Source organism: Sarcophilus harrisii, chromosome 1 (assembly GCF_902635505.1).
Source record: "Sarcophilus harrisii chromosome 1, mSarHar1.11, whole genome shotgun sequence".
NCBI lineage: Eukaryota > Metazoa > Chordata > Mammalia > Dasyuromorphia > Dasyuridae > Sarcophilus > Sarcophilus harrisii.
In genome coordinates this window covers 440770443-440842531 of record NC_045426.1, presented here as the reverse complement: position 1 = coordinate 440842531, position 72089 = coordinate 440770443, and positions in this window count along the sequence as shown.

The window sequence follows — 72089 nt, the reverse complement described above, 5'->3', positions numbered from 1 at the left end:
ATCAGCTTACACCTGTTTTCATGTTGAGGTAAATACATTTGTATCTTTAAAATGTTGTGTGTATTAGTATATCATGTGTTCCATAATTATTTTTACAATTCAGATAAAAATGAAGTTCATGTCAACATTTCTTATCTACTTTCAGTTTATTTGTAAAATCTTGACTTTGAACAAAATATATTATTTGATTTTCTAAGTTTCCCATTCTTCATCTTTTTTCCCCTCAGTGTATTTATTCACTTTACATTTTCTTTCATCTTTTAATATTACCAGGATTTTAAAAAAATGTTACTTCTGAATGCTCGGTCTTATTTAAGCCCTTCTTTGACCTTTAATGAAATTAGGATTCCAAGTGTTCATTTTTCTTCTCATTCTATTTTGATATATACACAACATTAATATAATCTGTTCAAGGTTCAGATATGTTTACTTTTCCGTGTTTCTCAACTTTTCTGTGTGACTTCTGTGTTTATATTTCACTGTTTCTACTAGGCTTTAGTATTCTCATTAGGAATGGCTGAAAGTCCTCATTCATCAAAGAATCATTATCCTCCCAATAAAATTATTCTCAGTTTTTCTAGATATATTATTCAGGACCATAAACTTGCATCTTTTACCTTTGGAATATCATAATCTAGTGTGTCTTTGTTGCTATGTTAGTTACCAATTTTGTGTGATCTGGATCACTTTGTGTGATCTCTTTCTTTCTGGCTATTTGATTTTTTTTTCACTTGAAACTAAATTCTGAAAAGTGTTTATGATGTTCCACTAAGTTTTTAATCTTTCATGGGATAAAAATGCATTCTTTTTAATTTGAATGTATCCTCTCCTTCTAATAGTATAGGACAGTTTTCATTCATGATTAAAATAGTGTATGCTGGTATTTTAATCCAATCACTCTCATATTACTTTTTAGATAAGTTGCATTTGATAATGAATACTTTACATATCTTCTACATTTTTCAATCTTTTGATTAAAAAAAGTTTCTTCTTATTTTAAGGAATTATTAACTTCTACTTTATCCATTCTAATTTTCAGGATGTTTATGATTTAAAGTTTCCTATATCCTACAAAAAGGTTTTCAGTCTTTTACCACATCTTTTCTCATGTGCTCTCACTTCCTTTATTTTTCTCTAAAACTTTCATTGAATTTATAACATCATTTTTAAAAAAATATTTCATTTCTTTCAGGAATTATCATTGATATTATAACCAAGCTATGTTTCTACTGATGGTATTGTTTTGGGCTGTTTTAGTTATGTATCTTTTTTTGTATTTATGTCTTCCTGATTCCAAAATAATTTTTTAGAATTGAGACTTTTTTTGGTGTTTATTCATGTTTTTTTCTAGACTCACTATTTGAATGATAATTTTGTCTTAGAGCCAGGAGCTATACACTTCAAGAAGGAATGCTGTGTCCTTATCTGGATCTGATATATTTTTTTCTCTTTAAGGATATTAAGATATCTCAAGTCAGCAAGATATACATATTCAATATCCTAAATCATTGAACTATAATATAATATAATCACTGGCCCCCTTAGTCTAAGGCATACATGCACCCCAATCTAATTTAGATTATGGGTAAGCCCAAAGGAGGGATATCTGGGTTGGGAAGTAACCTCTGTCCCAGCCAAGGGAATATTAACCTCACAGACAGGAGGAACAGTCAGGTATCTAAGTCAGGGAATACTGAAGGGATCTCTGTTAAGGAAAGTCAGGCCCAACTATGTTGCCAAGATGGGGTCCTGGGTGAGAATGAACCAGCACATGCCAATGTTCTGGCAGAACAGAAGCAGTGGTACAGGGATACTGCTGGCTACAGGCAATTTCAGGAGCACAGAATTCTTGTCTTCAGGCTCTAGGCAAGAAGGAAAAACTGAAGAAAGACCCAAGGCCAGAGACACCATTCCCTATACCTCAGGACTAGAAATGATTGTATCAACAATATGTAACAAAATAAGATGGGAAAGGAGAAAAAACAAACAAAGAAAGTTGCTCTGGGAGTAGAGAAGAAGAGGGTTCATCTTTATTTTTTTTTTGAGGGTTCATCTTTAAACGAGTGAGTTTGAAAAGATCTTTCTTACCACAAAAATGCACTTGTCTAAAAAAAATACATAGAATTCCAAGAAGAGATTGAGGAAAAAACTAGAAAAGAATATCAAAGAAAGAAAAAGATTGTGAAAATAAAGTTAACCAAATACAAAGGGAGATCCAGAATCTTAGGGAAGATTGAAAACTAAAATTGCAATAAGGGAAAGCAATCAAAGTTATTAGAGATCAAGAAATAATAAAACAAAACATAAGGAATGAAAAATGGAAAAAATATATCTCATGAGAAAAACAACGGATGTGGAAAGTACTTAAAAAACACAAGAATAATTGGACTGCCTAAAATCAATTAAACAAGAGAATCTTTACACAATAATATAGAAATATTTTTTTAATTGTTCTGAAGTGTTTTAACAAGAGGAGAAAGTGGAAATGGAAAAAGCCTACTCATTTTCACCCGAAAGAAATTATACCAAAAAAATCTGCAAGAACATGGTAGCCAAACTTTGAAACCACCAGATAAAGAAAATAGTATGAACAGCAAGAAAGAAACAATTCAAATATGCCAGAGTCACACATGACCTAGCAGCAACTACATTAAGAAGATCTTATCGAGGAGAAAAAGAACTAGGGTTGTAGGAAAAAGTATCATACCCATTAAAGTTAAGCATGATCCTGAAGAAATAAAATGGATGTTTAAAAACTGTTGTATTTCCAGGATTTTGTTACAAAAAACATAAGATTCATAGGAAATAAAAGATAAATATTAAAGACTAATTTCAATGGACTCAATAGGGACAAACCACTGATATTTACTACATGATAATGTAAGCCATATGTCTAAAATCATTATTAGTAATGGGGTATTTTAAAGAAAGATTGGGATAGAGTTGGTATCATGTAATTCTACAAAGCAAAGTCACGTATGAAAAGGGGAAAAGAGGAATTATGTTATAAGAATTAGGTGCAAAAACATGAAATGATGCAGAGATTTAGTTGGGGAGAGAGGGACTATAGTTTTGGAATTCTACTCATAGGAAATGGATTAAAAGGGGAACAATTCATACATATCTAGAAGAGTAAAGAAATCTAAATTTATAAAGAAACAAGAAGATGAAAGAATAGGATAAGAGGGTACAGAAGGGGATGCAGATTAATGGGATTGGGATAAAGGGAGAGGGAAATTGTGGGTGAATGGATAAAAGAAGAATCCTTGAAAACTATTCAATAATAGCAAGGCAAGGTAGCAGGTAGAAATAAAGCACGGGGGTCAGAATAGATATAAAATGATAGATACAGCAAACATAATAATAAAAATGATTAGAAATATAACTTATTAGGAAAGAAAAGCAGGATTAGCAATCATTGATCTCAACGTTAAAACTAATAGATTTAATGAAAAGATTAAAAAATAGGGAAATTATACTATATGTCAGCCATATTAAAAATTGTTTTCTATTTAAAATAAGTAGATGATATATAGTATATTGGTGTGGTATAGGAAATGATGAGTTATTGGATTTAGAAAAATATAGAAAGACTTGGACTTATGAAGGATGAAACTATCTGTAATATTTGGGCTAGCTTTCTGGAGAATCTCAGGACCAGCCTTGCTCTTAGTGCAGGAGTGCAGGAGGCAGGAGAGCCACCAAGAGGATGGTCAAAGATGGAATGTCTCATTTCCAGTCCTCTCAGCCCTTATATACTTTAGTATAATTATATCACTATAGCACACTGAGTATGTATGAACTAGAGGAGCATTATATTATACTAAGTACTAAGTATAGCTAAACTAGAAAACCATTATCTCATCAATCACACTGAGTAAACACCTTGTTGTAAGTATCCTTGTTTCAAGTATTCTTCTCTAGAGTTCTGGCTCTCTACAGCAATCCATCTTCAAATACACAGAGGACAAATAAGGATATTATTTATGGCCTTAAAGAGATGTATGTGAATGTATATTTTTATATATGAATCAAAGGAACTAGCCTGAAGGTATTTACACTTCACTTGGGTTAAACCTCTATCCTAATATCTTTTTCTATGGCTCTTCTCTGATTGTCCCATGAGAACTACTGTTCTTTCCCAACTGTTATTTGTTTTTAGCTTTCTACATTCTCCCCAAAATGGAATTTTGTCTTGTTTGTGGGGAAATCTGGAGAGCTTGGAATTTTCTGGCCGCAATCTTCCCAGAATCTTCCCATAAATGTTCAAAAAAAACACTGAACACATCTGCAACGTTCTAAGAGGGAACTAGTTGTTTCCATGTGTGGATCTACTTGAAAAAAAAATCCAATATAATTTCACCTCAGATTTTTTTGATCATAATTTCTGTGTTTTTCATTGATCTCTTTTGGCATAGTTGGGTACAAGCTGTGCCATTTCATATAATGTCATTTTTGCCAATCTCTCGATTTGTTTTCTAAATGTTTTTGCTAAGAGACATTGCCTAACATGGTGGTGTATTTTTTTCTGATAGAAACATAGATAACTTCACATTATTGTTTTTTTTTTTTCTGGTGGAAAAACAAACTGGCACATATATTGCAAAGCAAGAAATAATCTAAAATTACATTAAATTTGTGTTGGAATACTATGAGAAACAGAAAAATACCTTTTAACAATGCTGATTGGTACTGAAATTCTTGCATTCTATTGTTGGTTGCTTATAAATCAGCTAGAAAAGAATAATATCTTCACTTATGAATAATTAGGAAAAATCATTATACAAAATGAAAAATTAAGGAACATAATTTTTTACAGAAAGGGATATTTTAGAGTATACTTAAGTTAATAATGACTATTATTGTTTTTATGAAAACTGAAATTCAATATCATAATAATTCTAAATTACTACTGAATAAAAAAAAAAAAAAAAACACTTGCTATTCAAGAATTTAGGCTATCTAGTTCAGTCTATATCACCAAACTTGCCTTTAAAACATCCATTCATTGCTCCCATTTATAGATTTCCTTGACCAAATAAAACAACTAATACTTTTTCAAAATGTCAGCTTTTCAAATGCTTAAAGATAGCTATCATTTCTTTCTTGAGCTTTCTATTCTCAAGTTTCTCAGGTACTTCAACTCATCCTCATATGTCATATGCTTAAGTTCCTTGATCATTCTGATTGCCCTGGAAATGTTATACCTTATCAATGTTCTTCCCAAAATGTAATATGAACAACTGAAACACATTACTCACAATTTCATGTGACCAAGACAGAATATACAAGGTTATTGTCTCTTCAGTCCTCAAAGTCATATTCTTCTTAATTCAGTCTGAAATAATTTTATTTTTTGACTGATACATCAGATTGATTGCTGACTCACAATGAGTGAGAACATAATCAAACACAAAACAGAGCTGATTAAGATAAATTTCTGTCAAATCATGCCTCCACTATTTTGTGCTTGTGAATGCTATTTCTTGAACTCAAGTGTAACACTTTATTTTTATTCCCATTAGCATTCACATTATTAAATCTGGTTCAGTCATATCCTTTTCAGGTATGTTTTACAAGGGAGAAACATTATGAAGAAGAAGGTGAAGAAGATGAAGAAGGAGAATAAGAACAAGAAAGAGGAGGAGGAGGAAGAGGAGGAAGAGAAGAAGGAAGGAAGGAAGGAAGGAAGGAAGGAAGGAAGGAAGGAAGGAAGGAAGGAAAGAAGGAAGGAAGGAAGGAAGGAAGGAAGGAAGGAAGGAAGGAAGGAAGGAAGGAAGGAAGGAAGGAAGAAAGAAAGAAAGAAAGAAAGAAAGAAAGAAAGAAAGAAAGAAAGAAAGAAAGAAAGAAAGAAAGAAAGAAAGAAAGAAAAAGAAAGAAAGAGCACGGCTTTGAAAGTTTTACAAAATATTATCTTTCAATCAAGTTCGTATGTTATACAGTATAAGTATAATGGATCCAACTTGCTAATGAGAAAACTAAGGTTCAGAGAAGTGAAATTACTTTCCAAGGTCACAATAGGAATAACAGGATTCTGGACTTACATATAGATTCCCTGATTCCAAGTAAGGTGTTTGTCCCACTTTTTACTTACTAATATTTCCATCTTGAATTCAGGATAACTCAAGACTACTAATTATTAGATTTGTTGGTATTAGAATAAATTGCAAAGAAAAAACTTCTAATCAATAATGAACGGCACAATTAAAATAATCATTGCATTCTTTAATTAATAGTTGTGAATCATTAAGCATTTTAAATACTTGGGATAATTTCAAGCATTCTTTTTACTGTGCCAAAAAAATTTCTAGGTTTTCACTTAGTACATGGATCTGAGTGATATATTTGATTCATGGAACTATTGTATTGGTGAGGAGATATTTTCCATCAATATAATGAAATCTATGAATGTGCACTGATGACACTAATGTAAAACAGTGGATAGAATGAGTGAGACCTAAGTAAAAATCTGGTCTCAGATACTTACTAATTTTATGACTTTGGACAAGTCACTTAATCTCTATTTCTCTCATTTTTTCTCAACTGTGAAATAAAGATGATAAAAGAGTATTTATCTAGTAGAATATTCAAAATGGATTAAACAGTCTTTGGCACATAGGAGACACCAAATGAATACTTAATCCTTTCAATACCCTGTGGACATATCTAATACCTCACTCTCTTGCCAAGATCAATCCCTCTTTATCTCTAGTTTTTAAGTCCCCAAATCCAAAAAATAACCGATAGATAATTTCCAAGTTAGAGATAAGCATGGTGAAGTTTTGTTGTTGTTGTTGTTGTAGCTATGATTGATGTTGTTTTTAAAGTATAATAATTTACAATATGTTTATTTGGAGAATTTTTTTTCTATTTGACAAAGTAGGTAATATCATATCATTATTTATGAAATCTTCTTTGAGAGCATGGAATTTACAGAAATCTGGAAAAAATCAGAATTCTATATTCACCTAGTAATCATACCTCATTATATAGGATGTTGTTTTATACTTTGAAAATGTAAAGGCTATATCATGACATATGAAAAAATTAATGTCATAAAAATTCCCCAAGTAAATAGTTACTTGTGTCTAATTTTCTCATTCCAGCTATCCAGTGCTCAATGGGCAATGCAGGTCCAGAGCTACCCAGGGAGTCAAATTTTCTCCCATTTGGTAGAAAGAGAACTTCATCTTCTTAGGACTGCCAATAACTTCTAAATCTTTACTGTAAGCTCTAAAGTCATCACAGCTATTAATCTATATGATTTTTCCAAATTAGAACAGTAGTAACCAGCAATATTAATGTTACTTTGGATTTTTTTGATGCAAGCCAAATGAAACATTGTAATCTATCTGAGGTGAAGAATAGCCTGATTCACTGTGCTCTTGGTATGCATAGGTTAAATATGCATATATATAAACAGATGTGTGTCCACATATATACACAAATACATCAATACATATGTGCATTGTGTGTATTATACCTGCATATATTGTGCATATATTCTATATACTCCAATATAACTTCAGGGTTTAGTACTAGAACATTGAAATCCTACTAACATCAAAACTTGTCCATCTTCACCTAGATTTAGTATGATTAAATGTTTAGGGTTTTGTATTAGAAAAATAATTTCATTTTGCAGAAGTTATTTTGATAGATTTGTTTATTGAATTTAACTTCATATTTCCATGAAATTTACTTCATGTTTTGCCCTTATGTCCTCCACATCTTTCAAAGAGTATATGTACATGTGAACATGAGAGAAACTTCTGGAAATCAATCTAAAATAATATTTCAAATTCTCAAGATCGGTAAAGTTTATAAACTTGTTTCTGGAAGAGACCTAAGGCTTATTTTCATTTATAGATTATTGAGACAACAATATTTATAGGATCTGTGGTCCATCTCTAGTAAGTCTCATTATAAAAAGGTCCAAGATAATTTTTTCATGTGAAGTCTTATAGAGAAATGCTTTATAGACTGCTATGCTTCTCTCTCATTCTTTGTCTCTATCTTTCTATACATTGATACATGTATATATGTATATGCATCTATGTGTATGTACATACATGTACATGCCTGGTGCATGCATTTTCATATACAAATGTGTACATATGCATGAAAAATATATGTTCATATATTTGCAGTGAGAGTAGGGTATATCAACATTTCCTTTAGTTTGAAATAAAATGTGGACTAAGAGTCTAGGAAGAGTAAGCACAGACATATAATTTGAAGCCCACTGACCATAAGAATGAAAGGAAGAAAAGCAATAACAGAAAAGAGGTATAGTGAATCTTTGGTTACCAAAGCCTCCCACAGGACTGAGGTCAGAGAATATATCACTCTAAAAAAAATGAATAAGAGAAAAGCATCATGGGAGAAATCACTCTCCAAAAAAGAAGAAAGTTTAAGAAATTTGCCTTATCCCCAGTTCTCTTTTCTGGGGTAGAGCTAAAGGTGGGGCATGTCTCCCTTTAATATCTGCATAAACATACATAAATACATATGCAGGCATTTACATACATTTGTGCACAAACATTTCTATGTGTGCACATATGCTATAGTAAAAATCTGTATGACAAATGATATATTATCATATCTTCTATTATATAGTCATTACTCATTATTTATTGTGCATAAGTATTAATTTGTCTGTTAACTAAAGTGTTTTTGTAATCCCCAAATCAATATTCATAGAACTTTTGTAGCCATGTGAAGAGCAGCAAAAACTCTGAAGTCGGATGGGCACATATTCTTAGTTAAAGTTGAAAGATGTAGTGCTCTTCCTTCTTATTTCACTTCTTATACTGTAAAAAAGTGTCCTTAGTGATCTATTTAATACAATTTTATTTTTTGCATTTTGTGTTTTTCATTGGTGATTTATGGTGTTGATTTATGGTCTGTTGTTCTGAGGCACAGGGAGGCTGTGGAATGTTTTACAGAAAAAAATAAGTATGGTAGATAAACTTCCTTCAAATATTAATTATAGTGTTGTTGATTGGGCATCATGAAATCAATGTTTAACAAATCAACAATCTAACAATCTAAGTAATAAGAAATTTGCAGGTGATGAGGTCTCTCTGGAAAGCGATAAAAGTCCATATGATGACCAGAAATTTGTGGAATGAAAGTTGATATTTTCTCTAGGAGCAATGATTCAGTAGTTACTACTTTAGTGTACATTTATAGATTTCACAGAAAATAATTACCATAAATGATTGGATTCATCTTTTTAATTCATTTAAATAACTCACTGTTATGGAACATCAAAGATGTTTCCTCAATTTTCTCTTTTTGTACATGAAAAGGATTCTCTCTTCAATGTATTAATGGAGTTTCCCCAGGTTTCCTCAAATTCCAAGAGCCTTTGGAAATAATTGGTGGAGAAGTATGTCAGCTCCTTCTACTTCTAGAAATACATTTTGAGATTCCTGATCCTTGTTAAAATGAAAAATGAGGATGAGAAAAAAAGGGAAAGGGGAGAATGAACTGATTTATCCCATGGGTAACCCTACAAATCTATAGGACTTACAATCATAGACTTGACTAAGTTTTGAGAAACTTTCTGAAAACCCATCTTTTCACTTCTCCACTTAACCTTAGTTTTCTTTAGTTCTTTTCTGTTGTTCCTTTCAGGCTCTCTTCCAGCGTCAACAAAGTCCAGTGGCGAGACAAAAGTCATAATGCCCAGCATATAGTGGATGACCTTGTCCTGGCCAAGTTGTGAGTTGTCTACATTACCTGCTTCAAAAGCCTTTATGGCCATTAGAATAAATTGTTCTCATTTGCCCATTCTGCTGAAGGAACTTTTCTTATGCTTGGAATAAGACATCCTTCTAACTTATTGAGAGGTTTGAGACCTGTCATTTACTCTCGACCTGCTTTAGACTGAGGTCATTTTTTTCATAATGTGACTACTAGCAGTACATGTACTTCTTGGAGCCCGATGAGAGTTGGGGAACAAGTAGACAGCAAAGATAGATGAGAAGCCCTGAAAAGGGTTTGGTAAGTTCCCACACCAGAAAGCTAGTTATCCTTGAATATCCTATACATCCCTCATTAAGAGTCTGATTATAGAACTACATAGCTCAGAGAATGGAAATACAACAACAACAAAGATGGCATTAGAATATTCATAAAGTGAATCAAGGACACAATTCTTAACACTGCCAAATTAGCCTGCTTCTCTCTCTCTCTCTCTCTCTCTCACACACACACACACACACACACACACACACTCTCTCTCTTTATATATATATATATATATATATATATATATATATATATATTTGTGTATATATATATATATATGTTTAATTTATTTTTAACACACATTGCTTCATGAATCATGTTGGGAAGAAAAATGAGAGAAGAAGGGAAAAAAAGAAGTGAATAAAGCAAGAATTGATTTACATTTAATCTCATTAGTTCTTTTTCTAGATGTAGATGACATTTTCTGTCCAAAGTCTATTGGGATTGTTTAGAATCAATGAACCACTGGAAAGAGCAAAGTCTTTCATAATTGATTATTACATATTTTTGCTTTTATTGTGTACAATGTATTCCTGGTTCTGCTTGATTTGCTTAGCATCAGTTCATGTAAATCTTTCCAGGCCTTTCTAAAATCAGCTTGTTCATCACTTTTATAATTGTGTTCATATATTAAAGTACACTATTTATGTAGGTTCCACAATGTAGCATCACTCTGAATTAGTGCAGCTAAGTAGTAGATAAATTATCTAAGAGCCTTGCATTTATGAGATGAGTCACAAACCAAGAATTAGGAGCTAGCATTACATGCTAGTATATTTCCTACCATAGATGGTAACCCCCATTTTTGACATATTTGGCAAAAGTGAGTATTGATTGTTTATGAAAAAATGAAGAAAAATGACCTACTAAACCATGTTGTAGCATAAGATCAACCCAATTATTTTCATCCAGATGCATGTCCTTAATAGCTTGTAGTATTATATTAGGATTAGATTCCCATTTATAGATTTCAAAGAAGTCAATTAACTTAAACATAATGAATGCCTGTCAAGAGTGGAAGAAGAATTTTCTTCCAGAGGCTATGACATGAAGTTCAATCCAATAAGATGAAATTCAATAGAGTTAAATATGAATCTTGGACTTGGATTTTTTTTAAGTTTTGAAAGTATATGATGACATAAGTTTGAATTCATAGTTGTTTTGAAAAAATCTGAAGGTTTTAGTAAACTACAAGTTAATTATGAGCCAGGAGCATGCAAAGGAAAACAAGATTCTTGATGCAATCTTAAGCTTTTAAGAGAGAAATAATTTCTCATAGTAGGTGGATAGTAGTCCCATTCTATTCTTCCATCCTCATTTTTCCATGAAACATTTTTCCAGATATGGGACCATGTTTTTAAAAGGTTATTTATAAATTAGAGAGTGTCCACAGATAAACAATCATGACAATGAAAATCTGTAGATCCATGTAATAGAAAACCATGTTATCTGAAAAATCTAGGCAGGTTCATTTTGGAGAAGAGAAGTACATTGAGGAGCAATGAGGCTGTTTTCAAATATTTGAAAAGTTACCCTCCAGTTTATTTTCAGTTTACCCCCAGAAGGCAGAATTCAGAGGAATAAGAGGTTGCAAAAGGCAAATTTAGGCTAGATGTCAGTCAAAAAGACCACCTAACAATTAACTATATACAGCTAATGCTGTACACAAGTGGAATGGGTGTTGAGAGTAGAGGTGGATTGCCCTTCCTTGGAAGATTTAAGCACAGACTTGACAACCATCTGCCTGATGCCTTTCATCTATCATTTGAAGTAGAGAGGTCTCAGTGACTTCTGAGATCTCTTCAAATTTTAAATAATGTGATGCTGAGTAGTATCAAAAGTATCATTGTGGAGGGCTATAAATGCCATGTTTAAGAATATATATTTTATCCCTTATTTAACAAGAAGATACTGAAAGGTTTTTAGAAAGGGAATTATCCAATCAGAACCCTATGTCTTACCAAAACTATGTTGGTAGTTATGTGGAAAGATAGTTTGAAAAGAGTGAATGAAGGAAACAAATTCTTTTCTAACCATCTAGCTTAGAGGTACTAAGATCTGAATGAGGATGCTGAATATGTGAGTAGAAAAAAAATGGGATGTATATGAAAGGTATTTCAGAGGAAGAGTGGACAAAATATAGCAACTAAGTGACAGAAGCAAACACTAACCTTTTGAATCTGAATGATTAGAAGGATTATTTTAACCTCAGCAGTGACAGGGAAATTTTGGAAAAGATATAAGGTCACAAGAGCAAGACAATGAGTTCCATTCTATGTTATACAAGATACTTTAGAATATAGTTAGTATATTGGCTTCCATATGGTTGGAAGAATGGAGACAAAATAAACAAATAAAAAAATGAATAGGAAATGAACCCCTCCTGCCAAAGTTATGCCAATCCACAATATCAAATAGAATAGCCAGAATCACATTGTTTCCCTGGAAGAAATTTAAATAATGTTACAATTTGATTTCCATTTCAGATTATATATTACATCATATTTGATATATTGTATGTGTGTGTACATGCATATACACAATGTGTACTTCATAGTGTGTATTCATGTACATATATGTCTTATGTGTGCTTGTATATATACATAAATTCACAACTGCATATATATTAAGGAATTATAAAAGACATCTAGCTGGCCTGGAAATCAAGAGAACTTTCTTTAGCATGCAGGTGTATGAGCAAACACATTCTTTCTGTCTTTAGAAATCAATCTTTCTGTAAAGATAAACAATGAGTAGAAGGCTCAACTACTGGAAGTAGGTGAATGAGAGCATAGTTAATAGAGGGGAACAGATAGAAATAATTTCTTTGTATCTTAAAGAACACGTAGAAAAAGATTCTGTTATTATAGTCTTTCTCCCATTCAAGACTTCCCCTCCCCACCCCATTTCCCAGGAATGAATCACTAGGAAAAGAAATGATTGATTAATTAATGAAGATTAATTTTTTTAAGATATTCAAAGCCAAGCAAATGTTTATAATATCAATAGGGATTGTAAAAGTCTAGCAGTCAGTCAGCCCTAGGTTATACTATGAGTTCCTTTTTGACTAAATTGTCTTAATATATTTTCATGCTGAGAAACGTCAGTAATGCAAGACAGTATAATTTAGGTTGAAAAATTGTATTAATATTGTAAATGGGTCCTCAAACCACTATCATAATATTTGGCAAACTAGAATTCTAGAAGAAATAACTCCATGTCCAACCCAGGCATAGTACAGCTTAGTCTTACAGGCCACTGATGCTCCCAAATCCTAAAATAAAATAATCAGATCTCAAATCATTTCCTACTTCCAACAGGTCCACATTTTAAAATTTCTATCAAAAACTTAAAACATAACACAATTATTGCAAATAGAGGTTAATGACATAATTGTGTTTAAATGCATTAGCTACTCAAGCACCTTTCCCCTGCTACTCTTTGTAGCCTCTTCCTGTTACACTGAAGAACTTCATAAAATCCCACATGGGTAAAATTCTTTGAAACATCAATCATATTGGACTCAATACATTCTTCAACAAAATTCTCAAGACTAAAACTGTAAGTGGGTGCAATATAACTATTTTTCTTTCCTTACAAATATTGAGATTGCATAGTATAAACTAAATATATAACTTAGCAGCTCGCATGAGTCAGTGTGCTTTGGAGATTTCCTGTGACTGACTTATATTGTCTTGTGCCTGTATTCTCTTACTCAGCCTACAAGAAACGGGGTTATTCCTATTCTTCTAGGTATTATTAAAGTTGAGATTAGGGGATGATAAAATTTACTTTAATCAACTTTAATCAACATTCCATCAAAAAAGTCCCTTCTAGTTTATGCCTGGACTTTTAACACAATTGCAATATCAGGCATATCCTGCCCTGAAACTGGACATGAAAGCTAAATTATAGTGTTTGCATTTGTAAATGTTACCAAATGAAATCTCATGATGAAAATAATAATGATCTATTTTTTTCTTAAACAAGTACATTGGAAACACATCTGTAAAAACTTTTGCCCCCAAGAAAGGGAAAAGGCCAGCAAAAGAAAGCTAAGCACAATTTAACATGACAACACCATTGCACTCAATAACATATAGTTAATGCACTTTAGATTCAAGTTTTATCATTATGGAGCTTCTATTCTTAGCTTCACTGTGCATATTTTCCCCCTAACTAGCAGCAAGAAGCAAATGTTTTAAAGTAAATTTTTGGCTAAACTGTATTTGCAGGTGTAAATAGAAATTGTTTCTAATATGGCCATTGTGCATTAAAGTAAATTCTGCTACATTTGAAAACCTGTCAGATTTATTTTGTACTGGTATTCAGAATCTTCTCCTTTTGACCAATATTATATAAAGTTCCTCTGGGAAGATAATGTGCATGATTGCAGGCTTGCCTTGTTAAAAATCCATGGCTTTTTATGCAGTCATGTTTTCGCCTATGAATTATGCATGAAAGAGTATCTCATTACATTTCATTTTCTTTACAGCCGCATCCTCTCTTCTAGACATACTCAGATTCCCATCAGCGGAGCTCCAATCACCCTGCAGCTTGGCTCCATCTTGATGCCTTCATAGCATTTTAGACAAAATGGGCGTGTTTAACTTGTCACCTCATGCCTAGTATAAATTATTCACTGGAGCTTTGCACAGATTTGTGAGATAACCAGCCTGGTCTTAGGAAAACTTCACAGCTTTTTTATTTTTTTTTTTTTGAGGGGGGAAGCTTGTGGGGAGGAGGAAAAGGGATCATGTTTGACAGGGACATTGATGGCTATTTCCCCAGTAGTGTCCCAAGCACATGATAAGAAAAAAAAATGCCTGGACTTCATTTCTCTTTATTTAAAAATCAGTAAATTGTTCTTTCTGGCTATAAACAAATATTAACTATAAATAGCTTAAACCTTGAATTAATATTAAGAATATACTGTTTTCTATAATCTAAAGGTCACATGAACAAAGCTTTAAAAATTTACTTCATTGGTTTTCCATCATTTGAGAGCTTTAATTAAATGTATAAAAAAGATTGTAGAATTTAATCAACTTAGTAGTTCTATGCAGATATCCTGACTTCCTATATCAGGAACAATTGCTATAATCCCTATAGGACCAAGTAGTTTAAAACAAATGTGCACATGCAGGCATGCATATGTGTATGCACACATATATAGAAATTCACAACATATAAAGGTTGTTTTTTAAGTCAACAGCTCTGATCCCAAACATTCCACGAGACTAATTCCATCATGGTATGCTATACTACTTATTGCTAAAGAGTCCCTTTAAGAAAGAAGAGGTAGAAAATTAAAGAAATATAAGAAATAACATTAAAATGGACAAAATATATAATAATAAGCTTGAAGAACCAGTCTCATATTTTTTTACTATTCTAATAGCTAAAGTAGCCCCAAACTTACAGACAAATGAGAATAAGGTTAGGCATACAAGATTTTTTTTATACACATACACATTTACATATACATACATGTGTATAGACATACATATATATACATATGCATAGATATATATATATATATACATATACATGTATGTATTCATACAATAAAGAAATGAGCTTGACTTCTCTATTTGCCCTCTTGAAATATATTACTAATATATTTTTGGACTCCACAAAAAAACTTCATTACTTAATTGCTATTTCAAAAGACTTAGTGAAGTCTACTGTCCCTATTGATAAGCTTAGAAAAGCTGTGAAATGTTTTCTGGTTCTCATCTTTCTCCAACTTCTCAGGGATAAAGACCTCTATTTCATCAACTTAAGAAAATAGCTTTGAGAAAATTACCTCTATTAATGCAATTAGGTAATATTACCACAATTTAAGCTCCTAGAAAAATGGTCTCCCAACATTTTAGATTAGAGAAATATAGAAATAAAGAATTTTTAGCACATTTTCCTAATTGTTGTATATTTTTCTACAAATTGTATACATGTACTGTTGTATTGAAATTACATGAATTTTGCAACTAAAACAAAATTAGGTTTTTAAAAGGATAAAATAAACATGAAAAAACAATTGATCTTAGAATCAACAGGGAAGCATTGTAGTTTATTTGATAGGGGAGAGTGTGGTCATTTCTGGCAGTTGGGTAAAGCATGGATTAGATTGGGCAGAGTCTTTAGTCAGGAAGAAAACCTATTATAAAAACCCAGATTAGATTAGTGGCTAAATAAGTAGAAATAATGGACAGTTATAAGGAATATGGAGGTCAAATGACAAAATTTGGCAACTAATTTTAAGTATGAGATTAAGGAGAAAAGTAAAATTAATACCAAACCTGGAAAGATGATAATAGTGTCAATAGTAATAAAAAAGTTTGGAAAAACATTGGGGAGAAAAGAAAATATAAAGGATCTGTACAATATAAATAGAATAGAAGGATGTCTGCAATACAGAATCACAATCAATCTCTGCCCACTCAACCTGGCTGACTCACTATGTCCTTCTAAACATAAAATAGAAAATTCTGCATTTTTACTTATGGTTTATTAACCTGAAATGAAGATTCTTTTCTCCACAGCACTTCTGCAAAATGCTATGCAAGAAAAGGGATGTGTTTGAGGAGATTTTCATGACATTTGTTCATTTGTAGCTATGCATGTTCAGGGAGTAGCAAGATTATAATCGCCTTGAGTGGCAAATAGCAACACGTGAGTAAGAAAATTAGGAGTCCACACATTGGAGGAAGGATAGTAAAAGAGAACAGTACTGTCTGAAAATAAGGGTAAATGGTTGTACTGGAGATACATTCTATATTTGATTGCTACATTATAAGACATGAACCTTCTTTTCACTTTTTTTTTTTTTTTTTAGTTGATGACATACTGTTTGGAGTCACTGTATACAACCTGATTCGGAAGATTATTGTTCTAAGGATTACAATGGACTCTGAGAGATTAATTTGTCTCCCTAGGTCATGTACTTATTGTTTCTCCTTTGAGACTTTAAGCCATACTTTCATGACTAAAAGACTAGGATTTTAGTTATTGAATTCAATGCATATTTTAAGTGCCTACTACAATCAAAGAGACAGTGCCATTATGTGACTCTGGGCAAGTCACTTAACCCTTTTGCCTTAGTTTCCTCATCTGTATAATGAACCAAAGAAGGGAATGGTAAACCATCCCTTATCTTTGCAAGAAAACCTCAAAAGGGGTCATAGAGAATTTGACATATAATTGAGAAATGACTGAACTGAGGATGAATTGAATTGATGTGGACATAACATGTTCTGCCTAACTATTAGGCTAGCAGCAGACCACTCTCGTATAGAGGATTGATTAACATAAGATTTGCCAGAGAATGTTGATCAGCTTCATGTTTTCTCCAGTGCAATGGGTCCTGGACATCTCGTCTTGTGAGTCAAGCCAAATAAATGTAAGCTAACCCTTATCTCTGATATAGGACAATTATTGTTTTAGTTAAATTTTCATCCCAGAAATATTGTTGGTACCTCATATTTTTTCAACAATATAAAACAGGCTGCTGTGACTGTCAAAGGTTTCTCTGATCACTGAGAAACTTGGGATATCATTTTATCTGCAATTGAAAGTTTTATTAAAATGATAATACTCAAAATTTTATGCTTCATATTCATTTATGACTCTATAAGACACAAGAATTATAACAATCTTCCTCCAAAGAAACAAATCTACTCCATGAGTTTATATTCTATTGGGTGATTTAGGTATGAAGACCAAAAGTAAATTTAAATGTGTGTGTGTATATATATATATGTGTGTGTGTGTGTGTGTGTTTTTATGTGATATATACACACACACAAAAACACAAATGCATACATACATACACAATACATACATATGCACATTATTGTTTAGCCACTCAGTAATTTATTACAAAAAACAGAGATTAAGTGAATTGCTCAGAATCAAATATCCAGTAAAGTATCTAAGGTCACATTTGACTTCCTGACTCCAGGTTCAGTGTTCTGTCTACTGAGAAAACTAGCTACCTTCATTACATAATGCTTGCATGTGTGCATATGCACACATGTGTACACATGTAGATATGCCATCATATATGTGTGTGTACCACTCTAATCCATCTCTCTCTCTCTCTCTCTCTCTCTCTCTCTTTCATTTTTCATCTCTCCCACTTTCTCTCTCTTTCTCTGTCTGTCTAATGTTATAATTAAAATCAGATCATTCTGAATGTAGAGAGTTTTATATTCTGGGCTAAGGAGCTTGAATTTTATACTATTAGCAATAAATGCTAGGTGGCACAATAGAATGCTAGATCTGGAGTTAGAAAGACCTGAGTTCAAATCCAAACTCAGACACTTACCATCAATCATCAGCACAATGGAAATACTAATAGCACTTCTCTCCCAGAGTGAGGCTCAAAGGAGATCATTGTAAAGCACTTAGCAGCACCTGGCACATAGTAAATGGTACATAATTGTTAGACATTATTATAATTATCATTATTAGGTTAATTACTTCAACCCTTCATCCTATATATGATTAATGTGAAATGCAGAAAGATAAGATGAATTTGTCCACAGTACTTTTCAAACTCAGATTCTCTTCTAAATTATACCCTACTATATTGCTTAAAATAATTTGTAAGAGTTGCAAAGAGCTTTAGCCTTTTCAAGGAAATGGCTATTTTATGATAGGGAAGACATTATATAAGGCATAAACTGCTCCATTTAATTTCTTTCTATAACAGAGTAGCAGGATATTTTGTAAGAAAAAAGAGTTATAATAGAAATTCAATTTATTGTTATTAAAAAGATTAAAAAAATAAACTAAAGAACAAAATGTTCATTTACTGCTAATCTCTTAGTTTAGCACATAATTTTGTAAACTACACAAAAGAAGTTTGCCACTTCATACACTATCTTGTTATTTTTTAGGATTTTTTTGTTGTTCTTTATACACAGAAATATTTATGTTTATTTTGTTCATGTGTATTGTGGCATATTTATACTATTTATTTAATATCACCCCAATCAGTTACATTAAAAAGAATTTTTAAATTTGTTTTTAAAATGTTTGAATTCTAAGTTCGCTTCTTTATTCCCACCTCCAATTAAGAAACCACATGTGAAGTTATGCAAAACATTTCCATAAAAGTCATGTTGTGAAAGAAAATATAACTATCCCATTCTAATGAAAATAAAAACTCCTAAGAAAAATTTAATTAAAAAAAGAGATAGAGAAAAAGAGAGACTGCTCCAGTTTGTATTCAGACATAATCAGTTTTTTCTCTGTATATGTATAGGATGTTTCATCATAAGTCTCTTAGAGTAGTTGTGGATGATTATACTATTGAGAATAGCAAAGTCATTTACAGTTGGTGAGATTAGAATATTGCTATGTACATAATATACTATACAATGCATTTCATTTTACTTGAGTTCATAGAGGAATTTCCAGGTTTTATTTTTCCTAAGAGCATACTACTCATCATTTCCCATAGAACAATAATATCCCATTACAAACACATACCACAATTTATTGAACCATTCCCCAATTAATGGACATTCCCTCAATTTCCATTTTTCTTTTTTGTCCAGAGAATTGAACTCTTATGAATATATTTTGCACACCCAGGTCATTTCCCTTTTGTTGTTATTGTTTTGAAGTTCTTTTGGTATTCATGCCTAGCACTGGTGTTGTTAGGTCAAAGGATATGCATGAATTTATAGCCCTTTGGTCACAGATTATATCTTTTATCATTTATAAGTTGGGGCATGGCTCTTATTTTAAAAAAAAATTATACTCAGTTCCTCCTATGTTTAAGAAATGAGACCTTAAACTGTCTCTTTGATCTAGCAGTGTTTCTACTGGGCTTATATCCCAAACAGAACATAAAAGAGGGGAAAGGACCCACATGTTCAAAAATGTTTGACAGCCCTTTTTTGTAGTGGCAAGAAACTGGAAACTGAGTGGATGCCAATCAACTGGAGAATGACTAAATAAGTTAGGTATATGAATGTAATAGAATATTATCGTTCTATTAAAAATAATCAGCAAGATGATTTCAGAGAGGCCTGGAGAGACTCACATGAAATGATGCTAAGTGAAATGAACAGAATCAGGAGATCACTGTACACAGCAACAATAAGACTATGCAATGATCAATTCTTATAGATGAGGCTCTTCTCAACAATGAAATGATTCAGACCACTTCCAATGATCTTATGATGAAGAGAGCCATTTGCACCTTGAGAGAGGATTGTGGGAACTGAGTGTGGATGATAATATAGTATTTTTCACTTTTTTGTTATTGTTTGCTTGCATGTTGTTTTCTTTCTCATTTTTTTCCCTTTTTAATCTTATATTTCTTATGCAGCATGATAGTTGTGGAAATAGGTGTAGAAGAATTGCACATATTTAAAATATATTGAATTACTTACTATTTGGGAAGGGGATAGGAGAAAGGGAGGGAAAAAATTGGAACAAAAGATTATACAAGGATGAATGCTGAAAATTATTCATTTATATATGTTTTGAAAATAAATAGTCTTAATAAGAAAAGAGAAAAATGAGGCCCTTTCAGAGAAACTTTCTTTGAAATGCTTTTTTATAATTCCTGTTGCTAGCTATATACTTCCATATTTAGTCTCTCTCATTTTATCCTCTCTCAAAAGTGTTTTGCTATTAACCACTTCCTCCCCTACTGTTCTCTCTTTTATCAGGCTCCCCTCTTTCCCATATGACAATCACCTCTTATTTTCCTGCAGGGTAAGATAATTTCTATACCCTATTAAGTATGTATATTATTTCACCTTTGAGCCAGTTCTGATGAAAGTAAGATTCACTCATTCCTTCTCTCCTCCTCCACTTCCTCTCTAACATAAAACTTTTTTCTCGCCTCTTTTTTATGGCAAATGATTTGCACCTTTACATTTCTCTCTTTCTCTTTCTCGCAGTACATTCCTCTTTCACCCCTTAAGTTCATCATTTTTAAAAAGATATCTCTTCATATTCAACTCACATCCCTGTCCTTTTTCTATATATATATATATATATATATATATATATATATATATATATTCATTCCTTCTAACTGCTATAATAATAAGAAAGTTCTAATAAGTTACTAGTATCAGCCTCCCAGGTAGGAATGTAAACAGCTAAACCTTATTAAGTCCCTCAAAATATCACTTTCCTGTTTACCTCCTTATGCTTCTCCAGAGTCCTATATTTCAAAAATCATATTTTCCATTCAGATCTGTTCTTTTCATCATGAGTGCTTGAAAATCCTCTATTTCTTTGAATGACCACTTTTCTTCTGAATGATTAAACTCAGTTTTGCTGGGTAGGTGATTCTTAGTTGTGATATTACCTCCATTGCTTTCTGCAATATCATATTTCAAGTCCTTCAGTCCTTTAATATAGAAACTACTAAATCTTGTATTATCCTGACTGTCTCCACTATACTTAAATTGTTTCTTTCTGGATACGTGGAATGTTTTCTCCTTGATGTAAGAGTTCTATAATTTGGCTATAATATTCCTGGGAGCTTTCATTTGGGATCTCTTTCAGAAGGTGATTGGTGAATTCATTCAATTTTTATTTTACTCTCTAGTTCTGGAATATCAGGATAGTTTTCTTTTATAGTTTCTCAAAAGATGATGTTCAGGTTTATGACTTTCAGGTAGGCCAGTAATTTTTAAATTATCTCCTCTGGATCTATTGTCTAGGTCAGTTATTTATCCAACGAGATGTTAGAAATTTTTTTTGTTTGTTTTTGCTTTGATTTCTCATAAAGTCATTAGCTTCCATTTCTTTAATTTTATTTTTTTAAAAAATATTTTCTTCAGTGAGCTTTTGTACTTCCTTTCCCATTGGATCAATTTTGCTTTTAAAGGTATTCTTCTCATTACCTTTTTGTGTATTTATTTTTGTACAACTCTCTATTCTTTGCTGGATTGCATACTGGACTTCCACCCCATTGCCATATAACCTCTCCACTGACCTTTCAAATCATCCCTAATGTCCCCTGGCTGACAAATCCAGAATTCTCCAGCACTGCTGTTGATTCAGAATTCCAGCCTTACTGACTCTGTGGTCTGGGACAAGTCTGGATCTGGGGCTAAGTTTGTGTTGGCCTGGCTTGGGCTGGGTTTGCATGCAGTATTCCCACCCTGGTTCCACAGAAAATTTCTGCTGACTTTTCAAGTCTTCTTTGGTGACTCTGGCCTGAGAGGTCTGGCAGCCACCAGCACTGCCACTGATTCACAGGTCTAGCTGGGACTGGATCCAGGGATGCTCTGGTGAAGCCTGCACTAGAACTGCATGCTGGACCTTTGCTGAATTTCTAAGCTGCCTTCAGCTGAAAATGTTCTGCTCTACCTTTTGGAATATTCTGATGCTCTAAAATTTATTTAGAGTTATGTGAGACAGATTTGGCAGGTCCTTGCCTTTATTCTACCATCTTGGCTCCACCTTCCCCATTCATGTTTGTTTTTGAAAATGAAGTTCATACAGCACAAACTATATATCAATTCATTTTTAAAGGTAGCTGGGAAGGGATTTCATGTAAACATTAGCATTATAGAATCTAGAACTATGTCATAATTTTTATCTTTCATAATTCCCTCTCCTTTTTTTATTGGTGAAGAAACCAAAATCCAAAAAAGTTAAATGTCATGTAAAAGACTGGACAAGAATTCAGTCATGAACTACAGTGCACTTTATATTTCACCATTTACATAAATGATGTGTAAGAGAAGTAATAATTTAGAATTTGGGGACAGTATAGTCTTTTCTTTTAACCTTGAAACATGTTAAATATATCTCGATATAGACTTAGATACATAGATAGATAGATAGATATTATTATTATTATTAATATTATTAATATTCTATTAAAATCATAATGTAGTTTCATGCTCTGACCCAGAAGGGAACCCAAAGGCTCCAAAGGTGATTCTGATGAGGTATTATCATAACAAACTAACAAAGTTTCTATGATATTGAGATGAGATTTGCACAAATTGAATACTGACAGATGTTTCGCAGTCCCAAGGAAGTGTAGGGGATTATATTTATTTATCTCATCTCCTACAGCACTAACAAAATATTGGGCACAAAATCAATAGATACCTGTTCATTGGTCACATAGTATTAATTTGCTCATGCAAAGGGAACCTTGGAACACTTTTTCTTAGAGTTATTATTTAAATATTCTATTTTTTAACTTAGGTTTATTTTTCTTTCCAAATACGTTGCAAGTAGAGAGATGCACACCTTTTTAGATGCTAATTTGATATTATTTTTAATCTATTTTGAATCGCTGTGGGATATCATCAATATCTATCTTAAAATATTGGATCACACATACAAAGAGAATTATAAACTTTGTTGTAACAGTTTTGACTTACTAGGCTCATTCCTTATGGATTTTTTTATTGGCAAACAAGTTAACGGTTTCTCTAAGAAGCTACTAATTAGAAATAAATTCTATAGATATGACTTAATAGAACACCTTTTGGATTCATCTAGGGATAACATTTAAAATTTCTTTAAAGAGATATGTTTATTTTAAAGTATGATTATAAGTTTTCCCCCATTTTTCATGTACTTTTGGAATGTGTATCAGTTTCCTCCATTTTTCCATGGAAATACTAATCATTCCCAACAGGATGATTTCAGAAAGGCCTGGAGAGACTTACACGAACTGATGCTGAGTGAAATGAGCAGGACCAGGAGATCATTATATACTTCAACAACAATACTATATGATGACCAGTTCTGATGGACCTGGCCATCCTCAGCAATGAGATCAACCAAATCATTTCCAATGGAGCAGTAATGAACTGAACCAGCTATGCCCAGAGAAAGAACTCTGGGAGATGACTAAAAACCATTACATTGAATTCCCAATCCCTATATTTATGCCCACATGCATTTTTGATTTCCTTCACAAGCTAATTGTACAATATTTAAGAGTCTGATTCTTTTTGTACAGCAAAATAACATTTTGGTCATGTATATTTATTGTGTATCTAATTTATATTTTAATGTACTTAACATCTACTGGTCATCCTGCCATCTGGTGGAGGGGGTGGGGGGCAAGAGGTGAAAAATTGGAACAAGAGGTTTGGCAATTGTTAATGCTGTAAAGTTACCCATGCATATATCCTGTAAATAAAAGGCTATTAATAAATTTTTTAAAAAAAATGGAAATACTAATCATTCTAGAACTACTTTATGGTGATGAGCCCTATATATTTTATATGTAAAGGTGTGTTAAAAAAATTCTATGTTCTACTCTATTTCATAGTTTAGAAGTTTCCTTAAAGACTGATGTATGTTACTTTATATATGGTTTTCTTCAACTTGAATCTCAGATATCTTATTTTGATATAGTTATATCAGTCTTATCTTGATATAGTTATAGTATATGAAGTTAAGGTATTTTAGGTATTAACTTCATCCATTGGTAAAATGTGGCTTCTTGCTTAAAGCTCAAGATATTCTGACTCTTTCTTTGAGAGATATATATACATATATATGTATATATATATATATATATATATATATATATATATATAATTTAATATTTCTTCATTCCAAATGAGATTTTGACATTACTGGAGAAACATTCTATGAAGTAAGAGAGCTGATTCAATGAATATATATAACTTGACATTTTACATATTCATTAGATGGCTGAAAAGGTATTTTTCTTTAGATACTTTTATTTGGAAGTCATATGTAGGTCTATTTGTTTAAATAATAGTAGATTTATTGCCTAAAGATATGCAAAACTATTATTGTGTTGGTAACATATTTTAAAGATAAAAGACTTTTCCATGTGGACATTTTTAACAATCCTTTGATAAGTTTTAAATATTTTCACCTCATGAAGAAGTTTTAAGTTTGCATTAAGCTAAAAAGCTTTACTTTTGATTTGTATTGATATTTTTGTTTTTTCTTTGTACTTTTAACTTTTTACAGTACCGTAACTTTGTTATGTTTACTTTTAAATAGTGATTTAGGGAATCTAGAATTTCCATTATTTCCCAATTTATTTTGCAACATTTTTATTATTCTTTATTGTTATTGTCTTTAATAGGCCAAGGAGGTATCCAAATTTTCTAATGTGAAAACTGAGTAGGAACTGATGTAATCTTTCAATGCCTTTGTGCAGATCTTTTATAGTTCTTTGTAGTCACTTCTGATATGATAGCCTTTGATAATGCTTTTTAGAAATATTACTTGATAGTACCATGTTTCTTTCTATTACTCTATTTTAGCAACAATTCATAAATAAATAAATGAGTAAGTGAATGAATGAATAGATATATGAATAATCTAAGCTTAAAAATGACATTTGTTTAAATGATTATCCTATACTGATATTGTATGTTATTGTGTGATATAAAACTGAGAGCAAAATTAATAAAAGAATGTATAAAGTCTTTACATATAACTGCTAATATAAATTTATAATTTGGTTATTATTATATTGCATAATGAAAATCTTCATGTCTTTATTTAATTTCATATGTATTGATGTTTTGGTTTTGTCCATTTTAGTAGTCAGGACAGACAGCTTGAAAAATTTTCCAGCAAGTAAGCTATTAGTACTCTGACTTGTCCCAAAATGACTTGCCTTTTTGTACTATCAAAACACAAGGAATACCTCCAGGAGTTCAATGAAGTCAGTTTGAACAAGTTTGAGGAATTAAACTTTCAGTTTAAGATTCACTCAACTACAATTAGGAGAGCCACAAACCAGGGTTTGATTTATTGGTTTTTTGATTATTGAGACTTAAACAAGTGTTGAAGAAATTGTTAATAATAGAGATAAAACTTAAGAATGTGTCATATATATAAATGTTTTTCAAAGATCAGATTATACAACCTTTACTATCACATTTCTGAACAAATTGATCATCATAATTTCAAATAAAACTTAATTGTAATTCTATGTCACCCATCTATTGCTTAAATATTTTTTTGACTACCATAGATAGTGGTAGCAACACAACTGGACATGTTTAAGGATTTCTACCAGGCCTTAATATTTTTAATATATATATCTCTTTGGCTTGCAATTTCTTTACCTCACTTAAGTCTCCTTTTATTTTGTATAATTGATTGGGTTTTGAGGGAGTTATTTTTAATGTTGTTGTTATTTTATTGTTTATTATGTTGTCCATAATTTGAAATTTAGATTTTCTAGTAAAATTATGTTATCACTGAAATCCATTCCACCTTTATCCAATCATTATTAAATCATGTGAGATCAACAATATGCATGGATATATTTTCTTTTCATATAAGACAAGCCATTTCATCATAAAAGTGATTCACTCCTTGATATGAAAAACCCTTTTAACTAATAAAGATCTAGATGAAATTTGCAACTGTAATGCCCAAGAAACTGAGGCAAGATGGAGATTAGAGAGTTTTTTAATATTTTATTTGAAAGGGAGAGATTGTGCTGGGGGCAAAATAAGATCCATCTTGTCCCCCAGAGCTAAATAAGTCTCAAAGTATCAAGCAACAAATGTGAGTTCTCAATGACATATATATGACTCTAAGCTCGGGTAGACAAAGGCAGGGGGTCATGGATTCCAAATTCTGGTGAGTGGAAATTTCCAAGAAGGGAACCATCAATCTAATTCTGACAGGTTGGGGGGTAGAACCCTAAATTCTTGATAACTTAGGAGGAGTTAGGAGCCAGAAAGTCTGAACTCAGAAATAAAGGATACCAATTAGGTATCTGAGATAGGACATAGGAAGTTTTATGACTCTTTTGGAATGTTAGAGTAGCCAGATCTCCAACACATAATTATCTCAGTCCTAATGATTAGTAAAGGGGGTGTCAACCAGGGCAGAACAATTAGAGGAACTGAGGCAGTACAATTCAAGGATACTGAGGCAGAACAATCAAGGACACTGAGGCAGGGCAATTAGGGAAACTGAGGCAGGACAATAAAAGAACTGTGGCACAATACAACCAATAAGATTAAATACTTTTCTTGGGGAACCAAGAATTTTAGTGACCACAAATCTAGACTGCATTAGAGATGGGCCTTAAACGTGGGGTCTTCCTACTTTTAGATCTTCTCTCCACCCTATACATAAATGTTTTTCAAAGATCAAATTATATTTTTAAAATAAATACAGTAAGACAAACTCAAGTTTGTTCTACTAGAAAAGTTTTCCCTACCCTAAATAGTAGAGGTTTAAAAAAATTGAAAAAATGTGATAATAGATCTATGTTTTGCTAAAAAGATATTTCCAATTGAATGTACACTTGATTAATTAATGGATCCTTGACTACAATGAAGGTCTGCTTATATTTTGTTCAATTTATTGATAAGCTTACAAAGCAACTTGAAAAGATATTTAGAATTGTCTCTTTATTCTAGAATTCAGGTAACTATACTTTCTTTTAAAATGTTTTAGTTTTCATCTTAAAAAATAGATACTACTGTTTCAGCTATGGATTTTTTATGGTGTTGTTACCAACCAAGAGTAATGTTAATAGTATTTAATATTTGTGCTCACTTTGTCCCATATGCTATAAGAAACAAATAAAATGTACAGTCTGTTCTCAAGACTATTTCATTTGCATTTCATTGCACTTTTAACCTTTACTTTTTATTCTTTTAGAAGCTATTACCAGGGCATTAGTCACTTAATTAAGAAATCAGACTAATCATACCTATATATTATAACCATACAGTCTGAAGAAGCTAAGATGATGTGTGATCCTTTGGCCTACACCTAGACAAGACTACATTTAAGCTGTCCCCAAATTAATAGTTACTTCTCTCATTTTTCAAAATAGCCAAGATGAAAATCATATCCATGTATATTAAACATCCATTTAACATTATTCACTACAAAGAGAAAAAATGGATTAGAGGTAGAAACTAAAAATAAAGAAATGCCTTACATATAGACAGATTAGACAGCTGCTGCTAACACCTTAGAAGGAATTAATTTGTCAGGAATTAACAAAACAATCACAGGAAATGTCCCTAGAGAATGAATGGTAGGATTGGCAAATTTAAATAAGAATGGAACCAGGAACTGCTATTAAACACCCCCTCCAAGACCCACCTGCCTTTCCAGGCTGACTTCCCACCAATCTCCTAAATGATCTTTCCAGTTCTGCCAAAGGACTCTCACTTTCCCCAAAGTTACTCTATCATTTTTCTGCTTCAGTATTTTGTTTTTCTCCTTTCCCATCTTTTTTAATTATACCAAATAGTTCTAATTAGATTCTAGCTCCTCCAAAAAGACTACTTGAATCTATTTAATATGATCTGCCCTCAGAAAGATCATGATGTAATAAATATCACCAGCAACAAAACATTTAAACACATCATGCTAAAACAATAGGCAAAATAGGGAAGAAGAAGAAGAAGAAGAAGAAGAAGAAGAAGAAGAAGAAGAAGAAGACATCAAATTGTTTTAAGGTTTTACACTTGAATTTAAAAAAAAAACTGCATAAGCATAGAATGGCAAAAATAAATTTTCACAATGTATCTAAAAAAAAAATCTGAGATTTTGAGTGGATCTTCACCTCAATTTCACTTCACAATATGAAATATCTAAGAATGCTAAAATGATCTTTGGAGATATAAATGTAAGCCTGGCTTAAGAGGAGCTGATGCCATTAGTATGTTCACATTTGTGATATTGGATTCAGTTCTATACAATGTAAGGTAGGAAAAATACTATTTCTTCCCCTACCACCCTGCTACAGGAACTAAAAATTTGTGGTCCTGTTAATAGATCCATCAAACTCTGTAATTTTCTCACTTTGAATGACTTTAGTGCTCTATTTCTCCCATATCTGCTTGGTCATATTTTAGATGAAGAATTTTTTTTTTGCATTTTTTTATTATGACTTTTTATTGACAGAACATATGCCTGGGTAATTTTTTGCAATATTATCCCTTGTACTCAGTTCTGTTCTGACTTTTCCCTTCCCTCCCTCCACCCCTTTCTCTAGATGGCAATCAGTCTTATACATGTTAAATATGTTATAGTATAGCCTAGATACAATATATGTGTGCAGAACCGAATAGTTCTCTTGTTGCGCAGGAAGAATTGGATTCAGAAGGTAAAAATAATCTAGGAAGTAAAACAAAAACACAAACAGTTTACACTCGTTTCCCAGTGTTTCTTCTCTGGGTGTAACTGCTTCTGCCCATCATTGATCAATTGGAACTGAATTAGATCTTCTCTTTGTCAAAGAAATCCACTTCCATCAGAATGTATCCTCATATAGTATCTTTGTTGAAGTATATAATGATCTCCTGGTTCTTCTCTTTTCATTTAGCATCAGTTCATGTAAGTCTCTCCAAGCCTCTCTGTATTCATCCGGCTAGTCATTTCTTCAGAACAATAATATTCCATAACATTCATATAACACAATTTACCTAACCATTCTCCAACTGATGGGCATCCATTCATTTTCCAGTTTCTGGCCACTACAAACAGGGCCGCCACAAACATTTTGGCACATACAGGTCCCTTTCCTTTCTTTAGTATCTCCTTGGGATATAAGCCCAGTAGTAGTACTGCTGGATCAAAGAGTATGCATAGTTTGATAACTTTTGAGACATAATTCCAGATTGCTTGCCAGAATAGTTGGATTCGTTCACAACTCCACCAACAATACATCAATGTCCCAGTTTTCCCTCATCCCTTCCAACATGATGAATAATTTTTTAAGTAAGTTTTTAGATGAAGAATATTTTGACTAAGCTTTTTTTTTTTCTTGGTCATGGATTCCTTTGACAGCCTGGTGATATCTATGAAATTCTTTCTAAGATAAGGTTTTAGAAACACCAAACAAAGCATATGCAGAAAAAAATAAAATCTTTCTATCTGAATAAAGATTTATGTTCATATCTAATTTCAGATTCTCTGAAACCTTTCCATAGATACTTTATAAGGCTTTTGATAGCAGATTAAGAACATTTGCTTTAGACATTGTTAAATCAGAAATAATCAATTTCTAAGATCTAGAAATTTGAATTTTTCTTTCTAGCCATAACTTCCTATTTAAAAAAAAATCTTTTCTACTCTCCTACTCTTGCATTTACTCTAATCCTTATGACAACCTCAATCATTTAATTCATTCCTATTTGATATAACAACAACAATATTAGTGATGATGATAAATTGTATTTATATAACACTTTAAGATTTGAAAGACATTTTACTTATATTAAGTATTATATTAAATCATTTATATTATATTAAATTTATTTATTATTATATTAAATAATTTCATCATAACAAACCTTATTAGGTAGGTGGTATTTTAATCTTCATTTTATAGATGAGACAGTTGATAATCAGAGAAATTAAACAACTTGTCAATGACCAAATACACAAATGTTTGAGGGAGGATTTGAAACCAGGTTTTACTGATTCCAAATGCAGGAATCTGTATGCTGTTCTCTATAGCTAATTCAATATATTTTCTATGCTATTCTTACTTATTTCCATATTCAGCCTTCACCTGAACATCTGCTTCTTTTCTATACCATTGGCCACTTCTCTCAAACCCTTTGTCTCCTTGACCTTTGATCATTTCTGCCTGGTTAATTGCCATCTGTTGGTAATCTCTACTATTTAATTTGTCAGCTCCAGTCTCCAAAATTTTTATAATCTCTAGAGGTCAAAACAAAATTCTATCTGATCTCATTCACTTCAAATTTATTATGCCTTATATCAGCTGGTCTTTTGGTGCTGTTTGATAATTCTTCTAACTATAGTCTTATCAACACCTTATCTCATTCTCCATAGAGCTTTTCCAAACATTTTTTCCTCTTCATGTCTTTTTTCCTCTTCATGTCTCCATCTCTGAAAAGATGACTATACTCAGTGCCTCTACCTGATCACTGTGTGCGCTCTCTCTCTCCTCTCTCTCTCTCTCTCTCTCTCTCTCTCTCTCTCTCTCTTTCTCTCTCTCTCTCTCTCTCTCTGTCTCTTTCTCTCTCTCTCTCCAGTTTTGCATTACACCAGCCATATATTATAATTCTTTTTTAAAAAATCATATGTACACTCTAGTTGCCACATTAAATAATCCTTGGTCTGTCCTCATTCCTTTGGTTATTTCTGCAGCTCTAATTTTTACTCTTAATAGGGAGGGTAATATAAGTGATTTCCAAGCTTATTCTTCTTAGTTGAATTATCAATATGTATTCAATTTTTCCTTGATGTAAATGTGATGTGTTTTATTTGAATATTTATCATTTAAAGATGTACACTTTGAAATCCACAGCAAAAATATAATCTGCTATTAAACACACACACACACACACACACACACACAATGATTGAACATGGATAATTGTGACAGGAAAAACTTAATATCATTCAAAAAATGTTAACATACTAACTTTCCAAAAAATACTATAGTGATAATATTATGAAGTTACATAAAGCTTATGACAATTTATTTCTCCTAACTTGTAGTGAAGATGTTCTCTAAGAACCTTTTTATTCCATTAAAACTAAACACTGTATGCCCACCTCATCTTGATCAGGAAATGGTTAGCATGGGACAGTATTAGTTTGGAGTGCTCAGAATAATATAAATTTTTGTATAAAAATATTCAGACAACAGAGGAAACTTAAAATGCTATTTAACTGATTATAACCCATAGAAAACTTACAAATACAACTGATGTAACTCCTAAAGATCATATCTAGGGATATATATTAGAGCAAAGGTGAAAACTAAAAAGGCCCATCTGTAAGAATGAGAATAACACAGTTACCATTCATATTCTTTTTAGTACCCCAAAGTGCTTTGCTTTATGTGTGAACTGGGAGCCTCTTTCTAATTTTACATGTACTATTAATGTAATTATGAGCAGGTTGTTTATGTATTCAGGATAAAAAATACTTAAAATTCACTCAGAGATTATGAGACAATATTTAACTTAAAATATGTTCTTCCTTATCTAATTTTTAAAAATTACTCGTACTGTGTCAGTGGACAGCTTAGGAAGTCCTGTTGGAAGATGCTATTTAAGATGTCAACATTTGATCATGGAGAGGCAGTATACTTTAGTGATAGGGAGTTGGTCTTAGAGTAAGAAAGAACTGGATTGTCTCACCTTTTACATATAAGAGTTTGTATGACCCTAGGCAGTCTGTGAAAGTAGTCAATGATCCCAGGAACCTCTCTACAACTTTAAATTGAAGAGCACATACTTATCAGAATTTCTGGAAGTAATAATAGATGGTGATAGTGATGATTATGATAAATTATAAACATTTATTTTTCTAAGGTAAATTTTTAATTTCATATTTATAATGATCCATGTTGTAGAATGCCTTTTTTCTTCAAGGGATGATTATTTCTTCAATTTGAAATCTCCATTGACTGATATAGATTGCAATCTATTAATTCTGTATTTATTTTTATGAGTGACAACTCTGAGCCGCTCTGCTCAGTTAAATCCAACTTATGTACTAGTCAAGATATCACCCTAAGATGTCATTCTCCTTCTTTGAAGATGAAGGAAATACAATAACCACAAAGCTAATAGATAATTTTTGACAGAACATATGCATGGGTAATTTTTACAACATTGTCCCTTGTTCTCACTTCTGTTCCAACTTTTCCCTTCCCTCCCTCCACCTCCTTCCCTAGATGGCATGCAGTCTCATACATGTTAAACATGTTAAAGTATATCTTAAATACAATATATGAGATCCACACGGTTCTCTTGTTACACAAGAAAAATTGGATTCAGAAGGTAAAAATAACCTGGGAAGAAAAACAAAATGCAAGTAGTCCACATTCATTTCCCAGTGTTCCTTCTCTGAGATGTAGCTGATTCTGTCCATCATTGATCAATTGGACCTGAATTGGATCTTCTTTTTGTCAAAGATATCCATTTCCATCAGAATACATCTTCATACGGTATTGTTATTGAAGTGTATAGTTTTGAGATCTGGTAAAGCTAGACCACCTTCATTTGTTTTTTCATTAATTCCCTTGAAATTCTTGACCTTTTGTTCTTCCAGATGAATTTTGTTGTTATTTTAACTAGGTCATTAAAATAATTTCTTGGAAATCTGATTGGTATAGCACTAAATACATAGATTAGTTTGGGTAGTATTGTCATCTTTATTATATTCACTCGATTTATCCAAAAGCATTTAATATTTTTCCAACTGGTTAGATCTGACTTTATTTGTATGGAAAGTGTTCTGTAGTTTTGCTCATATAATTCCTGACTTTCCTTTGGCATATAGATTCCCAAATATTTTTATGCTATTGACAATTATTTTGAATGGAATTTCTCTTTGTATCTCTTGCTTTTGGATTTTTTGGTAATGTATAAAAATGCTGAGGATTTATATGGATTTATGTTGTAACCTGCAACTTTGCTAAAGTTATGGATTATGTCTAATAGCTTTTTAGTAGAATCTCTAGGGTTCCCTAAGTATTCCATCATATCATCTGCAAAGAGAAATAATTTAGTTTCCTCATTACCTACTCTTATTCCTTTAATCTCTTTCTCAACTCATTGCTGAGGCTAGTGTTTCTAATACAATATTGAATTGTAATGGTGATAGTGTGCAACCTTGTTTCACTCCTGATCTTACTGGGAAAGGTTCCTGTTTTTCCACATTACATATGATGCTTACTGACAGTTTTAAATATATGCTCCTGACTATTTTAAGGAAAAGTGCATTTATTCCTATACTCTCAAGTGTTTTTGTTAGGAATGGATGTTGGATTTTATCAAATAATTTTTTTCTGCATCTATTGAGATGATCATATAGTTTTTGTTAATTTAGTTATTGGTATAGTCAATTATGCTAATAGTTTTCCTAATATTGCACCAGCCCTGCATTCTTAGTATAAATCCTACTTGGTCATAATGTATTACCATGGGGATGATTTTCTGTAATCTTTTTGCTAATATTTTATTTAAGATTTTAGCATCAATATTCATTAGGGAGATTGGTCTATAATTTTCTTTTTCACTTTTCAATCTACCTGGTTTAGGTATCAGTACCATGTCTGTGTCATAAAAGGAATTGGTAGGATTCCTTCATTCCCTATTTTTTCAAATAGTTTATATAGCATTGGGGCTAATTGTTCTTTAAATATTTGGTGGAATTCACAAGTAAATCCATGTGGTCCTGGGGATTTTTTCTTAGGGAGTTGGTTAATAGTTTGTTCTATTTCTTTTTCTAAGATGGGACTGTTTAGTCTATTTACTTCTTCCTCTGTTAACCTGGGCAAGCTCTATTTTTGAAGGTATTCTTCCATTTTATTTAAGTTGTCAAATTTATTGGCATAAAGTTGGGCAAATTAACTTCTAATTATTGCTCTAATTTCCCCTTCATTAATGGCAAGTTCTCCCTTTTCATTTTAAGACTAATGATGTGATTTTCCTCTTTCCTTTATTTTTTATCAGATTTATTAAGGCTTTGTCTATTTTGTTGGTTTTTTCATAGAACCAACTCTTAGTTTTATTAATTAATTCAATAGTTTTTTTTTTTTACTTTCAATTTATTGATCTCCCTTTTATTTTTAGAACCCAAGTTCTAAGTTTGACTGGGGTTTTTAATTGTTCCTTTTCTAGCTTTTTTTGTTGGCCAAATTTTTGACCTTCTCTTTCTCTATTTTATGCAAGTAGGTCTATAGATATTTTTCCCTTATTACTCTTTGGTTGCATTGCAATATTTTGGTATGATTCCATTATTGTCATTTCTTGTGAAATGGTAATTATATCTATGATTTTGTTTCACCCAATCATTCTTTAGGGATGAGATTAGTTATTTCTATTTTTTCATCTATTTTCCTCGGCTTTTTTTAATGTATTTCATTCATCATTTCTGGGAAAATCTTTACTATTTCTGCCTTACTGCATTTGAGTTTGAGGTTTTTATGTCCTAATATATGGTCAATTTTTGTATGGGTTCCATGAACTCCCAAGAAGAAAATGTATTCCTTTCTGTCTCCATTTAGTTTTCTCCAAAGATCTATCACATCTAACTTTTCTAGTATTCTATTTACCTCTTTGCCTTCTTTCCTATTTATTTTGTGGTTTGATTTATCTAGTTCTGAGATTGCAATTTGAGCTCTCCCACTATTATAGATTTGCTGTCTATTGCTTCTTGCAGCTCTCTTAATTTCTTTTAAGAATAAATTTGGGGACCAAGATGGCGGAGAAGACACCCGATTTCTAAGCCTTCCCTACCCTCTTTATCAATATTATATCGAGCCTCAAAATAGTTTGACTGCCAATTTTAAAGATAAGGTAGAACAACTCACCGGCCGAAGAAAATCTGCAGTCTCCAAAAAAGGTTGGTTCGGGGCAGGGGGAGATGGCCAGCGGGGGAGAAATTAGGTTCAAGGAGAGTTTCAAACGGGGTGAAGTCAAGATCTCGCACAACCCGCCCCCCCAAGGGGGCTTTCCGGCAGTTGTGATCCTCACAGCAGGAGGGCCCCGGTTAGCCTCAATCTGCACAGTGGGGAGCTTTGGGCCATAAAACTTTTTCCAGGGCCGTTTCAACAGGGCGGCGGGCAGAGTTTTGACTGTCTGTGTTCCCGCTAATACTCACAGTCCCACAAGAGGTCCGGCCGGGGCGTGACACTTTCACCCTAGTTCTGCAGGCAACCCATAATCCCTACCCTCTACAGTTTGAAAGCTCGGTCTGTCCACTTCCTGTTGGGGAAGGGAAAACTCCCCGAACACCCCAACCTCGGGGCCAAAATCGGTTTACATCTTTCCCCTGCTCTGAGAGGAAGTGGTAACCCCCCCTGGAGCCTACCCTAAAAGGCTTTAAAACTGAATAAAAAAGATAAAAGAACAATGGCAGCTTCTATGCAGAAAAAGAGCAGGTCAGCAAACCTGAAGAGACCTAAACAACAAAAATGCATCGACTTCCTCCTTTACATAATGCCTCTAGAAGAGACCATTAAAAGTCTCAAAAGGGTTAAGAAAAATGGGGAAAGGAAAGAAGCCTTAAAAAGAGAAACAACTTCAAATACAATTGGAAAAGTTAAAAAAATTCCCAGGAATGCAGAAACAAAAGGGTGAATTGGAAAAAAAAAAAAATTGGAAAGTAAAATTTAATTGGAAAAAAAAAACACTAGAAAGTAGGATTTTGGAATTGGAAAGACAAAAAACTCAAAAAGTAGGATCCGTGAATTGGAAAAAGACAAAGAACAACAAAAGAAAGTAGGATCTGTGAATTGGAAAAAAAATAATTCACAAAAAAAAAAAAAGTGAAATAAAAATTCCACAGACCAAAACAATACATTCAAAAACTCAATTGGACATATACAGAAAAAAGTAAAAAAAGCTAGGAAGAAAATAATTTTTAAAAATTAGGGAAAACAAATTAAACTAATAATTCATTGAGACAGCAAAAATATAAGCAAAAACAAAAAAAAAAAACTGGAAAAAACCACGAATTTTTCTACTTAAAAACAAGACTTGGAAAAATAGATCTAGGAGAGATAATCAGGGATTATTGGACTTTCTGAAAACTATGATGAAAAAAAAGGCCAGATACTATTTTACAAGAAATCACAAAAGAACTGCCCAGATTAAAATCAGAAGGTTAGGCATTGAAAGAATTCTGAACACCTTCGAAAAGAAACCCCAAAAAAAAAAAAATAAGAAATTGGAAAAATTTCAGAACTATGATTAAGGAAAAAATTTTACAAGCACCAAAAAAAAACCATTTAAATACCGAGGTCCACAAAAGGATCACCCAAGATCTGGCTGCCTCTACATTAAAGGAAAGAAGGGCCTGGAATATGATATTCCAAAAGGCACAAGAACAGTCAGCCAAGAATAAACTCCCACTAAAGGAGCATTTTCTTCCAGGAAGAAGAAGGAATTTAATAAACAAAAATTATTTTTTCTGAAAAAAACCAGAACTAAACAAAAATTTGATCTCAAAGTAAACTCAAGAGATGCAGAAAAAAAAAAAATAATCTTGGTGTATTTCTGTTTGGATAACAAAAAGCATTATAATTTGATTGTATATAACAAAAAGGAATAATATGGAAAAGGGATGATGGCAGGGTGGGAAGGGAAGGGGATAAAAAGGGAAACCACATCCCACAAAGGGCTAAGGAAACTTATCATATCTGAGGAATTTAGAGGGGAAAACAGAATTTTTCCATCAGAGTTGTCAAAGAAAAAATAATTGACATTTGTTTAGAAAAATTCCTCTCTCCCCCATTAAAAAAGGGGAGGAAAAGGGAAAAGAAAAGTAATAAGGGAAGGAAGGGGAAAAAGACTCAAAGGGGAGGAGGGATTTAAAAGAGGATAATACATGATACAAGATACATAAGTTTAAAAAGGGGAAAGAGGGTTGGGGGAGGAAGAAAAGTAAAAAGCACAATCTGGGGTTAATTTGGATGGCAGGAAATACAGAAGAATTCTAACCAAATGTAAATGGGATGAACTCCCCCCATAAAAGGAGGCAGATGGATGGATCAAAAAAGTCAGAACCCTACAATATTTGTTTACAAAAACACATTTCAGGGGATGCATATAGAGGAAAGTAAAAAGGCGAGCAAAATCTTTAAACTTCAGGTGAAGTCAAAAAAGCAGGGGCATCCATCTCAGATCAAGCAAAAGTAAAAATTGTCTTTAAAAAGGGGGAAGGTAACTAATCCTGCAAAGGTAACATAAACAATGAAACAAATTCAATATTAAACATTTACCGTGGTATGGCCTCAACCCTAAAGGAGAATTAAAGAGTTAAAAAAATAGACAACAAAACTTAATAGTAGGAGATCTCAACCGCACTCTAAAATTAGACAAACAAACCACAAAACAAATAAAAAAAATTAAAGTAAATAAATAAAAAAATTAAATTTTGGATCTTTGGGAGAAAATTGGGAGATAGAAGGGAATATACTTTCTTTCCCAGCAGTTCAGGAACCTATTAAAATTGACCATATTTAGGACATAAAGCCTCAAAATTAAATAAGAAAAAGCAGAAATATAAATGCTTTCTTTTCAGATCATGATCAATAAACACACAACAAAAAGAGGGGAAAAAAAAAAGTAATTTGGAAACTAAACACTCATCTTAAAAAAATATTGGGTAAGCACAAATTATAGATACAATTAATCATTTCCTAAAATAAGCAAGATGAAAATCTACCAAAATTTGTGGATCACCAAAGCGAAAAGAAATTTTATATCTAAATTATTGAAAAAAAAAAAAAAAAAGAAAAACCCACAAAAAAACTAAAAAAACCAAATTAAAAACCCCAATCAAATAAATTGAAATTCAAAATTAAAAAAAAATTAAAAAAATAAAACAAACAATTAAAAAACAAAATTTTTATGAAAAAAAAAGGCAAAAAAAAACCTTTTAAAATTATTAAAAAAGGAGGGAGGAAAAAAAAAGTAGTCTTAAAAAAGAAAAGGGAGAACTTTCCACCAAAAAGGTAAAAAAAAAATTATTTTTTCAACTTTATCTTTTGCCCCAAATAAAATGGAGACCCCAAAAAAACCCCAATAACAGAAAGAAAGTGAAAGCCCATTTCAAAAAAAAAAAAACACAATTAAAAACTCCCTAAAAAAAAATCCCCAAGGCCAATGGTTACATTAATTTTAAAACAAAAAACAACCCCGCAATAAATTATTTGATAAAAAGAAAAATCCACCAAATTCCCAACACAACATGGACGAACCTAAACGTAGGGAAAAACAGAAAAAAAAAATTATAGAAATCCCCTAAAAATTATGCAAAAACCCAAAAAAATATTCAAAAAACCCCAAAGAAAATTTCCAAGAAAACACAGATCAAGAATTTTCCAGGAATGCAGGGCTGGCAATATTAAAAAAACTTCAATATAATTGGCCAATTAAACCAAATTAACAAAACCATTTCACCAATAAAGAAAAAAGAATTTAAACCAACTCCATTCCCATTAAAAAAATTAATAAAATAAAATTTTCCTTAAAAAAAGCTCTTTTAAAACCATAGTAAATCTAAATTAAAAAAACCCCCCCCAAAAACTTTAAAACAAACCCACATCACCCTTTTTTTTAATAATTAAAAGTAGCATACAATAAGCAAAAAAATTAAAAATTGGCAAAGAAACCAAAACCCTTCCGTACATGTGGAAAAATAAAATTCTCAAAAAGTTAAAAAAATAACCACAACCCCACAAAAAATTCTTTAATAAAAAAAACCCCAAATTCACCAAACAAAAAAATCCAAAGATTACAAAAAATTTCCATTTAAAGAACTACGAAATAAAAAAAGGAATTTCTTCGCCAAAAATTCAAACTTTTGGCAAAATTACAACCCTTTTCAAACAAATTAAATTTAATAATTGAAAAAAAAGCCAAACTTTAAAATGAAAACCCAAAAACATTTATTTCCCATAAACGACTTAAAACCCAAATCCAAAAACAAAAAGTTCAATAAAAAAAAGGCAAAAACAAAAAATAAAAAAACAAAACCCCAAAAAATTAATTTAACACAACCAAAACAACGGCAAGGAAAAAATCAAAAACAAGGGAAAAACACAAAAATAAGAAACATCCAAAACCCAAAACCCCAAAAACACGTTTAAAAAAATTTTTTAAAACTTACAAAACCATTAATAAAACAAAAAATAAAAAACAACAAAAAAAAAAATTTTTAAAAAAGCCCTCCCAAAAATTTTGAAAGCAAACCATTTTCCAAAAAGAAAATTTATTTACCAAACAAAATTTTCCAAAACCATCCAAGAAAAAACAAAAAAAAAAACGCAAAGGCTTCCCCCAAAAAAAAGTTAACCTAATTTTAAAAATCGCCCCAAAAAATTCAAATATGGCCATCAAAAAAAAAACACCACCAAACCCAACCCAATCAAAATGCAAAAGCAATTAAATCCCAAATTAATTGGCCAGAAAAAAATTTTTTAAAAAACAAACAATTCGGGGGGGAAAAATCCAACCGGAAATATTTAAACATCCAACCCCGCAACCCGATCCGCAGACTACAAATCCCAAAAAAAAAAAAACCTGGGCAAATTTTTTGGCACCCTTTTTGTTCGCTAAACCAAATGTTCAATGGAAAAGGCAAAAATTTTTAATGAAAAGGAATATTACCTTAAAAACCCAATATTTCAAAACCAAACACAAACGGCAAAGTGAAAAAAACCGGGAGAAATTACCAACAACACTAAAGACCATTTAGGATCGGCCATCCCTCACAAAATCAACCAAATCATTTCTAATGGAGCAGTAATAACTGAACATATACCCGAAAAAACTCTGGGAGATATAAAAAACATTGAATTCCCAATCCCTATATTTATGCACACCTGCATTTTGATTTCCTTCACAAGCTAATTGTACAATAATTCAGAGTCTGATTCTTTTTGTACAGCAAAATAATTTTTGGTCATGTATACTTATTATTATCTAAGTTTATTTTAATATATTTAACATCTACTGGTCATCCCCATTTAGGGAGGGGTGGGGTAAGAGGTGAAAAATTGGAACAAGAGGTTTGGAATTGTTAATGCTGTAAAATTCCCATGTAATATCCAAAAAAAGGCTATTAAATAAAAAAAAAAAAAAAAAAATATAGATGCTATATCACCAGTGCATATATGTTTATAATTGGTATAGCTTCATTATCTATGCTACCCTTTAACAAGATATAGTGCCCTTCCTTATCTCTTTTAATTAGATCAATTTTTGCTTTTGCTTGATCTGAGATCAGGATGGCTATCCCTGGTTTTTTGACTTCACCTGAAGCATAGTAGAGTCTGCTCCAGCCTTTTACCTTTACTCTGTGTGTATCACCCTGCTTTAAGTTTTTCCTATAAACTACATATTGTAGGATTCTGGCTTTTAATCCAGTCTGCTATCCACTTCCACTTTATGGATGACTTTACCTCATTCACATTTATTGTTAAAATGACTAATTCTGTATTTCCTGCCATCTTGTTAACCCCTGCTTATGCTTTTTTCCTTTCCTTCCCCTTTCTCCCCTTTCCAGTATTAAACTTGTGAGCACCACTTGCCTCATACAGCCCTCCCTTTTTAGGATCCCTCCCCCCACCTTAGAATTCCTCCCTTTTTCTTACCCCCTTTCCTCAAATTTCTGTATCCCCTTCCATTTAGCTTACCTTTTACCCTTTCAATTTCCCCTCCCACTTTTCAATGAGGTGGGAGGAGTTTATTTGTAAATCGAATATGTCTCATATTTTTCTCCTTAAGCCAATTCTGATGAGAGTCAGATACACACTGTGTTCATCTCCCACCCTTTTTTTTCCTCAGATATAATGTTTCCTTTGCCTCTTTGTGACATGTAGTACCCCCACTTTATCCTTTTCTGGTGCAATTTTTTTCCACCTCTAGTTTCTTTTTTATATTATAACTGTAAAATCAGATTATACATGTGTTCTTTATGTATATTCATAATTGAAATATATGTCCCAAGATTTCTTTTTACGTTTTTATGTTTCTCTTGGGTCCTATTTGGAGATTAAACTTTTTGTTTAGTTCTATTTTTTCATCAGAAATAGATGAAATTCACCTATTTCATTGAATGTTCCTCTTCTTCCCTGAAAAATAAATGCTCATTTTGGCTGGGTAAGTTATTCTTGACTGTACACCAAGTTCTTTAGCCTTTTGGAATATCAGATTCCAAGCCCTTTGATCCTTTAATGTGGATGCTGCTAGATCCTGGGTAATCCTTATTTTGACTTTTCTATATTTGAGTTGTTTTTTTCTAGTTGCTTGTAGTATTTTTTCCTTGGTCTGATAGTTCTGGAATTTAGCCACAATATTTCTTGAACTTTTGATTTTTTCTTGTCCTTTTCAGTAGGTGATCGGTGAATTCTTTCAATGTCTATTTTACCCTCTGTTTCTATAACATCTGGACAGTTCTCTTTGATGATTTCCTGGAAAATAGTGTGTAGGCTCTTTTTTCATCATACTTTTCAGGAAGTCCAATAATTCTCAGATTATCTCTCCTAGATCTCTTTTCCCATTCTGTTGTTTTCCCAAGAAGGGATTTACCATTTCCCTCCATTGTTTCATTTTTTTGATTTTGCTTAACTGATTCTTGATGTCTCCTCAAGGCATTCATTTCCATTTATTCAATTCTGATTTTTAATGAATTATTTTCTTCACTTACTTTTTTATTTCTTTTCGTATTTGTCCAATTGAGTTTTTAAGTGAGTTGTTTTGTTCTATGGAATTTTTTTCCATTTCACCAATTTTATTTTTAGAGAGCTATTTTTTTTTCCAATTCACTAATTCTGTTTTCCTTGGAATTGTTTCCCTTTTCCAATTCACTAATTCTGTTTTTCAGGGATTTGATTTATTTTTCCACTCTATCTTTAAATGAGGGGGGTGACTTATCCAGACCCTCTTGCCAACCTTCCCTTTCTTTTCCCCATTTTTCTTCTAGCTCTCTTGTAAGAGCCTTTTTAATTTCTTCTATGAGAGTCTTGTGTAGTGGGGATCAGATCATATCATCCCCCTTTGGCAATGCATCTGGAGACAGTCTGTTTTTATTCTCCTCAGGGTTTAAAGTCTGCTCTCTATCCATATAGAAGCTACGTATAGTTAGAACCCACCTTATAGTTTGCTCATTTTGACAAAAAAGAATCAAAGAAAATAAACAAGCAAAAAAAATTAAATGCAGTCTGCTTTTTGGGGAGTGTGGTGTTACCAAGCTTCCTCTACAGACTGCAGGAGGTAGCAATGAAATAGCAGTGGAACAGCAATGGCTGTGCTACCTGCACAGTGGCCACTCTCTGAGATTCTGAGAGCATGCTGAGTCACTCTGGGTGTTGGGTGGGTGTGGTCAGAGAGACCCCAGTGTATCAGGATTGACATCTTTACCTGCTGGGGTTACAGCTTCTCTGCTGATCTACTGGCTTGCTGCCAGGGCGAAAAGTTCACACTGGGTAAAGTTCTCCCCGCAAGTTTTTTGATGGCTATGATTACACCCTGCCCCCTCGAGTCTCTCAACATTAGCTGCCTTCTATGCTCTCACTGCCTGCCTTCAGTCTGTGCCTGGTCTAACCATCCTGCCTGTGAGCAAAAATAGACCTTTTCTGGTGAATTTCGGGAATATTTTCTGTTGGTAATGTACTCATGGTTTTTTTTCAGTCAAGCACTAATTCTGAGGCTGTATCATGAAAAAAAAGTATTCTGAGGGCAAGAAGGAGCCTAGATTGATGCATGTGTCTTCTCTGCCATCTTGGCCAGAAGTCCCCAAAACAGCCAGCTAATAGATGTTTAAGGAAGGATTCAAACTCAAGCGTTTCCTATTCTGAGTTCAGCATTCTCTCCAATTTACTTCATTTATGTACACAGCTCATCTGAATAATTGAAAAGAATCCACATTTACTGTTTATTGAATCAAATAAGTTAGATAATTACTAGAATTTCCATTTATGTTATACTGTATAGACAGATTATTTTTTTTTATTTTACCATAACAAACATATGCAACTATTATTCATCATTATGCAACAAAGATCATGTGATAGTTTTCTTTTTTCTAAATGAAAGTAGTGAAATGAAAATAATGTTGCTATTGTCATGGCATTCCAACCTAAAGCAGAAGAAATGGAGTTTAATATAGAGTGCATGTTACTGATAATATGTTGTATAGGCTGTCTATAAGCCCTAAAATATAATGCAACTATAATGATTCATACTATTACTGTATCACAAGAAATTTACTTTAAAAGGGCAGAAAAACTGGTGAATCAAGAGGAATCGAGGATATTCTATAAATCACAGATTTGTGCTCCTTTTGAAATTCCCAAATATGCAATGTTATTTCAAGAGTTAACTCTAGACAATTTTTTTCTATACTTCTTTCTCCTTTTTCAAGTGTTTATTTTGGTTCTGTATATGTATTAATCTAAATTCATTGTGATTTTCTCTAAATCTGTCCCTCTTCCAAACTTTTGTATTTATAAAGGAAGGTATATCTTTATAGTCATCTATACCAAGATTTTTATAGTCACCTAATTTCACTATCCCAGAATCTACTTCTACTTTGAGCCACCCAGCCCCTACTAGCAATAACAAAGTCCATTGGTTTCTTTTTTTAAAAAAAAATAATAATTTTATTTTTTGATTACATGTAAATAGATATTTTTAACATTTTTTAAAATTAGATTCACATTCTTCTCTTTTCTTCTGTTTTCCTCCCTTTTTCTGGAGAAGGTGAATAATTTGATATATATTCTAAATGGGCTGTCATGTACAAACATTTCTTTATTAGCCATGTTACTAAAGAAAACACAGAACAGGGGAAAAAAAGATTCTAGAAATACAGACAAAGAATAATGAAAAGTGTTTTTTTTTTTTTTTTTTTTTTTTTTAAAGTATGCTTCGATCTGTATTCAGAGTACATAAATCTTTCTCTGGAGGTTGATAGTATTTTTTCATCAAAAATCCTTCCAAACTGTTTTTGATCAAAGTCCTTCAGAATTGTCTGGGATCATTGTGTTGCTGAGAATAGCTAAACCATTCACAATTGATCACTGAACAATAATTCCATTACTATGTAGAGTGTTCTCATTGCTCTGAACATTTCACTTTGCATCAGTTTGTGTATGTCTTCAATGTTTTCTTTTTTTTTTCTGAAATCAGCTTCCTCACAATTTCTTGTAGCACAACAGTAGGATAACACAATCATATTCCACAAGCCACCTCCCAACTGATGAGCATGCCCTCAATGTTCAATTACATGCCACTACAAAAAGAGCTGCTAATACATATTTTTGTCCTTATAGGTTCTCTTCCTTTTTTTTTTTTTTTTTTTTTTGGATCTCTTTGGGATACAGACTCCGTAGTACTAGTACTGAATCAAAGTTATATGTAGTTTTATAACCCTTTAAATTTTGTTCCAAATTGCTCTCCAGAATTGCTGGGTCAGTTCATAATTCTACCAATAGTTCATTAATGTCTCCTTAGGTAGTCAGCTCACTTGAATATTTTTTTTTTAAATCCATATTTGCTGTCAATTGAATCCAATAAACTAAATTACACTGGATGTTCATTTTATATTATCCTATGTCTCTAAACTTGGGATTGCTGCCAATGCTATCTCATGTAGAAGTGGGAGGAGGGCAGAGTAGTCAGGAAAGAGATAATCCCACTTTAGAAGTTTGTGATGACTGATAAGGCTAGAGCTCTGCCACAGATTAAAACTAATTGAAGATATTCTATGATAACTGTTTCCTGTCTGCTTACTATATAATAAATGAAAACCTTCAACTGACTGCTGAGCCAAAACTAAAAACACATATAGAAGACTCCAATAGAGAAAGCTCTCCTGTCTTTCTTGGTTAAGAGTAATGAAAGTGATAACATATAGGTGAGAAAAGCAACCTTTGCTCCTTATCTCTTATAAACACATGAATTTACAAGCTTTTTTTTCTGTCTCTGTTGTTTTTAATTCTTTTTGTAATCTTGTTATTATTGAGTTATTTCACTGTATCTGACTCTTCATGACTCTACTTTTTTTTTTTTTTTTTGAAAGATTCTGGATAGTTTTGCCATTTCTTTCCCAGTCTATTTTACAGATGAGAAACTGAACAGGGTTAAAAGAATTGCCCAGAGTCACATGACCAATATGTATCTGAGGTCAAATTTGAATTCATTAAGTTGAGTTTTTCTGGTTTCAAGCCCAGTGCCTATTGTTTGTACTGTCTAGCTACCATTTGTAATATTATGTACATAAATATTGGAAATGAGACAAATTTGTGAACACATTTTTTCCAAAGTTTGAAGAGGCAGCAGAATTTTCCAAGATCCAGTGTCCATTAGAAGTCAGCCCCAGAGATTTATCTGCTTATCCAGTATGGCAGTGGTTTTATCTAGAAGCCACCCTGTACTGCAAGTAAGGGACAATTCACTTGATTTGAAATCAGATCAGTGGTGGATATAGCGGCCACTTTAAGTTTGCTTCGCTTTTCCACAGTGATACAGTAGATTTTTTCCCTCAATGAAGTTAGATGTTTGTATCACTATTTTTGGTACATATTTAAAAATAAATATAATTTTATAAAAGCTAATAATTTATCAATTGTGTTGAATAGATATTAACATGATAATTGATACTGTGGCACTAACAGCAAATGATGATTATGATAGGTACCCACCTTAAAGTGGCTTGGGTCTAATAAAATAAGCAGAGTTCCAATGTTTAACATCCTAAGGAGAAAATGAAGGTAGCCAATATCTGGAGACCACACATGTGGTCATCTTGTTGGGAAAGTAAATCCAGGGACTTACTTTACATAATAGGCATTTAATAAATCAATAACAAACAAATAAATAATTTAGCTTTCTAGAATACAAGGGTACCTTTTTGCCATAGTAAAGCCTGGATTTCGAAATTTAGTGAGGCAATTTCAAATATCATTATTAGGGAAACCATTGGGGAGATTTCCTTTTCTGAGACTGAGATAAAGGGAAAATAGTATGTAAGCAAAGTTGGCCTATTTTAACTTCTCTCCTGTACATACATCTAGCATGTGTAATATAGCAGGTTCTTATATTGATTAAATATGTTATTTATCATTCCTCACATACTTTTAAAGTAAATATGGATTATTTTTTCCCAAATGATTGAATAGGAGGCAGCGCCAATTTGGTGTAATAAAGGCAGAAACTCACCAAACCTCTCCCCCAAACCACTCTACATTACTTCAAATAATCATTCTAAAAAAAAAAAAAAAAAAAAAAAAAAAAGAGCATCATAACACCTCAAAAGATGGAGTAGAACATTTTTGGCAGAAAAGGATCTGGAATCAGGATAGGAGCCCAGTGCAGGAAACACCAGCACAGACCGAGTCCCAATACCAGATCTGATCCTACACCAATAAGGTAGGAATGAGTCTAGAGGACCCCTCCAAATCAATGTCAATAATGACAGTTTCTAGACATCTCATCCCAAAGACACCAAAGATGACTTAGAAGGTCCAGCAGAAAAGGTCTGTGGCAATAGGGTGGGAGTCCAGTGCATATCAGCACAAGTTACAGTGCAGCTTCAGCACGAACCCCAGCCCTAGCACCAGCAGAACTCTGTGGCTTTATCACACTAGAACTTATAGCCACAGTGCAGTAGGGGTACTCCTAATAACAGTTACAGATCAGAAAAGAGTGCTTGTGCTTGTGGTCAGGTTCCTAGAAGGATCTCTGAAAATAGCTTAGGACAGTAGTAGAAACCCTACTTTAACAAAGAGTTAAAAATTGAATAAAAAGAAACAAAATAAGCATAAGACAAATATCCAAATGATAATGTAAAAGTATGAAGTTTAAAATCCTGAGCCAGTGTAGTGACCCGATCAACTATAAATATTCATTTTAAAATATTTTATATTGGGGTATATGTTATTGTATGGAAAAAAAATCTGGTAGCTAGATTTGATATAATTTCTTACTAGAACAATTCATTTTAAAAAATTTTTGTATGAAATATTGAAATGAATTTCATAATTTTATTGCTATGACAAAGTATTTTTGTGTGTATCTAAGTGGATCTTAATATTTAAAGTTTGAAAAATTATTGAAAAGCACAGATTATAAACTTTAAATTCCAATATTCATCTTCTCTTAAAATGAAAATTCTATATAATAAACAATTTTAAAATTATGTAAGAAGTAGTTATGTTATGTTGGAAACAACATTAGACTAGATTCAGATAAACTGTATTTTGCATCTCAGATCTTTCAATTTTATACATATATACAGGATATCACTAAAGCCTTAGAGCAGTTTTAAGTTTTGTAACACCACACATATGCAAACATGTGTGTGAATATAATATTGTCAAATAAATGTCAATTGTCCTTATACCATACAAATATTTTCAGATATACATGTGTGTGATTATATTATATATGTTTTGTGTGTATATGCATATATCTATTCACACACATTTTATACATATATATATTCACACACATACAGACACACACATATACATGTATATATATCTATATCTATACCTATATCTATCTATCTATATCTAGATATGGATATAGATATAGATATAAAATTCTAAGTCACAGCTTCTTGGAACCCATTCTCCTTGACTTTACAGAGCTGAGTTATAAAATTGGCAGAACTACCTCATAAGATCATTGCAAAGACTCAATGATATAATATAAAAGTTTTTTTTAACTGCCAAATTCTAAAAAAAAAATATGAAATTTGCACAGTCTACAGTTAAATAGTAATATCTATACAACTAAGTGTAATATGAAATTAATTTATCCTGACAACTTCAAAAATAAAATATGGGCCATGTTATAAAACAACAACAACAAAAAGCTGATTAATAGGCTGGTGAAAATGAGCAGACACACAAAAAATTGTTTCTAACTAAGAAAATTACTATGCTGACAAGGAATATCAAAACATACACTCAGAAGATAATAAAGTCAAAGTTCCTACATCCAAAGCCTCCAAGAAAAATAAGAATTAGTCTCAGGCTATAAAAAGAACTCAAAAGGATCTTTCAAAATCAAGAAAGAGAAGGGAAAAAATAGGAAAAGAAATGGGGGGTCTTACAAAAGAAATACTAAAAGCTAATAAGGAGAAGAATGTCTTAAAAGCAAAATAAGTCATTTGGAAAAAGAGGTACAAAAGCTCACTGAGGAAAATAATTCCTTAAAAGTAGAACTGAGCAAAAAAAAAAAAATTTAGAAAGTAAAATGAGCAAATGGAAACTAGTGACTTTATGAGAAATCGAAATACAATAAAGCAAAACCAAAAAAAGAAAAGAAAGAAAAATAGAGGGAAAAAATCTCACTAGAAAAAGAATTGACCTGGAAAACAGACTAAGGAGAGATAATTTTAAAATTATTCACCTACCTGAGAGTCACAATCAAAAAAAGAGCTTTTTTCTTTTCTTTTCTTTTCTTTTCTTTCTTTCTTTCTTTCTTTCTTTCTTTTTTTTTTTTTTTTTTTTTTTTTTTTTTTTTTTTTTTTTTTTTTTTTTTTTTTTTTGGTTAAGGCAATTGGGGTTAAGTGACCTGCCTAGGGTCACACACGTAGGAAGTGTCAAGTGTCTGAGACCAGATTTGAACTCTGGTTGGACATTATTTTTCAAGAAATTATCAAGGAAAATTGGCCTGCTAATCTAGAACCAGAAGACAAAATGAAAATTGAAAGATTCCATTATCACCTCTTGAAAGAGATTCTAAAATTAAAACTCCCAATAATATAATAACCAAATTCTAGGTCAAGGAGAAATATTGCAGGCATTCAAAAGGAAAAATTCAATTATGGTGGAGCTATCCTCAAGATAACATAAAATTTAGCAGCTTAGACATGAAAGGACCAGAGAGCTTAGAATATAATATTCCCAAGAGCAGTGGAGTTAAGATTACAATCAAGAATCACCTACCCAGCAAAATTGAATATAATTCTTCAGAATAAAAAGTGGTTATTTAATTAAATAGAAGATTTTTCAAGCATTCCTAGGGATGCTTGAAATGACTAGAGATGAATGAAAAAAATTAATTTTCAAATACAGGATTCTGGAGAAGCATAAGGAGGTGATCAGGAAAGTGATATCATGAGGAATTTAATAAGGTGTATCTGTTTGCATTCCTACATGAGAGGATGATACTTATCACTCATTAGAACTTTTTCATTATTATGGCAATTAGAAGAAGTATATGTAGACAAAGGGCACAGGAATACTCTTTTAAAAAATGATGAAATTAAGGGGTGAGATAATTATGTACTGGGAAGAAAAGAAAAGGAGAAGTGGAATGTTGCAAATAATCTGTCATGAAAAAGAGGCAAGAAACATACTTTACAGTAGAAGAGCAGATAGAGAGGAGAGAAAGAATGATTGAACACTGTTCTCATCACAATTGGCTCAAAGATGAAATAACATATGTACTCAATATGGATAAAGCAATCTATCTAACTCTGCAGAAAAACAGGATGAGACACAGGAAATCAGAAGAGTAAATGAAAGGGTATAGTGGATGAGGAAGTAATCAACAGCAAAACACTTTTGAGGAAGGACAGAGTGAAAGGACAGAGAGAATAGAATAAATGGGGGGAGGAATATAATTAGCAATACTAAATTGTAAAAAGAATTTTGAAGCAAGTTTCTCTGATAAGATCTTACTTCTCAAACATAGAGAAAAATTAATGAAATTTATAAGAAATAAGAGCCATGCCTCAATTGATAAATCATCAAGATGTGATCTATGCCCCAAAGACTATAAATCTGTGCATTTTTGACTTAATATTACTACTATAAAGCATGAATTCCGAAAAGATATTTTTAAAAGGAAAGTGACCTGTATGCACAAAAATATTTATAGAAGTTTGCTTCTCAGAGCAAAAAAAAAAAAAAAAAAAAAAAAAAAGAAAGAAAATTAAGGGGATACTCATAAATCAGGGAATCACTGAATGAATCATGGTACATTTGTGATAAAATATTATCGTTCCATGGAAAATGATAAGCAGGATGCTCTCAGAAAAACAAAAACAAAACAAAACAAAACAAAAACAAACAAACAAACAAAAAAAAAAAGTCCTCCATGAACTTAAGCAAAGTGAAAAGTAGTGTATACAAAATGATAGCAATGTTCTGGGAATGACCAGTTATAAATGATTTTGCTATTATCAGTAGCACAATCATCCATGACTACGCTAAAGGACTTATGATGAAAAAAAACCTATCCATAGCAAAAGAAGCAACTGATTGTGTCCGAATATAGATGGAAGCATACTTTCTGTCTCTCTCTCTATATATTTTTTTCTTGAAGTTTTTTTTCTATTTTTTCCATTCCATTTTTCCATTTTCCATTTTTTCACCATTAGGGTAAAAATCTGTTTTCTTTCACAACATGTCTTTTATGAAAATGTTTTATATAACTTCATATGTGGTTTCTTAATCGGGGATGGGGATAAGGGTGATAACCTTTTAAAAGGTTAAAAAACATTTTAAGAAACAAAGGTAAAAAAAGATTTTAAACAAAATATTAAATAAATGTTTAATAAAATAAAATCCAACAAATAATTGAATATTTCATGACAACTTTCTTCACTCAGTTCAGAAATATATCACATAAAATGATACCAGTAAAAAAAAACATATAGATATAATTTTGAGATTATCTCAGTAATATAATAGAAAAAATAAAAGTAATATAAAAAACAAAGCAGGGGCTTCTAGCATAGAGGCTTATCTATAACCTTCTGTGTTTCGTGGCTGGAGATCATAAATAAATATAAAATGAAGAGAACTTCAAAAAATATTTCTTTACATTTGTAATGTCATTTATATCTGAGGGAATCAAAGTTATGCCAATATTTTAATGCCTTTGCTATTATACCTGAAGTGGATTGTGATAATCATTATTTTCTTTTAGCAGGTGGAACTAAATCTTCAAGATTATACAATTAATTAGCTGGGAATGTGGATCATGTGATTCATTGTGTGTTGGATCAGGCCACACTTGCTTTCACATTTAGCTATGGGAACAGGTTCCTTACAAAGGCTGCCTTATATTTGAAGACTATTAAAAGCTTTTAATTTTAGTAGAACATTATGTATCATTTCATAAATTGAAGTCCTCTAAAATTAAGGACACAAAGCAAATGAAGTTGAACTTCACTGGAATTCTAGAAATTGGACTACTTACATTAAGTATTTAAGTTTGTATTACAATGCAGGTAAAGAATGATATAGTAGAAAGAGAAAAGAACTTGATAAGCAGGCAATAATTATTTATTAAGCATCTATTATATGCCAGACACTCTGTTTAGTCTTGGTGATAGAAAGAAAGGCAAAAAAGCCCTACTTTAAAGTGTTCAAAATACAATGGGGAAACAAAAACAAACAACAGGCATACAGAATACATTGGAGATAATTTGTTTTTAATGGTAAGGTGTCAGCATCAATAATGCTGAAAAGATATTAGTAAATTATTAGAATACTTTTAAATATTGATGTCACCAGATAGGGGCTTGAATCTTCAGAATTTGGAGAGTTCTCTTGCTCCTTTAAGGGAAACTTTAGGACCCTGAGGGAAAGATAGAATCTGCTCTGGGTATCTGATCAGCTAGTGTTCATTGGTATGGAGAAAGACCAATATTTGGATTCTGATTCTGACACTGACTAGTTATAAAGCCAGTGAAAATTCACTTGAATTCCTCTACACCTCATCTTTCTTTTCTATTAAATGGGGATGGTAATAACTATAGTGTTTACTTTACAAGGTCATTATAAGTATTAAATGTCATTATGAGTTCTGAAACACGTTGCAACCTTCTTATACTTTGAAAATATCAGTTAACATTGAGTACTCTTCTCAGATACATTCAGATTGCTTGAGAAACTTCTGAGAAAACAGATTGAGGGCAGTTTTGATATGTCCACATATCTCTGAAGTACTGAGAATGCCATATTTGACAGGTGGTAAGTTGATGTGAACTAAGAACAAGATTCCCCAAATAAACTACTAATTCCCATGTTGCTTGGCACATCTTGCTTTGATTTCTATAGGATGGTGACTTGTGTTTTCAAATTGAGCTGGTGCTGCAGCTGTTTTATTAAGACTGAAAGCATGGGAAGGAATATAATTGAGTTTACTGTGACCTTAGAAAATCATGGATATAATTAGGTCACGGGATAGAAAGGAGGACAGTAAATAAAAAAGAAGCACATGCTGCAAACTTTGCCTAAGACAAATGAACATAAAATATCCACATCTAAGTGATTTCATTAATTGAATGCATTTAATATTTTCAGGATCAGTTAAAACTGACACCTGCTGTTTTACGGAAGGATAGAGTTTGAAGCTTACTGCCTCTTTTTCAGTAAACTAAAGAAGCATAATATCTAATTAAATCCAATATAATGCAAATATTTTCTCAAATTCCTTAAAGGTATATTTTTAATGTGTAAAAACAGTCAGTATTTTTTGTCAGTTAAAAGAGATTTGATTGAAGCTAATAAGTCTGGTGCCTAAAATCAAAATCATTCCATTTTTCAAAAGTTTTCCACTGTTTTAATAATCCATATTATAAATAGTATCATGACTCAGTACCTAAAGAGTGATCTTTCCAGTGTACTTAAATCTGATTTACATTTTTTTCCTCCTTATGGTCATCTTGGGTTTTTCACAGTTGTTCTGTGCAGAAATAAAAAATACAGGATTATCTATTGACAGAAAAATACTCCAAATGATTTCATTTGCACATGACATTTTGTCGATGACATGAAGTCATGGAAAATTACATGATGTCCACAGGGAAACTCAGTTCATGGAGAAAAACACTGGTAAGAAAAAGAAGAAGAAGAAGGAGAAGGAGAAGGAGAAGGAGAAGGAGGAGAAGGAGAAGAAGAAAATGCATAGTATAGATGCACATACTATAAAGTTAATACATATCAATGTCTGTTTAAAACATAATAATCTTTGAAAGTCCAATATGAAGTAGGTAGGATTAACTAGTATTTTGTTTGAAGACGATTTCACACTTTTAGAAGTCTTCATGCTTACTATAAGTCCATTGGGGGTTACTGTAGTCCAAAAAGATAAGGCAAATATCAGCAACATTAAGAGAGATGTTTGCTACTTCATACCACAGAAATGATAGGCTCTCTCTATACCAGATGGGTCAGATTCTCAGAACCAGATCTCATTTAATGAAAAAAAAAATTAAGAGAGGCCCTAACTAGATTAAAATATAATTGGTAGGGCAAGGACACTAGACAATGGAGTACAGAGAAGGACTTACTTGCATTCTCCCCAAAAACCCTTCAAATATCTTTATATAATGACTGTAAATAAATTCTAACATGCCAGAACACACAAAAGACAGAGTGAAACAATTTCCAAGAAAACTTAGAAAGTAGACAGGAAAAATCAGTTGCATCAGGATGAGAATGGGGTGCACCGTTCAACTTAGTCAAGAACAATTTGACCTGACCCCAGCAAATGAGGAGCAGGTCTCAGGAGGACAGATTCAGTGACATAGTGGTAGTTTCCACACCCCTTAACTCACAAACACCAAAGACAATTTAGAAAGTCAGCAGAACTCTATCACAACTGGTTGAGAGAAAAAAGGGAGCCAAGATGGCGGAGAAGGCACATGCGACTTTCTAAGCTCCTCTCATTCCCCTCATAACCAACTAGTTTATCCAGCCTCAGAAATAGCTCTTCACTGCTTAAATTCATGAAGATCAGAAGCATACAACTTACCTGCTGAAGTCAATCTGGAAGATCGCCAGGAAAGGTTTGTCCTGAGGGGCGAGAAACAGACCAGCACAGGCCAGGAGAGGCTAGCATCCTGAGCAGACCAGGGACAGGGGTGATCTCTGTGGCTAGAGAAGTTATAGAGACCACTCTGCTATAGCCTAACTGTTCTGCCTTGATTACAAAGCAGTAAACTGGCAGAGAAATTAAAGCCTAAAACAGAGGTTACTCTAAAAAACACCAGAACCTAACACTGGCTATAGCTACTCAAACTCGGAAGTGACTCAGAAGACTAAAACACAGCTCTGCAGCTACATCCTGCAGTTCCGGGCTTTTGCAGAGGTAGTTACAAACCCACACGGCAGTGGGCCACAGCCTGGACAGCCTCTAATCAACACAGTGGGGGGCTCGGCCTGGGGCACCAGAACTTCCCCAACAGGACTGTGCTTCCTGGAGCAGAGACACTTCCAGTCCCTGCAAATCCATTCACTGCTCAACAGCTAATACCCACAGCCCCAGGGTGGGATTTGGCTTGGGATAGTGAAACTCTCACTGCTCAGCATCTAGCCCCAGGGCAGTCGTTATCTCACACAGCAGGGGTTCTTTGCAGGGCACTTTCTCAGCTCTGCCCTGCAGGCCTGAGTTACTTCCAGGTGGGGAACTTTTTCCCAGAGCACCCCAGTACCTCGCTGCTTTTTGCAGCCGGCTAGCAGGACAGCTACCAGTCCATACACCTCTTGCTGCCCTGCAGAGGAAGCTGGTAACCTCCTGGCCCTGAAGGCAGACCCTAAAGGCTTTAACAAAATGAGTAAGAAAATCAAAAGGACAATTGATAGTTTCTACTCAGAAAGAGAACAGCTTTTCAACCCTGAAGAGACTAATAGCAGAAAGTCTCCAGACAATTGTTGGTCCTCAATACAAAAAACTCTCCTAGAAGAGACTATTAAAAACCTTAAAAGAGAACTAGAAGAAAAATGGGGAAAGGAAAGAGAAGCTATGCAAGAGAGTACAGAAAAGACATATAACTCACTAAAAGAACTAGAAGAAAAATGGGGAAAGGAAAGAGAAGCTATGCAAGAGAGTACAGAAAAGACATATAACTCACTAAAAGAAAAATTTGACAAAGTGGGAAAAGAAAACAACTCCCTGAAATGTGAACTGAAAAAAAAAAAAAAAAAAAAAAAAAAAAAAAAAAAAAAAAAAATTGGTGAAATGGAAAAAAATTCCATAGAGCAAAATGACTCACTTAAAAACTCAATAGGACATATATAAAAAGAAGTAAAAAAAGGTAATGAAGAAAATAACACGCTAAAAATCAGAATGGAACAAATAGAAATGACTGATTCATTGAGACAGGAAGAATCAGTCAAGCAAAACCAAAAAAAATGAAAGAGTGGGAAAAAATGTCAAATATTTACTTGAAAAAACAACGGACCTGGAAAATAGATCAAAGAGAGAAAACCTAAGGATCATCGGACTTTCCGAAAATTATGACAAAAAAAAGAGCCTAGATACTATTTTACAGGAAATCATTAAAGAGAACTGCTCAGAAGTAACAGAACCAGAAGGTAAAATAGGCGTGGAAAGAATCCATCAAACACCTTCTGAAAAAGACCCTAAAATAAAGACTCCAAGGAATATTGTGGCCAAACTTCAGAATTTTCAGATTAAAGAAAAAATTCTACAAGCATCCAGGAAAAAACAGTTCAAATACCAACGTGCCACAGTAAGGGTCACACAAGATCTGCCTGCCTCAACATTAAAGGATCAAAGGGCCTGGAATTTGATATTCCAAAAGGCAAAAGAACTTGGAATGCAGCCAAGAATAAACTACCCAGCTAAGCTGAGCATTTTTTTCCATGGAAGAAGATGGACATTTAATGAAACAGAGCAATTCCATCTGTTTCTAAAGAAAAAACCAGACTTAAACAAAAAATTTGATCTCCAACAACAGGACTCAAGACAAGCAGAAAAAGGTAAAAGGAACTCTTGAGAACTGTATTTCTGTTGTGGATATACATAAAAATCACATGTATAATTTGATTTTATTGATATAGCATAAAAAAGGGAAGTAAAAATGGAAAGGGGATAGTGTCAGAGAAAGGGGAAAGGGGAGATAAAAAGAGGGAAACTTCATGCGTCGATGAGGCAAAGGAAACCTATCATATCTGAGGGAACTTAGAGAGGAGGAGGAACATTGTGCGAATCTTACTCTCATCAGAGTTGGCTCAAAGAGGAAATAATTGACACATTTGTTTTACAGAGAATCTTCTCTCACCTCATTAAAAAGTGGGAGAGGAAAAGGGAAAAGGAAAAAGAGTAATAAGGGAAGGGTACAAGAAAGGGGAAGGGATTCAAAGGGAGGAGAGAGGGATACTAAAGAGGGAGAACTGGGTGACACAAATGGGACCAATAAGTTTAATACTAAGGAAGTGGGGAAGGAGGGTAAGAAAAAGAAAAGCATAATTAGGATGGCAGGAAATACAGAATTAGTAATCTTAACCGTAAATTTGAATGGGATGAACTCCCCCATAAAGAGGAGGCAGATAGCAGACTGGATCAAAAGTCAGAACCCTACAATATGTTGTTTACAAGAAACACATTTAAAACAGGTAGATACATACAGAGTAAAGGTAAAAGGCTGGAGCATAATCTATTATGCTTCAGGTGAAGTCAAAAAAGCAGGGGTAGCCATCCTTATCTCAGATCAAGTAAAAGCAAAAATTGATCTAATTAAAAGAGATAAGGAAGGAAACTATATCTTGCTAAAAGGTACTACAGACAATGAAGCAATATCAGTATTAAACATATATGCCCCAAGTGGTATATCATCTAACTTCCTAAAGGAGAAGTTAAGAGAGTTATGAGAAGAAATAGACAGCAAAACTATAATAGCGGGAGACTTCAATCTTGCACTCTCAGATTTAGGTAAATCAAATCACAAAACAAATAAGAAAGAAATTAAAGAGGTAAATAGAATATTAGAAAGACTAGGTATGATAGATCTCTGGAGAAAACTGAATGGTGATAGAAAGGAGTATAATTTCTTCTCAGCAGCTCATGGAACCTACACAAAAATTGACCATATATTAGGACATAAAGACCTCAAAATTAAATGCAGGAAGGCAGAAATAGTAAATGCTTTCTTTTCATATCACAATGCAATAAAAACTACATTCAACAAAAAGTTAGGTGTAAATAAATCAAAAAGTAATTGGAAACTAAATAATCTCATCTTAAAGAATGATTGGGTGAAACAGCAAATTATAGACACAATTAATAACTTCACTCAAGATAATGACAACGGTGAGACATCATACCAAAATTTGTGGCATGCAGCCAAAGCAGTAATAAGGGCAAACTTTATATCCTTAGAGGCTTACTTGAACAAAATAGAGAAAGAGAAGGTCAATGAATTGGACTTGCAACTTAAAAAGCTAGGAAAAGACCAAATTAAAAACCCCCAATCAATTACTAAACTTGAAATTCTAAAATTAAAAGGAGAAATTAATAATATTGAAACTAAAAAACTATTGAACTAATAAATAAAACTAAGAGTTGGTTTTATGAAAAAACCAATAAAATTGATAAACCTTTGGTAAATCTGATTAGAAAAAGGAGAGAAGAAAATCAAATTAGTAGTCTTAAAATTGAAAAGGGAGAACTTTCCACCAATGAAGAGGAAATTAAAGAAATAATAAGGGGTTACTTTGCCCAACTTTACGCCAATAAATTTGATAACCTAAACAAAATGGATGACTACCTCTAAAAATATAGGCTTCCCAGATTATCAGAGGAGGAAGTAAATTGCTTAAATAATCCCATTTCAGAAAAAGAAATAGAACAAGCTATTAATCAACTCCCTAAAAAAAAAAATCCCCAGGACCAGATGGATTTACATGTGAATTCTACCAAACATTCAAAGAACAGTTAGTCCCAATGATTTATAAACTATTTGAAAAAGTAGGGAATGAAGGAGTCCTACCAAATTCCTTTTATGCCACGGACATGGTACTGATACCTAAACCAGATAGGTTGAAAACAGAGAAAAAAAACTGTAGACCAACTGGTTGAGAGGGAGCATGGGACAGCACAGAATACCCCACAAACAAAAAGCAGGTTTGGGACCCACCAAATTAGTAGAGATAGTTGAGACATTTTGGAATTTTCAGTCCACAAATGGTAAAGGGGTCAAACAATTGGTCAGAAGATTACTAGGAGTTACTCTCTTTTCTACTACTGAAACAGAACTCTGTTACTTTTCCCAAATTCAGATCCAGTTTGCAGTCCTCAGGAACAGTCCCAGGATGAGCACTAGTAGACTGGTGCTTGTGGTCACAGTGGAGTAGGAATCCTCCTAACAGTTTTAGGGCAGAAAGGATTGTTTATATTTACTTACAGATCAGAATTCAGGCCAGAGGAGCAATGAACACTTCTCCTTAAATCACACCATCTTGGAGAAACTGAAAAATTACATATCTCTAGAAGTACCTCTGAAAACAGCTGCTGAAAGGCCTTGAATTTGGAGACAAAGCATTCTCCACCCAGAAAGCAGAACCCTACTTTAATAAAAAATTAAAAGTGAAATAATAGGCTGGGAAAATGAGCAAACAACAGGAAAAAAAAATGAGTCACAGAAAATTACTATGCTGATAAGGAAAATCAAAACACATACTCAGAAAACATAACAAAATCAAAGCTCCAATACCCAAAGCATCCAGGAAAAATATGAATTGGACTCAGGTCTTGGGAGATCTCAAAAATAATTTTAAAATAAAGAAGAAATGGAGAGGAAAAATTAGGAAGAGAAACAAGAGTGGTGCAAGAAAATCATAGAAAATAAATCAACAGCTTGGTAAAGGAAACACACACACTATACTGAATAAAATAACACCTTAAAAACAGACTAGGCCAAATGTAAAAAGGAAGTGCAAAAACCAATGAAGAGAAGAATGTCTCAAAAAGCAGAATTGGCCATATGGAAAAAGAAGCACAAAAAAATCACTGAAGAAAATAACTCCTTAAAAATTAGAATGGAACAAATGGAAGCTTGTAACATTACCAGAAATTAAGAAATAATAAAACAAAACCAAAAATGAAAAAATAGAAAACAATGAGAAATACCTTACTGGAAAAACAACCCACAGAAAATAGATCCAGGAAAGATAATTTTAAAAGTATTGTACTACCTGGAATCCATGATGAAAAAAGAACATAATCATCATTTTTCAATGAAATATCAAGGAAAACTGCTCAGGAAAACCAGATGGTAAAAGAGAAACTGAATGAATCCAGCCCAGTTGGTGGAGTGAAGACAGCTTACACTCTCCCACTTTCCCTCAAAAACACATGTAACCAATCTCTGAACAGTATCTGACAGAATGAAACGACTCTCCAGCTCAAGACAACTAGACAAACTTTAAGAAAGGTAAGTCTCGCTGAACTGAAAAGCGTGTTCTGGCTAGCTCAGATAAAATCTGGGAAAGCCAGTGGAAGTGTTGTTACCACAGCAAATCAGCAACTAAGACCCTCAGCCCTGACAGCAAATCAGTGGGGCAATTTCCAGTCCCAGATCAGAAAGCAAACTGGGAAACCAAGATATTTCCTGAAAGGAGCAGGCAAAGCTATGCCTACAAATATAAGTAGTCCCTGTGCTCAAAGACAAGATCCCCCTTTACCATAGGAGCAATGCTCAACCATAAAAATAAAAAAAAAAAAGAGGAAATACTAAAAGAAAAGGAAAGAAAAATAAAAGAACATTGACCACAGAAAACTACTAAAGTTACAGGGCAGACTAAAGTACAAACTGAGATGAGGACAAAATGTGCACAGAAGAAATCTAGAAGAGTGATATGAATTGGTCACATGCCCAAAGACGCTTCTTGGAAGTAGTCATAAAAGACTTTGAAAGAAAAATAAGAGAGATACAATTAAAAATGAGAAGGGAAATGAGAAGTATGTATGAGAGAATAAATAGCTTGAATAAAAGGAAGGAAGGAAAAAATGTGTCTGAATAAAACATCTTCTTAAAAAGCAGAATTAATCAAATGAAAAAAGAGATAGAAAGGGACAAGGCTTAATTATAACCTGGTTGCAGATCGCTAGACTCTTGGGTACATTACAACACATGTCTCCTTGGTTTTTAAAGGAAGAAGAGATAGGGCTAGATGACTGGAAGCTGGTAGGAGATCAACTATGTGAATACTACAATGATAAAGGTCCTTGTTCAATTTCCAAGGAAACATTCTATACATACAGCATAATACAATTGGCCTTAAAGAATCTTGCAAGTCATACTAAAAAGAAAAATTTTGAGAACAGCCAGATGAGGAAATGTGAGGAAAAAGAGGAGGACAAAGAACAGATTAAAAGTGATATCACCAGAGGGCATGAGGAATTAAGTAAGGATGAAGAGTGTGGTGAAGGGCTTGATGGTGATTCTTGCTCTCACAAGGCAACTTCAACTCTGCCTAAACCGGAACTGGTTTTTGACATGCCCCCATCAACTTCACCTTCCAGGATGGAGGGGGGAGGAGTAGTGGGAGGGGCAGTGACACCACCAGCACCTCCCCCTCAGCAATCACCCCCTCCTATGACTAGATTGCAAAAGGCAGTACTTAAAGCCACAGGAGAAGGGTGGCTTTTAGGTGATTTGAAATTAGAAATGTATTCTGTGATTCAACAGTTTAACTCTTCAGGTCAAGAGAATAGAAGATACATTCCTTTTGATATAGAAATCCTCAAAGACCTGAAAAAGGCTTGCACTCTTTATAGGGCTACATCAGTTTATGTTAAGATGTTATTACAGAATTTGGCTTATGAAGTCTTAACCCCTAGGCACTGGAAATCTATAGCAAGGACACGCTTAGAACCTGGACAAAGCATGTTGTGTCTTTCTGAATATAGTGAGCTCTGTAGGATACAAGCCTTGCTGTAACACAAGGGTGTGTCACCTAAAATAGTCATAGTGGAGTTAATCCTCCAATCACTTATGACCAACTAACAGGTGTAGGTTCTTATGCAGAAATTTGAGTACAGATTAATTACCTCATAGCAGCATATAAGCAAATTGCTGCTGCTGCTACTAACAAAATATGGACTTTGCTCCCCAATAAAAATGATAAGGATGAAACTTTCACAAAAATAACATGAGAGCCAAATGAAACCTTTGCTGATTTTGTGGAAACCTTTGCAGAAAGCTGTCATACAAACTAATGGTGAAAATGAAGTAATAAGACATTATGATAAGGCAACTTGCTAAAGAAAATGGTAATGAGGTTTGTAGAAGAATTATACTAGGACTATATGGAAGGATGCTCGTTTAGAGGAGATCATAAGATGCTGTGCCACAGTGGGCACAAATACTTTTTATAGCCAGGCTATGATGCAGACTCCCCAGGATCTGAATATGGGAAGATAGGTCCTTATGTCAAGGGACTTCCAGCAATTCGTCAATGCTTTCATTGTGGTAAAGTAGGGTATCTGAAAGCTCAGTGTTGACATAGAGACAGAGTGAGAAAACAGGGTGGGAGAACAAGACCCAATACCCCATATCCAAAATGCAACAGAGGCTTCCATTGGGCATTAGAATGTAGACTGATTCGGGGAAACAGGATGAGGGGACCAGCCCCAGGGCCCAGGGCAAAAAAATACTTGGGGCATGATGGCAGCCAATGCTACACCCAGAGAATGCCTAGAAGTCCAGTACCCAGACATGATAAATCAGCCAGGAAGCCATCTGATGGGAGAAAGGTATTACACAATCAACCAGCCAGGAAGGAACCTGATGGGAGAAAGGGACTACAATTGGGGAGAATAGAGTTGTATGCAACTGGGACAACTGAGATACCCCCTGGAGAGCTGAAATCTGTTCCTCTCCAGCCTATGGATCCCTTGCCTCTAGGCAGAGTAGGCTTGACCATTTCACCAGTTCACCTCCTAAGTGTACTTACAAAACAGTGTCCATCCACACATTGATGTGGGAAACTGGGGAATGTGTAGATAATATCCCAGTTACTAATATAGTAGACAATGTGTGACATTACCCAGGAGAAGTAATAGCATCAGGTTTACTGCTACAGACTCCTAATAAGCAATCTGGTGATAGTCACCCAGATTCTGACTCCAATTAACAAAATCCAGGAATATACAGGACAGCAGCTGTGACAGCTGATCAACCTATGCTCACTATCTATGTAAATGGAATACAATTAGAAGGATTGGTAGACACAGGTGCAGATTGTGCAGTCATCAGAGGTTCCAACTGGCCCAGTCACTGGCCAAAGATTAAGGCAGACACCTACATGTCTTGCCTAGGGGGATCAATAGCACCTGAAGTTAGTGCTACCCCTTTGAGATGGATATTTGAAGGTGAAAGAGGAGTTTTTACTCCTTTTATAATTGAAAAAATCCCTATTAATCTGTGGGGAAGAGACATTTTAAAACAATTAGGATTAAAAATGAATACCTCTGTTTTTTAGGCAGGGCTGCTGTTGAAGGCCTGCCAACACTTTCACCTGTTCCTATCCAATGGAAAACTGATACACCAGTGTGGATAGAACAGTGGCCCTTAGGTAGCAATAAAATTCAGTCCTTATTAGATATAGTACAGGAGAAACTTGACCAAGGACACTTACAACCTTCTCTAAGTCCTTGGAATTCCCCAGTATTTGTTATAAGAAAGAAATCTGGAAAATAGAGAATGTTGACTGATTTAAGAAAGGTAAATGAACAGATGGAAACTATGGGAACTCCTTCAGCCTGGGCTTCCATCTCCTACTCAATTGCCTAGAGAATGGCCTCTTTGGGTTATAGGCATTAAGGATTGTTTCTATTCTATCCTAGATAAGGAGGATATGAAAAGATTTGCCTTTTCAATGCCCAGTGTTAACTTAGCTGAGCCTTATAAAAGACATGAATGGACAGTTTTGCCACAGGGAATGAAAAATAGCCCTACTATGTGTCAAATGTATGTTGCTGCTGCCCTTACTGCAGTAAGAAAAGCATTTCCAAATGTTATGTTATTATATTACATGGATGATATATTGGGATGTGCACCTGAGGAACAAATGTTAGAAGCATGTCTACAAAAGACCATAGAAACACTAAAGTACTACAAATTGCACATAGCTCCGGAAAAAAATTCAAAGACATGCTCCTTTTCAGTATTTAGGATATGAAATATATCCTAAGGTGCTTACAGCACAAAACTTTCCTTAAGAACAGAGAAGCTAAACACCTTAAATGACTTTCAGAAATTAATAGGAGATATCCAATGGATGCATCCAGTGTTAGACTTGACTACCTATCAATTACAACCATTATATCACATTTTAAGGGGAGACAGTACTTTAAACTCATACGCCAGCTTACAAAAGAAGCTCAAGAGGCTTTGAAAGAAGTTGAACTGTCTTTATCCAATTTGGTTGAAAGTCACTCAAAAACCCTTGGAAATATCAGTTTTTGCTACACAAGAGAAACCCACAGCAGTCCTTCATCAAGGAGACAATGTGATAGAGTGGGTGAACCTCCCTGCACAACCAGAACAAAGCCTTACTGCTTACCCAGTGCTTGTGGCTAGAATTTTATTAAAGGCCATTAAGCAAGCAGTACAATTATCTGGGATAAGACCTGACAAGACAATACACCTTTTATACTAATGCACAAATCAATGTATGCTGTGAAATCATCCCAGAGTGGCAAATTTCACTAGCCATGGCTCCAAATTTTACACACGGGTCTCCATTAAGATAACCAGACTATTACATAGTTGGTGATGGATTCTTGAAGAAAAGGTTTCTAAAGTTCCTCTTAAAGGACCAACTATCTTTACAGAGGTATCCAAACATAATATTTGCACTGTATACTCTCGTGACTTAACTATAAAGAGAGTAGTCAGAACTCCTTTTCAATCCACTCAGCAGAATGAATTGTATGCAATCATTCTAGCTCTTACTTATTATCCAGGAGATATAAATATAATATCTGATTCAGCCTATTCAGTAGGTGTGGCACAAAGAATTGCCACAGCCCAAGTTAAACTTGTGGCCTCTAATATATATCAGCTCTTTAAGGACCTTCAAGAGTAAGTGAGAAAGCATCCAGGTAAGAGTTCTCTCTTAGATGTCTACTCTCATAGTGATTTTCCAGGTCATTTTTTATGGTAATTCAAAGGCAGACAGCTTTTTATTTATGTTGGTCAATATTCCTTTATTTCAAGAAGCCCAAGTATTTCATTTTAAATATAATCAGGCTGCTCGAGCTTTATGTTTACAATTTGGAATAACAAGAGAGGAAGCAAGGAGCATAGTAAAAGCCTGCACAGCTTGCATTCCTTTCCATGTTCCTACACTGCCTCCAGTGAAGAACACTTGTGGTTTGATACCTAATGAAATTTGGCAAATGGATATGACTCATTAAAAATCTTTTGGTTATCTATCTTTTATCCATGTTGTGGAATACAGCTTTTCAGGATTCACTTTTGCAATACCAACAGCAAAAGAGACAGCCCAAGTGGTCAATGAATTCCTTATACAAGCATTTACAATTATGGATGTGCCTCAAGCAATAAAAACAGACAATTGACCTGCATATACTTCTAAACATTTTGCGCACTTTTGTGCACAGTATAAGATTTTAAACACCACTGGCATACCCTGTCCTCAAGGACAGGCAATAGTAGAGAGGAGAAACAGAGACATTAAGATGCTCCTCCAAAAACAAAATAAAGGGGTAGCCACAGGTAACTTTAGAGAACTTCTAAATCTAGCTCTTTATACTATTAACTTCTTGATTTTTGACAAAGATGCGCTGGCTCCGGCAGACAGGTTTTATAACCCACCAGAAGGACACTGTCCAGTGCAAGTAGCTCCACTATCTTTAGATAATTGCCAAGTAATGTGGAGAGACCCAGAAAGTAGTGAATGGGAGGGGCCAGATAGGTTAACTGCTTGGGGGAGAGGGTTTGCTTGTATCTCTACAGATGGAGAAAGAATCAGATGGGTGCCAATGATCCATATTCTCCTTGTCCATCGGAGAGAGATGGAGCAGACCCTTGAAATGAAGGAGAAAACCCAAGAAATATCAGGTTCTGTTGCTGACTCTGCCCACCACTGAATGGGCATAGCAGTTATGGCATTTGACTCATGGGCATCAAAAATTGTTGAACTTTTAAATCCTCAGGAATCATTGGAATCCCTGAGACATGAAAAGATTGTTGTAGGACTTCAATACCCTCAGGAATCATTGGATTCTCTAAGACATGTTAAGATTGTTGTAGGATGTGAAAACCCTCAGGAATCATTGGGTTCTCTGAGACAAGATAAGACTGTTGTAGGGGTTGAAAACCCTCAGGAATCATTGGGTTTTCTGAGAAAATATAAGACTGTTGAAGGACTTCAAAATCTGCTAGAATCATTGGAATTCCTAACACATAAAAAGACTGTTGCAGGACTTCAAAAACTTGTGGGGATCATTGGATTCCCTGACAAGTGAAGCAATGGACAATAGATTGGTTTTGGACTATCTCTTGGCTGCTGAAGAAGGCGTATGTGTGACTGTCGTTTATATACCATCCTTCTAGGACTTCTGGAAATCTCTTATAACACCATGTTGATTCATAGTGTTTGTTATATCACTACTTGCATGTACAATTCCTGTTTGTTACACCACATTGAGCCTCCACTGGTTGTGATGAGAGTCATCACTAATAGTCTGTGAGTTATTGTTTTGTGCTTGTGTAATACATCCCATGCTGATGGATTTGTGGATACCTGTTTCTAATAAAGAAACAGGGGGCCCTTTTTGGGCCCTTCAGCCCAAAAACCCGCTAGCAATCCCCACTTCCCTTCAGTGCTTTTCATCTCTCTTCCTGAGATGTCAAGGAGGGTGTGATCATCTCCTTTTTAGTGCTTTCACCTCCCTTCCTGAGAAGTCAGGGGAAGAGTAATCACCTCCTTTTTGGTGTTTTCACCTCCTTTCCTGAGAAGTCAGGGATGGTGTGACCACTTGTGTTCTAAAACAAAAGAAAGCAGGAGATGCAGAGGGCTGAAACTCTTGAGTTCATGCACTGAGGTTCAGACAACCAAGAACTTAAGGCTAATTACTGATTGGACAATACTCTAGAAGCATATACTTGGAAAATGGCCCTTGCCACTATCCTGTGCTGGCTTGATAATTGGTGTATACAGAGAATTGTAGGAAGGATTAGGGGGTGGAGCAAGACTAGCCAGGGTCACTCTGGGTGGGAGACGAAGAAAGAAGGTCGTGGAGATTCTGCTTCCATCCAATTCAATCCTGACTCTAAAAACCAAGAATAAAAACTAAGGACTTTTGCTTATCCTGACTCCAGCTGATTCTAAGGTATCCAGAGTGCTAATGCAATCATCACACTCTTCCATAAAACTAAAATGAATAGCAGAGTGGTGTAAAAAACAGAATCCTACAATATGATGTTTAAATGAAACATGTTTAATACAGCAAGACATATAAAGAATGTAGGTAAAAGGCTAAAACAAATTTTATGCTACAGCTGAAGTGAAAAAAGCAGGTATAGCAATTTTAATCTCAGATGAAGCAAAAGAAAAAATAATTGTTATTAAAAGAGATAAAAAGAGCTGCAAGAAGAAATAGACAGCAAAACTGTACTAGTTGGGGATCTCAACTTTGCTCTCTCAGAGCTAGATAAATCAAACTGCAAAATAAATAAGAAAGATGTTGAGGAGGTAAACAGAATTTTAGAAAAGTCAGGTATGACAGATCTTTGAAAAAAATTGAAGTAAAGGAGTATACTTTTTTCTCGGCAGCTCATGAAACCTATACAAAAATTGATCATGTATTAGGACATAAAAACCTCAAAATCAAATTCAGAAAGGCAGAAATAGTAGTGCACATTTTTCAGATCATGATGCAATAAAAAACATATGCAATAAAAGGCCAGGGGAAAATAGACCAAAATTAATTAGAAACTAAATAATTTAATCCTAAAAAATGAATGGATGAAACAGCAAATCATAGACACAATCAATAACTTTATCCAAGAGAGTGATAATAATGAGACAACATACCAGAATTTGTGGGATGCAGCCAAAGTAGTTACAAGGGGAAATTTTATATCTCTAGATGCTTACTTGCATAAAATAGAGAAAGAGAAGATCAATGAATTGGGATTACAACTAAAAAAACTAGAAAAAGCACAAATTAAAAACCCTCGACTAAATATCAAATTTAAAATTCTGGAAATAAAAAAGGAGATTAATAAAATTTAAAGTTTGAATTAATAAATAAAATTAAGAGTAGATTTTATGAAAAACCCAACAAAATAGATATACCGTTAGTTATTTTGATAGAAAAAGGAAAGAAGAAAACCAATTGTTAATCTCAAAAATGAAAAAGGAGAACCTTCCATCAATGAAGAGGAAATTAGAGTAATAATTAGGAATGATTTTGCCTAACTATATGTCAATAAATTTGATAATCTAAGTGAAATGGAGAAATATCTAGAAAAATATAGATTGCCCAGGTTAACAGAAGAAGAAATAAATTATTTAAATATTTCCATTTTAGAAAAAGAAATAGAACAATCTATTAATCAACTCCCTAAGAAAAATCTCCAGGACCAGATGGATTTACATGTGAGAGGTACCAAACATTTAAAACAATTAATTCCAATACTATATAAACTATTTGAAAAAAGAGGGAAAGACTGCTACCAAATTCCTTTTATGACATAAATATGATGCTGATACCTAAACCAGGTAAGGTGAAAATAGAAAAGAAAATTATAGACCAATTTCCCTAATGAATATCGATGCAAAAATCTTAAATAAAATATTAGCAAAGAGATTACAAAAAGTCATCTCCAGGATAATACAGTATGATTAAGTAGGATTTATATCAGGAATGCAGGGCTGACTTAAAATTAGCAAAATTATTTAGCATAATTGACTATATCAATAACCAAACTAACAAAAATCATATGATCATCTCAATAGATGCAGAAAAAGCATTTGATAAAATCCATCACTCATTCCTATAAAAAACACTACAGAGTATAGTGTTATATATTATATATTATATAGTATTATATATAAAATACATGGAATTTTCCTTAAAATGTTCAGTTGCATCTACATAAAATCATCAGCAACATCATATGTAATGGGGACAAACTAGAACCTTTCCCAATAAGATCAGGAGTTACACAAGGTTTCCCACTATCACCATTACTATTCAATATTGCATTAGAAATGTTATCTTTGGCAATAAGAAAAGAAAAAGAGGTTAAAGGAATTAGAGTAGGTAATTAGGGAACCAAATTATCACTCTTTGCAAATGACATGATGGTATTCTTAGAAAACCCTAGAGAATCAACTAACAAACTACTAGAAACAATTCACAACTTTAGCAAAATTTTAAGATACAAAATAAATCCACATAAATTATCAGTGTTTTTATACATTACCAACAAAGTCCAGCAGCAAGAGATATAAAGAGAAATTCCATTCAAAATAATTTTCAATAATATAAAATATTTGTGAGTTTACTTGCCAAGGGAAAGTCAGTTACTATATGAACATAACTACAAAACACTTTCTATACAAATAAAGTCATATCTGAACAATTGGAAAAATATCAAGCTCTCATGAGTTGCCAGCAAATATAATAAAAATGACATTAATTAAATTAATTTATTTATTTAGTGTCATATCAATCAAACTCCCAAGAAATTATTTTACAGTTCTAGAAAAAATAATAACAAAGTTCATCTTGAAGAACAAAAGTGTCAAGAATTTCAAGGAAATTAATGAAAAAAAAAAGTCAATGAAGATGACCTGACTGTGCCAGACTTAAACTATATTATAAAGCAGTGATCATCAAAAACATTTGGTACTGGCTAAGAAAGAGATTCATCAATCAGTGAAATAGGTTAGGTTCACAGGACAACATAGTAACTTAAGTATTCTAGCAATATGACAAACCCAAAGACTTCAGCTTTTGGGATAAGAACTCACCATTTAACAAAAACTGCTGGGGAAATCGGAAGCTAGTATGGCAGAAATTATCCATTGTCCCACACCTAACATCATATACCAAGATAAGGTTGAAATGGGTTCATGATTTAAATAAACATAAAGAGTGATATTATAAGCAAATTAGGAGAACATAGGAAAGTTTGTCTCTTCAGATATCTGGAGAAGGAAGGAATTTGGGACTCATTATTGAACACCAAATAGATAATTTTGATTTTATTAAATTGAAGTTTTTGTACCAATAAAACTAATACAGATAAAATTAGAAGGGAAGCAATAATTGGGAAAACATTTTTACACTTAAGGATTCTGATAAAGGCCTCATTTCTATAATACGTAGAGAATTGACTTAAATTGGTAAGAATTCAAACCATTCTCCAATTGACAAATGGTTAAAGGATATAAACAGACAGTTTTCAGATGAAGAAATTAAAACCATTTCTAGTCATTAGAAAAGGTGCTCTAAAGTACTGCAGTGCAGTGCAAATCAAGACAACTCTGAGATACCACTACACACCTCTCAGATTGACTAAGATTGCAAGAAAAGGTAATGAAGAATGTTGGAGAGAATGTGGGAAAACTGTGACACTAATACATTGTTGGTGTAATTGTGAACATATCCAGCAGTCATTCTGGAGAGCAATTTGGAACTACGCTCCAAAAGTTATCAAACTATTCATACCATTTTACACAGCAGTGTTTCTACTGGACTTATGTCCCAAAGAGATCTTAAAGGAAAGAAAGGGATCCACATGTGCAAAAATGTTTGTGGCAGCTCTTTATGTAGTGGCAAGAAATTGAAAACTGAATGGATGCCCATCAGTTGGAGAATGGCTGAATAAATTATATTATATGAATATTAGTAAATATTATTGTTCTATAAGAAATGATTAGTAGGATGATTTTAGAGAGGCTTAGGGAGGCTTACATGAAGTGATGCAAAGTGAAGTGAGTAGAACCAAGAAGACATTATACACAGCAAAAACAAGATTATATGATGATCAACTGTGATGGACATGGCTCTTTTCAATTGTGAGATCCTTCAGGCCAGTTCCAATAGACTAGTTATAAAGTTATCTGCACCTAGAGAGAATTGTGGGGATTGAATGTGGATCACAACATAGTATTTTCACATTTTTTTATTGTTTGCTTGAATTTTGTTTTTTTCTCATTTTTTTTCCTTTTTTATCTGATTTTTCTTGTTTAGCATAATAATTGTGGAAATATGTATAGAATTACACATGTTTAATATCTATTGGATTACTTGCTGTCAGGGAAGGAGGAAGGGATGACAGAGGGAAAACAACTTGGAACATAAAGTCTAGCAGGGGTGAATGTTGAAAATTATCTGTGTATTTGTTTTGAAAATAAAAAATATAGAAAAATAAATACATAAATGACATTGATAATGTAAAATCATGGGGCTTAATTGAGCTTGTTAGCACTTTTTTTGGTAAAAATCAAAGTGAATTACAAATTTCAGTAATTCTATACTACAGTACTGAATGTAGCTCATAATTTTCTTAGTTTTGATATTTATTTCTGAAATAAGGTATTTGCAAATCTATAAAATATTTTAGTCATCATTCTTTTTTTAACAAAAGTCTTCATCCCTTCTCTAACATTAATGTATCATTCCATTTTTCTTCTATTCCTGAATTATTCAGTTCTAGAATATTTTCAACATCTATGCATATTTTTTATTAGGACAGATTAATTGTGAAAGGGATCATAATAAGCAGAAAGTGCACTTGATTCAGAATGTCTTATTATAATATAAAACTGGTCATCACTTAAATTTTTTCAATCTCAATCTGCTCTGTGAAGTACAAATAATAATAATTATGCTACTAGCTTCAGAGGATTGTAAATATCAAAGCTAGATTATGTGAAGCACTTTATGAACATATGAAGATGATGGTTACAACCTTCTGAAGCTATTAGTATAATCATTATTATTCCTATTTCACAGATCAGATTGAGATTGAAAAAAATTAAGTGATGGCCAATTATGATCCCTTTTGTAATTAATCAGTCCTAATAAAAAAATTATGAATAGATGTAGAATGTATTCTAGAATTGAATAATTCTTCTCCACATTATTTAAATGTAATCTTTCCCTAATTCATATTCTCAAATGTATATATTCTGAGAAAATATAGTTGCTATTTCACTTGAAAACAAGTTAATATAAATTTAATATTCAGTATCTAAAAATAAAAATAAAATTTTATAATCAAACAGAAATTCAATAATCAGCTGGCCTAGTCTATCCCTAAAAAGAATGTCCACTATGAAATACATTAAAAAAAATTCTTTCAGTATCTGTTTGAAGAACTTCAACAAGAATGCCACCCCACTCCAAGAAAGCTAATTCGACTTTCAATAGGTTTCCATTTTTCTTGTTGTAAAACCTTTTTGAAATTTTTACCTATGGCTACTGATGTTACTCCCTGGGGTCACAAAAATTTCAATCCTTCCTTCCTAAAATAATCTTTCAATTACTTTAAATATTTGCCATTTGTTGCTTGAGTTTCTACTTTTCCAGGAGGAATATTTCAATTTCTTTAAATAGAACTTATAGGATAAGGATTATCAGTCCTTTTTCAGCCTAGTGGTTCTTTACAAGTTCTTCGGCTTATTAGTGCATTTCTTAAATTATGCTGCTAAAAAATGAATACAGTCTTTCACATGTATTCTGACAGAGATGAACACAAAGGGAATATCACCTAGTTATTGCTAAAAGCTAGGCCTATTTTTAATATAGCCAAGAGTATGACCGCTAATTATTAGTATTATTGATTTATGTTGACAT